The 72,089-nt window shown below is 37.0% G+C and overlaps 5 gene segments (V, D, J or C); all 5 read right to left on the bottom strand.

Moving 5' to 3' along the window:
* Positions 1-7,392: 7,392 nt before the first annotated feature.
* On the bottom strand, positions 7,393-8,259 carry LOC117975761 (T cell receptor alpha variable 25-like). The segment is given in 2 exon segments: positions 7,393-7,895; positions 8,178-8,259. Coding segments are annotated over 2 exon segments (570 nt in total).
* Positions 8,260-14,915: 6,656 nt separating this feature from the next.
* On the bottom strand, positions 14,916-15,733 carry LOC129392923 (T cell receptor alpha variable 24-like). The segment is given in 2 exon segments: positions 14,916-15,323; positions 15,485-15,733. Coding segments are annotated over 2 exon segments (414 nt in total).
* Positions 15,734-24,256: 8,523 nt separating this feature from the next.
* On the bottom strand, positions 24,257-24,869 carry LOC134728920 (T cell receptor delta variable 1-like). The segment is given in 2 exon segments: positions 24,257-24,597; positions 24,821-24,869. Coding segments are annotated over 2 exon segments (390 nt in total).
* Positions 24,870-47,108: 22,239 nt separating this feature from the next.
* Positions 47,109-50,241, bottom strand: LOC134728919 (T cell receptor alpha variable 22-like). The segment is given in 3 exon segments: positions 47,109-47,181; positions 49,668-49,974; positions 50,163-50,241. Coding segments are annotated over 3 exon segments (432 nt in total).
* A 17,567-nt stretch (positions 50,242-67,808) lies between these two features.
* LOC130540822 (T cell receptor alpha variable 21-like) lies at positions 67,809-68,389 on the bottom strand. The segment is given in 2 exon segments: positions 67,809-68,143; positions 68,344-68,389. Coding segments are annotated over 2 exon segments (381 nt in total).
* Between the last annotated feature and the right edge of the window lie 3,700 nt (positions 68,390-72,089).

The raw sequence follows: 72,089 nt of genomic DNA, 5'->3' as shown, positions 1-72,089 counted from the left end.
AAATTTAAAAGAATCTGTAAAGAAACTACTAGAACTAATGGATGAATTGCACAGTGATTGAATAAAAAAATTCCATTGTATTTCCAGATTCTAGCTAAAAGCAATTGGAAAATAAAATAAAAATGCCATTTACAATGAAATAAACAAATGAATTTAATTAAGGATATGAAAGTTCATTAAAATGAAAATTATAAAACATTAATAAAAGGAATTAGAGAGGACCTAAATAAATGGAGAGCTATATTTATAAATCTAAGGAATCCATATTTAAATTATCAGTTTTCTCAACCAGATCATAAACTCAGCAAATTTGAATCAAATTACCAGAAATTTGTTGTGGTAGAAGTTTGAGAATCTGTTTTGCAATTTCTATGGAAATTTAAATCCTATAGCAAGCTAGACAATCTTGAAGAAAAAGGTGGGGGATAGTTGGAGGAATTGCATTTCCAGATTTCAAGACTTATGTGAAACTTCAGTAATTAAGAGAAAATGGTCTATTGGTATGAGAATTGTTAAAAAGATGATTTAACAGAATCATGTCCAGAAATAGATGAACACGTATGTAATCACTTGATTTTCTCCAAAGGTGCCAATGCAATTCAGTGGGGAGGAAATGGTCTTTTCAATATAAATGCCAAAGTAATTGTTTAATCATATATATAAACACACACACACAGACACACACAGACACACGCACACACAGACACACACACACACACACACATTCCAGTTGGGTCAGGCATCTAAATGTGAAGGGTGAAGCTGTAAAGTTTTAAAAGAAGACACAGGAGAACAACTGTATTATATTAGAAGTGGACAGCAATATCTTTAAAAGTACACAAAAAACCCTAACCATAAAGAAAGAAAAATAAATTACAGTGGAGACCACAGCTGACCCTTGAACAAGTCTGACCTGTGTGGGTCCACCTATATGCGAACTTTTTTCAATAAATATATTGGAAAAATTTTTGGAGATTTGCAAAAAGTTGAAAAAAACTTGCAAACACACAATGTAGTCTAAAAATATCAATAAAATTAAGAAAAAGATATGTCATGAATGTGTAAAATGCATGTAAATACTAGTCTATTTTATCACTTACTACCATAAAACATACACAAATTTATTACAAAAATTTTAAATGTATCAAAACTTAAGCACATAAACACAGAGTGTATGTGGAGGCACTTGGAGTCCAGAGAAATGCAAACAAACTTAAAGATGCAGTATCAAATCACAACTGCATAAAATTAACTATAGTACATACCAAACTACTGTAATAATTTTGTAGCCACCTTCTGTTGCTGTTGCAGTGAGCTCAAGTTTGTGAATACCTACTTAAAATGCAATGCTAATTCTCTCCACATGAGCAGTTCATCTCTCTAGCCATTTGCCCCTTGCAGCAAAAAGTCACCTCTCACAGTTCTCCCATACTTTTCGCTGTGTTTGGTGCAATAGTGTAAACCTTGAATAACACCATGGGATCCATACAAAATTCCACTAGTGATGCTGGAAGTGCGCCCAAGAAGCAGAGAAAAGTCATGACCTTACAAGAAAAAACTTTATTGCTTGATATTAAGCTGCAGCTGCAGTTGGAGTTGCCTGCAATTTCAGACAGATGATTCATCTTGTGAACAGACTACATAAACTTACAGAACTGCTATATACAGTATGGCACTGTAAACATATTTTTTCTTTCTTATGATTCTCTTAATATCATTTACTTTTCTCTAGTTTACTTTATTGTAAGAATGTGGTATATAATACATATAACATATAAAATATGTGTTAATTGATTGTTTATGTTATCAGTAAGGCTTCTAGTCAACAGTAGGTTATCAGTAGTTAAGTTTTGGGGGAGCCAAAAGTTGTATACAAATTTTTGAATGCTTGGGGGTTGGTGCCCCAAACCCTAATGTTTTTCAAGACTCATCTGTACATAGGGACCCAGAAGTCCAACCCCCACCTGGCAGTTTGACGATCCTCCCTGCCCTCTGATGTCAATGAGGCTGAATGGGGACCCTGGATTCTATCTCTACCAGGTAGTAAGGCGGTGTTCCCCTTCTCCTGCTGGAATGGCATCAGAGAAAAGGAGAAAAAACAAAAATTTTAAATGAGATCCAGAGTTTCAAACACAATACTCAAATGTTCAGATTTCAATAAAAAAAATCACTCAATATACTCAGAACCAAGAAGATCTCAAACAGAATTTTAAAGAGACAATCAATAGATGGCAATCCTGAGATGAAAGTGATGGTAAAATTACCTGACAAAGATATTAAAGCAGCCATGATGAAAATGTTTAGAAGAGCAACTACAAACATGCTGGAAACAAATGAAAAACAGAAAGCTTCAGGTGGAAATAGAAATCTCAGCAAAGAAGTAAGATACATAAAAAAGAACCGAGATATAAAATGGAAATTTTAGAACTTAAAAATATAGCTGAAATAAAAAGTCCACCAGATGGGCTTAATAGCAAAATGGAGGGGACAGAGAAAATTATTAGTGAACTGGAAGGTAGAACAGAAGAAATTACTCAATCTGAATAACAAAGGGAAAATAGAATGATTAAAAAAATGAACTAAGCCTCAGGGAATTGCAGGACTATAACAAAATATCTAACATTCCTTTCATCAGAGTACTAAAAAAGAAAAGGGGTAGGGCTGAAAAAGTATCAAAGAAGTAAAAGCCAAAAACTTCTCAAGTTTGGCAAGACACAAAATATAGCAGTATGCTGAGTTTAAAAAGTCAGTCCCCAAAGGTCATTTATATAACATATATGGAATTACAAAATTATAGAAATGAAGGACAGATTAATAGTTCCTAGGGATGAAGGAGGGGATGGGAGCAGAGAGGAAATGAATATGGCTACAAAAGGACAACAGAAAGCATCCTCGTGTGATAGAAATGTTCTGTGCCTTGACTGAGTCAACGTCAATATCCTGGTTGTGATATTGTACTATAGTTTTATACCACTGGAGTAAACTGAGTAAAGGATACATATGATCTGTCTTAATTTTTAAAAATATATGTGAATTTATAATAATCTCAAAATTAAAAAGTTTAAAAATACATGTCAACAATATTAAGTACTAGCAAGGTTATGGAGAATTGAAACTCCTTTCCATAATGATATAACCTCAAAAATGGCTTGGAAGTTTCCAATAAGGTTAAAGATACGCCTGTCCTATGGCCCAGAGATTCTACTACAATAATAAAACTTATATAAGAATGTTCAACAATTTCACATGTCCACAAAAAGACTTACATAAGAACATTTATAGCACTTGTATTCATCATAGCCCCAAACTGGAAACAACACAAATTTCTATTACCAGAGAAGTAGATAAACAAGATGGCATATTCATACAATGGAACAGTATTCAACATAAGAAACATATAAAATGTAATGCATGATTTCATTAATATGAAATTCAAGAGAAAGCAAAACTAATCTAAGGCAATAGAAATCAAAATAGTGGTTATCTCTAGAGGTGGGTATTGATTGAAAAGAGGAATGAAATAATTTCTGGGTTGGTGGAAATATTCTGCATCTTGATTGGTGGAGGATTATTACACAGGTATGTGCGTAACTAAAACGTTCACAAACATTTGATGAATGTTCCTGCACTTTACTATATGCATATTATACCCCAATACAAAAACCAAAGAGATACGCTGACAGAACTAAATATGGTGACAACAAAAATTCTGTATCTTTCCTAATATTAAGACCACCTAGGTTTCCCAGAAATTTCTTATCTACTTTGCTGAAAGTCTTTCAGGCTTTTGAATCAATTCGAATAAAGTAACCACAGGCTTGTCCTTTGCTGTTGGGCATCAGAAAGCACTCAAGTCTCCTAATAGCTTTATTTATGTATCAACCTATATGTATGAATGTTTAAAAAAACATGAGTTCAACTCCACTGGGTCTGCATAGATTTCTCCCTTCATTATTTATTACTTTTCCCAACAGTGAGAAATCTGGCTCTCATGATCTATGATCTATTATATATTTTACTTATACACATTTGTTCAATCCAAATGCTCACATAAATTACTTTAAGAATTGCTAACCTATACCCCTTGAGAAACAAATTTATTAACTACAGAATGGTATTTGTGTGCCATTCTTTTGCCTTTAGTCTTACAATATCTATTCAAAATACTGTTTTCAAAAATTATTTAGGTTAGTTATTTTCTTCCACATTAAAGACAGTGTCACTGTGTTTACATTATTCACTATAATATTGTTGGAAGCATTTGTTACACTTTCTATTTCTTTTGGGGTTCCACTCATATTCTAATTATTAAAAAATTTATACACAGTAAGATTTACTTTTTGCGGTATACAGGTCTATGGTACAGTTCTCACCAACCCTTTGATCTGTTTCCTATCTTTATAGTTTTGCTTCTACCCATATGTATTAATAATATAAATAAACTCACACAATATGTAGTCTTTTGGACTTAGTTTCTTTTATTTACCAAGACACGTTGAAGATTCATCCATGTTGTCGCATGAGTCAATATTTCATTTCTTTTTGTTGCTGAGTAGTACTCAATCATATGGATGAACCACAATGTGTTTAACCATTCTCCAGTTGAAGGACATCTGATCGTTCCTAGGTTTTAGTAATTATGAATTAAGCTTCTGTAAACATTCACATGGAAATTTTTATGTGAACATAACTTTTATTTCTCTTGGCTAAATACGTAGGAGAGGGATTGATGAATCATATTGTAAGTGAAGTTTAACTTTATAAGAACTGCCAACCTGTTTTACAAAGTGTTGATCATTTCTCTTTCCCATCAGCAATGTATGAGAGTTCCAGCTGATGTGTAGCCTAACCAGTCCTGATATTCTCATATATTTGAACTTTATCCATTTCTTATAAGTGAGTAGATGTAAGTTACTTAATATCTTGAGGTTTCAATTTCTTTCTTTATAAGTTTGAAATTATAATACCTGCTTCATAAAACAATATTATCCTTACCTGTTTTTAATCTTATCTCCTGTGAGTGAGCAAGAAAAGCAGAGATGTGGACTAATGTGCCCCATTGCTGTAAAGGATAGAGAATCACTCTAATCACTCTAGACAGCATGGAGATACAGATTGGATGTGACAAAAAAAAAGAAAGAAAAAAAAGAAAGGAAGGAAGGAAAGAGAGATAAAAAGGAAGAAAGACATGATTAATGCCTTCTGAAGGAGGTCTTTTATTTTATTTTATTTTATTTTTATTTTTATTTTATTTTATTTTATATTTTGAGATGGAGTCTCGCTCTGTCTCCCAGGCTGGAGTGCAGTGGTGCGATCTATGCTCACTGCAACCTTGAAGGCGGTCTTTTAAGCAGACTCTACTGATGTGTTTTTGTACAGTAGTTAGGTGTGGTCTTTGAGAAAACCTTCAAAAAAAAATCCTATGAAGAAAGATTTTGGAGGAAGTAGCCAAACACTTCAATTTGACACTAGAGTCAAATTGAAACTGTGAGTCCACCCCTTGTTTCTGTACATGGGGTCTCCCAGACAGAAAATATTGGAGAGTCAAAGGATGACAGCCCCTCATGTGTGCTTAATAAAAGATACACTGGGAAGAAAAGAGAAACAATCAGTGAGGGAAACCAAGAAATATCAGACCATACTCTCCTTAAATTTGGTAAAGAATCAAAACGAGATCCTAATTATACTGGTAAGGTGGTGTTTGTGGTTTTTGTTTTTTGTTTTTTGTTTTTTTACTTCTGATGTGAATCGTCTCTGGCAGCTGTTTTGATGGATGAAATCACTCCCCTACTGGCTGTAAAGGTCACTTTTTGATCTTTCCAGAATTATTTATGAGGCCTTTTATAATTCATGTCTGTTTTCTAGTGCTTGTGATTTTGTTAATTAGTATTATTTTTTACTTTGGCATGATTGTAGCAGAAAAACACAGAAAACGTATGAAAGAAAAAAAGAGAAAGGAAGGAAAACTTCGTGGGAGAAAGACCCACCTTCCCCTCCCCTCCCCCGAAAAAAAGGTCAGTTTGAGAGGATCCGTGTGCAAAAGGGCCAAGGCTATGACAGAAGAGGAGAAAATAATTTTTACAATAATTTTAACATAACTGTTTTTGGCACAAACTCTGAAATAGCCTTGGAAATGTTATAATGGATGAAAACAACTACTAAATAATTACGGTGCTCTTAGAAATTAACCTAAACGTGCGTGTGCTCCCATCCATATTTTTCTATATACATATGTTATTTTGTTTTATAAGTGGCATAGTACTATTTTGTATTTGACTTTGTTCATTTGATAAATTAACTTAATTCCGTTACAAAATTTTCATCACAATAATTTTATGGCTACAAAACTTTTTATTAAAAAGGTGCAAAAACTTTATTTGACCATTTAGCTGACCAATCTCAGTTGATTTTAATGTTTAAACTCTCCAATACAGTTGTATTTTTATCCTCTCTTTCCCAAGATAAAAATCTTTGTAAGTACTGAGAAATAAAGTAATTGGTCAAATCAGTGAACACACTTTGAAATCTATGGCTAACTTTTCCCCGTAGTTAGACCAATGAACATGGCTACTGGAACTTGAATCATCAGCTTCATCTGGGCTTGGCGAATATAATTGCAGTTGGAAGAGTGAAAAAGAGACCATGCCTAAATCTCTTCATGGGTCACCTTCCAGTTTCGTCTAAACTCCTCATTTTAAAAAGAGCTCTCTTCACTCAGTTCTCTGGAAAGGTGGTTACCGCCTGCATAATCTTTATGCTATGTTGGACTGCATTGCATTGAAGCAGATGAGTTCTGCAGAGGTGACTCTTCAGGGAGTTGGTCGTAAACTTCTTTTAAGTTTTGTGTACATAATGAAAAATGTTTAATTTTCAAATCTTCCGCAATACAATTGAGCTAAAACCTTAAAGAAACTGCTTGGAAAACTCTGCTACCACCCAAACAGGGGTCCCAAACCCCTGGCGGCGGGGAATCTGTACCATTCCGTGGCCTGTTAGGAACCTGGCCACAGAGCAGGAAGTGAGCGGCAGGTGAGCATTACTGCCAGAGCTCCGCCTCCTGTGAGATCAGCAGTGGCATTAGATTCTCATAGGAGCCCGAACCCTATTGCGAACCGCGCATGCGAGGGATCTAGGCTGCTGGCTCCTTAAGATAATCTAACTAATGCCTGATAATCTGAGGTAAACAGTTTCATCCCGAAACCATCACCCCACGCTCTCCGTGGAAAAATTGTCTTCAACAAAACCGGTCCCTGGTGCCAAAAATGTTGGGGACCACTGCACTGAAAGATGACTTTTTATATAAATATCTGTATCACAATTTGTTAAAATCCACCGATTCTTCCTAAGACAATTAGAATTCTTTGAGACACCTGTATAGAAGAAAACCGGTAGTTAAGTTTTAGGAACTAAAACTGCTAAACTCTTCCAGGTCTTAACAGAGTGAATTTCTACACGCATTCCTACTGCCATGGGGAGGAGTTGCTCGAGATCCTCACAGACATTGTGACTTTGGCTTTCTCTGGCGCCTGCTCTTTGGGGAGAGTAGGATGATCTGCTCCTGAAGACCCAGGGCAAGATTTGGAGACAGGCAGCAGGTGCTTGGGGAGCACTGTGCCCTGCACAGAAGTAGGTTCCTACATCTGTAGTCTGGGTGGCTGTGATGTGCAGGGAGCTGTTCTTTTTTGCTTCTCCAAACTGAAATGTCAGTCTTTTCTGCTTCTTCACTTCTCCACTCTTCACTAACTGTATCAAAAAAACGGGATGTCCACCAGGCCTTTGCTTATACCACTGTATATTGCTTAAAGTAGTTGAGGAATTGCAGTACGTGGTGAAGTCCTCTCCTTCTTGTACATGCTGGTACTGAGGAATTTGCATTACCTGTTGTCCATTCACCTCTGTTTAGAAAGACAATGGGAAGCATCACATAAAATCAGATTAGATATTTAGCTCCTGAGCTACGCAGGTCTCTCTGACTCCTCTTTTCTTTTTTCCCCTTTCTGTCCACGTCTCCCTTCCCATCTCCCTCAACCTTTATCCATTCTGTCTCTTTCTCTCTGTTTCTTTCCCTTTGTCTTAACTCTTGTTTCTCAAACAGAAAGTCCATTCCCTGCCTGCAGATACTTCTCTATCCTGTTGGATTTATTCTCTGGAAGCAGTCAGGGACGTCTCAAACTCACGTGACAATTGCATCCATAAGACCAACATTGATATGATGAGTAGCATCTCCCTCTCCTTCCTCTTCATCCAACTGCTCCTAAATGGGTTGCCTGGTACAAGCTTCTTCCAGATCAATAGAAATAGTTGCGGTCTGTTTTGGAAAGTAGATGTGTGCATTTTGGAAAGAAAGGGAAAGAGGTGACTGCAAATTGAGAAAACCAATCACACTATTTTGCCCACCCTCTCAGAGGAGAGTCTATGTTTGCCGATGCTGCCCCCCTGTGGCTGGACTCAAACATTGTTGATTTGACAACAGATTATTTTATTAATAAAGCTGCTTTCTAATTTAGGTGGTATGTATGTGTGTCAAGGATTGGAAGAAAAGAGTTTACTGATGGTGACATTGTTCAAGGAGGAATAATTTGCCTCTTAAAAATGGAGTCTGTGATTTAAAACTAGGGCATCCGAAGAAAAGAGAAAGTTCCATTTTGTCGCTTCCATCGTCACTAAGAATCATGTTGTGCCATGTAGCACATGCTTATAAGTGCCTTAATGGGACATATGAGGTCACAGACTTTTTAATAAATGTGGGAGACACTGGTGATTTATTGTTAGACAACCCATTACCTCAAAACAGAAGATAAGAAATACAAATTTCTCTTTCGTCACCCGGATTTCCCTGGTAAACTATCCAATTTAGAGATCGTGTCTGCCATCCCACTATGTTACTTTTACACATGCCAGCGTGATGAGGGAAGACATTAATATAATTAGAAAAAAAGTCTTATCTAACAGATAATCAATTTCTATTGGAAAGGTTCCATAAACAAAAGACTTGGATAAAGTAGCTTTCTGTTCTGATCTGGCTGATAAACATCTACAGTATGTGGTGGGAAAGGTTGGAAGATAAAAACAGAAAGTAACTTAAAAAAACTGTGGACTCCCTCAGAACTTCAGTCACACTTATCACAGTGTTTATACCTGTATAGCTACTGATTATCTGAGTTAGCCTTTTTGTACCTTAAAGGTGTGTACTGTATCATCTTCAAGAAATGCACTGTCTTATGTGGTAGCTACTAGCCACACAAGGATACTTAAATTTAAATTAAATAAAATTTAAAATTTAGTTTCTCATGCACACTAGCCACATTTCAAGTGCTGAGTATCCGTATGTGGCTAGTGTTTATGCAGATGCAGAATATTTTTACTATCTTTGAAAATTCTATTGGACAGTACTGCTCTAGAATATAGGGTCTATGAAAACAATGAGTTTTGTCTCTTTGGTTTGCTAATGGATCACTAGTATACTCCTGATATGTGGTAAGCCCTCAATAAGTATTTGTCTATTATTCACCAACATGTCCTACTCTAATAGCGGGTAAATTGTGGATACTCAGGTGTTCATTAAATGATAAAAAAAAACCTGTGTGTTTGTATATATACTGTGTCACGATTTAAACTTAAAATATTCCAAAAAATATTAAAATATTAGAACCATATCAATACCATATTCAAATGGTATTGGTTGAAAATGTGCCCTTCTATAAAAACAATCAAGGTTTGGTTGTAGCTACTTAGAAATATTACCTTTAGGAGATGCTACTTTCCTAGGGTTGCCGTAGCAAACAAATTTGGTGGCTTGACAAAAATTTATTTTCTTTATAGCCCTAGAGGCCAGAAGTCTGAAATTAAGGTGTCAGCAGGGCCATGTTCCCTCTGAACGTTCTAGGGGAGGATCCTTCCTCATCTCTTCCAGCCTCCGGTGGCTCCAGGCATCCCTTGGATGTGGCTGCATAATTGCAACCTCTACCGCTGTCTTTAGATGGCCTTCTCATCTGTGTGCTTCTTTTTTCTTTTCTTTTTTTTTTTTCTGAGACAGAGTCTCACTCTGTTACCCAGGCTGGAGTGCAGTGGCTCACAGCAACCTCCACCTCCCAGGTTCAAGCGATTCTCCTGCCTCAGCCTCCTGAGTAGCTGTGATTACAGGTGTGCATCACCATGCCTGGCTAGTTTTTGTATTTTTAGTAAAGACAGGGTTTCACTATGTTGGCCAGGCTAGTCTTGAACTCCTGACCTCAGGTGATTTGCCCGCCTCAGCCTCCCAAAGTGCTGGGATTACAGGCATGAGCCAACATGCCCGGCCTCATCCGTGTGTTTCTTAAAAGAACTGTTGTCATTGGATTTAGGGCCTGCCTGAATAATCCAGGGTGATCTTAACTTGATATTCTTAACTCAATTACATTTGCAAAGACCCTTTTTCAAATAACACCACATTCACTATTTCTAGGGATTAGGACATGGACATATCTTCTGTCATCATTCAACCCACTACAAGAAATCTAATGTCTTTAAAGTGTTGCCATGTAAATGTATTAATGGCGGAAATCTCAACATTTTGTGTAGGGTAAAAAGTGAATCTAAATCTGAATTACTGCATGAAATGGAAACAGACCAAGAAGCAGTTTTAGGATGTGCTGAAAAATGGCAAATCTCGTGAATTAAGATACACTTTTGAAATGCATGCCACTGGGATGCTTTTTTTCCTCCTTAGGAATACTGGAGTTGGATCTCAAAATGAAGACAAAGCTAACAATTTTAAGGCAATAAGGACTCCTTTCCCATTCAAGAAGAGCAAGGAGTGTGCAAGGAGCACCTGTGGGGGCTTTAGAAATCCTCCTCTTCATCCACGGCAGCAGTACTGGTGCAGTTTACGTAGGAGGCATAAACCAAGACAGAGGAATCTCGCCCGGGTCAAGCTTGCCCTTTCCCAACTCGCAGCATGGTCTGTCTTGTAGCCTCTGTCTAGATCTTATGGTTGGTAGTGGAAATTTACTAAAGGAAGAGAAGGGAAGCTGGCCATGCATTGGTTCAAGGAGTAAAAGAAATCTCTGCACTCTAAGACAGAATCTCTGCATTTCTTAGTAGGAAACATTTCCATTGAATATAAACATATGATAGCTCTCAGTGGCAAATATTTTTGTCAAAACAATTGTAAGAGACGATCAGATTCAAAAATATTTATAATAAGATGTTACAAGTGTTATTCTATGAAATCTCAGATTCTATGAGATTCTATGAAATCTCAGATAAAAAACAAATAATGCCTGAATTGGGCCATAAAGGGTGAGTAGACCTGTGTGCATATTACAATGGGAAAAATATATTCTGGGAAAAGAGGTCAGATTTAGGAAGGCCCTTAATATTCACATAAAGGGTTAGAATTTAAATATACATATATAATATATAAATATATATAATATAAAAATATATATATTACATATATGAGAGAAGGATGGAAGATTAAAATAGAAGGTAAACAGGATTCCGTAGATGGCCTTGTATTTTTGTTTGCTTGTTTGTTTGTTTCTTTTTGAGATGGAGTCTTGCTTTGTCACCCAGGCTGAAGTGCAGTGGCAATCTCAGCTCACTGCAACCTCTGCCTCCTGGGTTCAAGCAATTCTCCTGTCTCAGCCTCTTGAGTAGCTGGGATTACAGGAGCATGCCACCATGCCCGGCAAATTTTTGTATTTTTAGTAGAGATGGGGTTTCGCCATGTTGGTCAGGCTGGTCTCGAACTCCTGACCTCAGGTGATCCGCCTGCCTCGGCCTCCCAAAGTGCTGGGATTACGGACATGAGCCACCACATCCGACCGGCCTTGTAGTTTCAATATAGAATTTCAACTTTACAACTTCTAGTGGTTCCTCATTACCCAAAGGGAGGAAGGAAGTGATCTTATTAGATACATTTTATAATAACTCTAGTTGCCATGTAGCAGTTAGATTCAAAGAGTTGAGAAAAGAGGCAGGAAGACAATTAGGAAGCCATTGCAATCATCCAGGTGAGAGGTGCTGAATGCCTAAATTAGGAAAGCAGTAAGCAATATAGAAATAGAGAAACAGATACAAGCAGTATTTGGAAGTTCAAATTGACATGACCTTGATAATTACTGGATTATCAAGGTCATGTGTTATGCTTCATTAGCACTCTGATATCTATCTGGCATAGGAATATGTTTACTTAGTTAGCTCTTGTGGGAGTTAGTATCCAAAGATGCCCCCAAAATCCTGCTTCTGATATTCATGCCCTTGTGTATTTCCCTTCTATGTTGACTCTGGGTTGGCTCCGTGACTCAATTTTAATTATATTTACAGAGGCCCCTTTTCCAAGTAATGTCACATTCATGGTTCTTATGTATGCATGAGAATGCAGTAGAAATAATATTGTGGCAGTTCTGACCTAAACATTAAAAAGGCCTGGCACCTTCCACTTTTGTAATATTGGAAGCCCTGAGCCACCAGATAAGTTGTACCCTAGAGAGATCTTGAGGAGAGACCACATGCAAAGGCCATGTGTAATGAAAGCCCTGAGAATAGTTGGGATGAGAGATGAGCCCAGCCTTCCACATTCCCACCAAGGCTCCAGGTATGGAAGTGAGCTCCAGGGGTTCTAGTCAGGCAAGCCCCCAGAGGACCCTAGCTGCAGTCAGCATCACAAGGAGCAGAAGTATCTTGAGATAGTAAAATGGCACTTGCTTAAGTGAGTTGTACAACAGTTTGTTATTCAGCAAGCCACAAAAGCTCTGGAGTCCAATGAAAAATAGTCTTTTTGAGAACTTGTGAGAAATCAACAATAAAAATGTATGCTTCCTCTGGCTGATTTCTGCTAGTCTCTAATAGCTTGACCTGAAACATCTGCCTGTTTCACCAAACTTCTTTTCAAAAGCCATCCTTGTGCTTCTGCACTGGCACAGAAGACCTGGTGGCAATGATCAGAGGTAACAAGAGCTCTGTGCAGCCACAGTACAGGAGCAGGTGGCTGATTGCTCAGGTTGGGGCCCTGCAATCAACAGAGATCTGTGTTTCTTATTTAACATGATTTTTATATTTCATTCACTCTTCTCTTTCCACATGTCTAAACTAACAAAATTTACAAGAACATGCCTGTCTGTGTCTCTATAAATAATCAGAATTTGACACATTATTTTCAATTTCAGATCAGTTTTAGAATCCAAAGACACTGAAAATTTTGGTCCATATTTACTTGGTTACATACAGCTTTCATAAAGATAGGGATATTTTTGTAAGGACCGTGCACCACAGATTTACATTTTTCTTGATCGTGTGTGTAGGAAGATCTCTGTCTCATTGTGGCTTAAGGCAGGCAGAGTTCTCAAGGAAGTTGGAGTCATGGGCTGGTTTCAAGCAGTGTCATTCCACACTGAAGTGTTGTATGAATGTAATTAATTTCTATGTGTGCCTTGACATGCGGGAGACTGTGAGGCATTGTGTTGCAGCCACTCACAAATGAGTCAGATGTTCATCTTTTATTTTACTCATGCCTTTTGATTCTACCAATTCAGAGTTAGTTCAAGCCTCAAGATCATTGCTGGAAAAATTAGAAATTCTTCCATTGATCTTTATGCCAATAATGGAGAGCTGGTTTGGGAATTTGACTAGCAGCTGGAACAGTGATCAGTCTTCTTTTGTGTAGTTCTTCTCCACCGACACTAGGGTACAATGAACCATAGCTTCTCCGCACTCAGTCCTGTGCTATACCCTTCTGATTCCATATATGTTCAAATAATATTACAAATTTAGCCACTTCTGATCTGGTAGTCAAATAGATTCATTACTACCTTGTGAATAAATTTTGAAAAAAGTATTTCTCTCTCTATATATATATCTCTCTAAATGGGTCCAGTCAGAGATTTGTATACACTCCATTATTATTTTTAAAATGTACCAGCTTTTTTCCCTAAATATGTGATAATAACAATAATATTTTTAAAAACATAAATCCACAAAAGAGAGAGAAAATGCAATAGCAGCATAATTTAGGTAACTGGACAGGAGCTGGATAAATAATTATTAATGTAGATGTTTAGAGAAAGTTGAAATTCTAGCTTTTAGATGAGGAGGCCCAGAAGCAACTTACTTCATCTTAACAGCCAAGAATGCTTAGAATTAGATGCCTCTAGAGTACAAGTGGGACCTTAAACTGGTGGGTTGTTTGGAAATCTGCAAAAGGAGGAGAGCACCAAACACTCAGCCTACTTAATATACCTGGAAATTACAAATGAAGAGACTTTGATAATAGAGTTCAGTTAGTCATCCAATATCACAATCACAGTACAAGCTGGGGTATAGACCACGTAAAATAGTGAAGGTCCTTCATCAGTGCTCCTTTATGATATTATCAGTGATATTTAAAAATGAAAATAGCCACATGTGAGAAGAAATAAAAATACAAATGTTCATGTGGGGGAAAAGTTGAACTAAAGAAAACCAAAATCCCCAATGGATTAAAGGAGGCAGCATCACCTGTTCTGGTATTAAACATGCATATTTCCAGGCCAGGTGTGTGAGGGAGGGGCATGCCGACATGCTCCTTTTGTGCTGTGATAAAGTATAATAGAAGAATTCGTTTTCAGGACATAGCAACAATGAGGGGGTAAATATCGCCTTTGTTTACCCAGATTGTTTTAGATAGATTTGAATAACTATTGGGTTCTTTCAGAATCATGCCAAAAGAGCAGGCAATGGGTCTGACTCCATGATGTGGTTAATGTGCTGTTGGGAGCTGGGGTTAGTATTGTTTAGTAACGGCCCAGTTACCAGGTCATGTGTTATGCTTCATTAGCACTCTGACATCTATCTGTCATAAGGAATATGTTTACTTAATTTGCTCTTGTGGTAGTTAGTTATGATCACTAGCATGCTTATTTTTCTATGTTTGCACAATCCTCTTAAAAAAAAAAAACTGTAATTCAACGAACTTGTCTTTTCCATCCTACTCATGGTTCTTTGTCAATGCTGGTAACAGTGCAACACCAGACACAGGTTTGCGTATGGGCTGCAGGTGCCTGAACAGCACTGTGTAAAGGCACAGAGGTATGTGGCTGAGTCTTCAGGCTGGGATCCTTTGATGTACAAATAGCTGTAACCCTCCTTGGTATTAAGAGTGGCACTTATTCGTCCTTTCTTCTTTTCATCCCCATTTAAAGTCATTACAAACAAGGCCTCGGGGCTTTTTGCAGTTTCCCATCTGTACCAGTGTAAGGCATAAAAATTGCTGGAAGGGAAGCTGCAGGTGAAATTGGTGCTGTCTCCCTCCTGAACATGCAGTGACTGAGGACTTTGTTCCACGTTCAGTATGCTGCTCACGCCTGTTTTTTTTAAAAAGAGTCAGACATAGAAATTGGTCTCTCTACAGAGTTGGCATTTTCTTCACACATCCCCAAGTAAAACCTAGAGTGTCTGACTGCATCCTCCTCCTTCCTCATCATCACCCCAGACTAAGAATGTCTCCTGTAACCCCTGGACTTACAGTCAAGATGAAGCCAGAGGATTAGTAATGGGGCTGCCAAAGGATTCTTCTCCATGTTTCCTGCTCACGTACCCACAGCAGAGAAACGTTTTGCAGCCAAAATCTGTGGAAATATTCTGCTTCAGAAAACAGGATTCTGCATCTGGTTGCCTAGCCAATCAGAGACCAGCTCCCATAAATGTCCTAGAAACGCTCTGCCCTATGTTCAGTTTCCTGTGGTTCACAAAGAGGGGTTGAAGTAACTGCTTTCTTCAGGCCAACTTCATAAACTTTGAGGAAATCCCCCGTGAGTGTGGAACACAACGAGAATTGACACCCTTTCAGAAGTGCACTGCCTAACTGTGGACTGCTATTATTCAAATTTAGAGGGAGTTACAGGTGGGATGGCATTTGTGGCAGGAAAAGCACTTTTCTTTGAATCTTCAAACGTTAAAAAACAACTTTTGAATCCCCCTCAAATTATAAATGTGCACACATCTAAATTACCTTTTTCTTTATGTACATTAATAAGAAAGTCATGCAATAGAGACATTACTGTTTCCAATTTACAAACAAAAAATAACCCAAAGCTCAAGGAGATGAAATAATTCACTCAAGGTCAATTACCTAAGTGGCATATTAAGAATTAGAACATATATCTGTCTAGCTCTAGACTTTATAATATTTGGAATCTGATATGCCACCTACATTTGTGATGCACCATGAATGTTTTACATGTTACATATGTTCTAAAAATAATGGAAGTCTAATTTGTGGATATTCTTTATTAAGGCTAAAAAAATGAGAACAACCCAAATGTCCATCAGCTGGTGAATGAATAAACAAAATGCAGTATGTTCATACAAGATGTGAATGATATTGGGCAACAAAAATAAATAAATAATAAATAAAATAAAATAAATAAGCAAAAATGAAATAAATAAAATAAAACATAATATATGCTACAACACAGATGAGCCTCAAAAATACTATTTTAAGAAAAAGAATCCAGCCACAAAAGATTACATATTGAGTGATTCCATTTATATGAAATGTTCAGAAAAGGAAGGTCTATAAAGATATAAGCCGGTTGCCTGGGGCCAGGGTTGGATTAGAGATTAACTATAAGTTTGGCATGAAGGATCTTTCTAGAGTGTTGAAAAGGATTTACAAATAGATTATGGTAATAGTTTCATAAATCAGTTATTAATTAAAAATCACTGAACCATACATTTAAAATGGATGAATTTATGGAACGTAAACATACTCCAATAAAGTTGTTTAAAAGTAAATAAGAATTATGCTGTCTTGCTTCTGTCACAGTCCAGATATAATGTTAGTTTGATTCAATATGCATATATTTTTTAAACAGTAATTTTTGTGCTTTGAATTTCCCTAGGAGCTCTGAGGAATTAAAAATTACAAAGCTACAGCCTCGTCTAGGGGAGAGGAAAAGAAAGAAAAAAAGATTACAAAGCAACATTCCCTAGTCCCTGTGAGCCCAAAATATAATTGGAGAAATAAGATATATCCAAGGGAAATTTAATAATATAAGATAGCATTAATTAATTTTTTTCAGAATATAAATTTAACCTCTAGGTATTTAGTGTATGAAGTGCCTTTAAAACCTTTCCAGTGAACAACTGAAGTAAGCAAAGGAAACAGCATGGGGTATGTACTAAAATCAGGGGACAGCACTTTCCACATACATTTAAATCACGTTCTAAAAAATTAGAACAGGATTAGAAAGTATCTCAATGGTTAACTTCTAGCTTTCCTTCCCAGGAAAGGAGATAAAGGTATGGGTAGTAAAGGAAATCCTGGAAGCCTCAATAATGACTCCTAGTTCAGAAGCATGAGGACTAGGGTTAGGGATGGCTGCTAGACAAACAAGCCATTCTTTTTTTTAAATCATACTTTAAGTCCCGGGGTACATGTTCAGAACGTGCAGCTTTGTTACATAGGTATACACATGCCCTGGTGGTTTGCTGCACCCATCGACCTGTCACCTACGTTAGGTATTTCTCCTAATGTTATCCCTCCCCTAGTCCCCCATCCCCTGACAGACCCTGGTGTGCGATATTCCCCTCCCTGTGTCCATGTGTTCTCATTGTTCAACTCCCACTTATGAGTGAGAACATGCAGTGTTTGGTTTTCTGGTCTTGTGATAGCTTGCTGAGAATGATGGTTTCCAGCTTCATTCATGTCCCTGCCAAGGACATGAGCTCATCCTTCTTATGGCTGCATAGTATTCCATGGTGTATATGTGCCATATTTTCTTAATCCAGTCTATCACTGATGGGCATTTGGCTTGGTACCAAGTCTTTGCTGTAGTAGTTTCTTTTCTGTAGTTTCTTCTCCAGATGAATGGAGAAGATCATAGCTTTCAGGTAACTTCATCATACGAGAGTGAAGTCATGGCCACAATCACTCAGAAAGCCTACATGCTGTGGAGCTCATTTCTGGTGAGAACACCGATCCACTGATAAATTCACCCACATGTTGGAGGAGCAGTGTCCAGATCAAGAAGATATACCTCTAACAGCAGGGAGAATTCCTCTATCTATAATAGTAGGACAGAATCCTACAAGGTATAGCCACACATTTGACCTGAAGTAAAGCCCAAGCCTGTTGGCAACTAAATACAGCCTTACAGGGAAAGTAAACAACGAGATTCTCTTTCTGGAAGAGTGCATGGTCCTAGTTTCCTTCCTCCCCACTTTGGCCACAGGACAACTCAACTAGTAATATCAATCTTTATCATTCTTAACAGCCTAATATATCAGGGAGGATTCTAAACGTACCCACCCTGATAGTGAAGGGAAACAAGGTCAATTTGCTTTCTCTGTTTTGAGCAAACAGTGGGCCTGTATATCAACTCTTATGCAAGGAGTGTGTGTGTCTGTGTGTGTGTGTGTGTATGTGTGCACACAGAATTTTTTAAAACATAAAAATATATACATATACATGAGTCCTCTGAAAAACTTTTGCAACATAAAAGATAAGATGCATGCACTACAGAGAAAAATGCCTCAGATTTTTTTCCACCTCATCTCCACAGTGAGTAAAGTGAGGGATTTATAGATAAAATTTTTAGTAAGATTATTTATTAATTCCCCCAAAGTGCAAAAATAAACCAATGTAGATAAACCAAAGCTAGTATTCAACTATTTAGCATTTACATATTTAAATATTACATTAAGAAACTTACAGGATAGAAATCTTGACAATTCTGGGTAAATAACACAAAGATTAATCCAGCTTAAACTTTTATATTAATATTTGAATTGCGAGGACTCTGGACATAATTTTACCTTTTGTGCATTCATTCAACAAACATATATTGATTGTGTCTCCTGTGTGCTAGGCATTGTTCCGGGCATGGAGAACATGGTAGTGAAGAGATAGAAAAGGGACTAGAGTGCAGTGAGAAGAAATTAAATAAATGAGTTTTTACAAAATAAGATAATTCTATACGGTGATAAGCTCTATAAAGACCATATAACACTGTAATGAGATAGAGAGTTATTCTTGGGGTGAGAAAATGTGTCTGCTCTACATAAGGCATGGAGGGAAGGCTCAACTCTGACACTTTGTGATGCTAGGCAAGACATTTAATCTCTCTCATATTCAATTTCCTTTTCTGTAAGTAACCAGTAGCTTTTTGTTGGTACTGGGCTAAGCATTGGCATTTGTCATTTTGTTTATTTCTCAAAATAACCCTTTGTAGTAAGTACTATCAATATCCACATTGTAGGGATAAGGAAACTGAAGCATAAAAGTTATTAAGTAATTTGCTCAAGATAATTCAACCAATGAGTGGTAGGTCCAGAAATGCAATCCAAGCCTATATAATGGTTATGCCATTACATTATAAGTAATGGAAAAAGCAGAAATTACTTTTACACCAACCGAATAAATCATCTAGTACAATAACTTCTGTATCTTAGGCACTTAACCAGATGCATTCAATATAGAAAATATTGGGGGGTTGGGAGACTCTATCTGAAATTGCAGTGCAGTCTATCTACAAGATAAAATTCAGTATTTTTCTGAGGGGCATTTTGCAATTTGCATAGCATATTTTATGTACTGTAATACATATCCATGTTCTGTCATGTTTCTTACTGTTAGTGGGAAATCAGTGGCATTATGATGCTATATTGGGAGGTTGGGAGTCATATGATAACATGGAGAGAGTATGCTACACTGTGTTCCCTACAATGGCTTACTTTTCTCCATCACTGACTCTTGTTCTCACTTCTTAGGATATTTCTATACTACAGTAAGGGACAGAGCAGTAGACGAACTCTCACTTAATAGAGAAAAACTTCCCACCTTGTGCAATAATGCCAACCTTTGTTTCCAAGGTATTCTATTAGCTTAAGCCATCCCATATATTATATTTGCCATTTTGAAATCAATCACCCTCACATATTCAGGGAAAAATATTTTAAAAATGAAATTTTAAAAAGTCCCAGCCAGCGCCTCTGCCCGGCCGCCCCGTCTAGGAAGTGAGTGCCTCTGCCCGGCCGCCCCGTCTGGGAGGTGTACCCAACAGCTCCGAAGAGACAGCGACCATCGAGAACAGGCAGTGATGACGATGGCGGTTTTGTAGAAAAGAAAAGGGGGAAATGTGGGGAAAAGAAAGAGAACAGATTGTTACTGTGTCTGTGTAGAAAGAAGTAGACATAGGAGACTCCATTTTGTTCTGTACTAAGAAAAATTCTTCTGCCTTGGAATAAATAAATAAATAAATACATAAATACATAAAGACATAAATACATAAATAAATTATGAGGTCTGGATCCAGGCAATGGAGACAAGACACAGTAGCAGGGACAAGCTGCGTAAGGGATAAAAATTGCTTCCTTCAAAGAAAAAAAAAAAGTCTCAGCCAGTCCTGCTGAATCCTGTCTCACATGATTACTACCATGGGAAGGTTACTGACATTGGTTCAGAAATGTTAGCTCCTGTTGCAACCAGGCTTCACCACAGCTTAGCCCGTGAACACTGGAGGGCAGCAGGGAGGCCAGCGTAAACCTCACCAAATAGTTCAGCGGGACACCAGGTGGCAGTGCTTCAGAACTTGGTGCTTTAGTGCTCAACACGTGGAATACGCTAGAGCCTGATTCTCAAAGAAGGAAAATACAATAGAAAGATTTCGATAAAGGCTTCACAAAGTGGTGACTTTTGCGTAAAGACGTAGAGGAGTTCAGAGGTACACCATGAAGTTTTGTGGGGGTATAGCATTGCAGGCAGAGTGGGCAAAGGCCTTGATATGGAAGCCCGCTTGGAGTGTTTAAGGAATAGTATCTCATCTTTCCCTCTAGCCTCTTGTGCTTCATAGCACACTACTGTAGAAGAGACTTACTGATACATTCAGCACTCTTAAATACTTAGTCGGTGATTTCCTCCATCTGTTGATCCTGAGGCAATTTGTGCCTAGGTTTGTCATCTTGTCATCCTCACTGAGAAAGCCAATGCTGCTGCTTTGGGGCTATTTGCTTCTCCATAGTCCAAACTTTGATTTTTTAGGAGCCCTCTAAGATGTTACACCCTGGCTGACTTTAGTTAGAGATGCTTTTCAAAGTTAGGGAAAGTTGTGTCTCATTTCCCAAATATAAAAAATTGGAAGACTAAAACCTATCTCGTAGGGTGTATGATGCTTAAATTAGGTAATGAATTTGAAATGTATAAATAGTGCTTGACATATACTACGGCCAATGAATACCAACTTTCTTTTTTCCTAGTAAAACCTGCTTTCCTTCAGTGTTCCAGTCTTTAGCCTGTTGCTGCTTTTTCTTCTTCCACTGAACATGGTTCAATGATGGTCATGTTAAAAGAAAAACTTTAGATGAATTAAATTTTACAGAGTTTAATTGAGCAAAGAACGATTAGAGATTCAGGCAGCCCCCCACCAGACCAGAACAGGTTCAGAGAGACTCTGGCACTGCCACATGGTCAAAGAATATTTATGGACAGAGAAAGTAAAGTGACTTATAGAAAAAGGAAGTAAGGTACAGAAACAGATGGATTGGTTAAAGCTTGGCATTTGCCTTATTTGAACATGTTTGAACAGTTGGCCACCTATGGCCGAAACTTAGGGATTGGTAGAGAGCAGACTGTAGCCTGTTTATGCATCCTGTTAGGTTACAGGGCCCTATGTATGGAGAAACCTTTGCCCTGAGTTTTAAATAAATAAGGAGGCAGCTTTAGGCTAAACTTAACAGAAGTTTCTAGAAAACCTACTTGGCCATCCCTTCCCCTGGAAGTAGTCACTATTTTTCATTATCCTCTTGTGGTCATTTCCTCCTGGCTACATTAATACAACTGGGGTGCTGAAAGGGCACAGGGGGATCACTCAATGGGGTTTCATTTTCATTTTCCTAATGAGTAATTATATTAAGTGCTTTTTGTGTATGCTTATTACTATTAGATATCATATTTCTGAAGTGTCTCTTCAAGTTTTGGCCATTTGTATTGTTTTCTCATTGCTTATTGACTTGTACAAGTTTTTTATATATTCTGCATTTGAATCTTTTTCAGAAATATGCCAATGCAAATATAATTTCTCAATCTGTGCACTGACTTTCCACCTTTTTAACAATGATTTTTGACAAAGGGTTTAAAATTAGACTTTCATGTTCATAGGAAGCTAGCTAGAGAGTTTTTTTGTTTGTTTGTTTGTTTTATAAGTACTCTAAAAATACTTTTTCCTCTTTGGCTTCTGTTGATTTTGATGAGAATTCAGCAATCATTCTTAAAGACATTTCCCAGAACATGATATGTCAACTTTCTCTGGCTGCTGGCAAGTTTTGCTTTGTTTTAGTCCACTTAGACATTCTGAATATGGACTTTCCTTCCACATCTGCAGTGCTTCTGGCAAAACCACAGTGGTGGACTTAGAGAATTCCTTACTCAACTTTATGGCATTCTGTATAACATTGCTCCTGACCAAGGAGCTTGTTTTATAGAAAGTCAAGTGTACCAGTGAGTTGAGGTGCTTGCTGAAAACAAACAGATTATGAAACGGGTAATGGAAGAGGTAGTTATAGAAACCAGCTACAATCATGTGACCATTTGTGGAAAAAAAGACTATACTGTTATAAACATTTCTTTTTCATTGTGATATGAAAATATTAAAATACATGTCAACCATTTTTTACTCTCCTCCTATTTGCTTATACATAATAGTGAAAGATATGTTAATAAGTTACTCTTATAGCTTGTTATATCTCAGAAGCTAAACTACAGGATATCAATGGGAGAGTGTGACTCAGCTAGAAGAGGAAAGAACATCACCCAAAGATGAATAAATACTTTGTATTCTCTTTGGGGGAGAGGGTTAGGGTATGTGTGGTTGAATGAAGAACAGTGGCATCATATTGGCAGGAAGTATGCTTTTTAAAATTGCCTTTATTTGAAAGCTAAGTGCTATTAAAAGAGGTGCATATGGATGTCAAGTTTACAAGGTGGGGGTATCGTGGTAACTTCGTACTGTCTCATCGTAACTACCTGGAAATATATTTCTAAGAAAATCCTTCCCTATATTGTTCTCGATTAAGTTGAAAAAAATTGTGCAAGGCAGGTGCCAGGCTCCAGGCACTGTGGCAACTCACATATGTTGCTCCTGATCTGCTAACCCATCTTATTGTTGATTCACAACTCCCCCACTCCCCCCAGATCTCCTCTTTCAGCTTCTCTTTTTCTTGGGCCAAGTACCCAGGGAGCATGATAGCAAATAACACCATTTCTTCTGAAGGTCACCAACACTATGAGATTGAAGGAGGTAAGAGACAGACAAGTTTTAGTTTGTCCTCGTGGGTTCCACCTGTCACCATGGGTTCCAAAATGTCTTTACAAATCACAGCTTTTGCATGCTCTTGTCCATGTTCAACTCTCCTTCCCAAATGTGAGTCTAGCTGACCTAGAGTAAATTCAGGCTCAATACTAGATGCAAAGACAACAGCTTTGCATAGGAGTAAGAGCAGATTATGGCATTGTATCACATAGAAATCTGGCATGCTTATCATGACTTTATTTTACACATGAAAAACATGCCCAGCCACAGAATTTAACAAGTGAGACTGAATAGTTTGGATTAATGGGATAGAAATGTGGTATCAGGAGAATTCTAGGACACATGATCTAAGAAGTACTATTCTACTTGTGAAGCCAATAGGACTGAATGTCCTGATCCTCTTCAGCCTAGTACATAAAACTCAGTGTCAGATTTTGAAAAGATTACATTTTATTCCCGTTACAATTTCATAAAAACATAAACAACTAAGTAACTTCCGAGAGCCACCAGTTCCAGCAATTGCATGAGGTCTAATCCTTATAATTAATCTTATTCTACATCTTTCACGATGATTCTGCTTCCCTGATTGTATCCTAAATGACATAAAGCCTAAGAGGAAAGGGCTAAGGAAATGATTTTTATGGTGATTCAAGATAACGAGACCCAGATTTCTGCTGTGAGCATCGTTAAGTGAAACTGCCACTTTAAGTTATTATGTGGAAGTCTTTCCAACTTTAGACAACTTTACACATTTTCTGTATGATCTATTTTAAGTAAAAATTGAAGTATTAGAAGAAAGTTGCTCTGAACACCTGTTTCCAAATGAGATAGAAGGAGGTTTTACTTGGAATTAAATCATCTGATCCAGACCACAGATTAAATCCACAGACCACAGTCACTACCCTCTCCTGCCTGAGATCTGCAGGTGTACATTTCAGATTGGCTCCTGTAGCAAAGGATGGGGAGTAGAGGGGTTCTCTTATTGAGCCCTAGGGTTTTTGTTTTGCTTTTACTATCACTTCAAACACTGTGAGTTCCCCCAAAGCACAAAAGTACTTTGCTGAATCTTCTAGCTGTAAGGCTGAAATGGTTAAGGCGACGGATTTCGCTGCTTTCTTGAAGTTGACAGAATAGCGACCACTTTTTGCATTCTGTTCATCAGAACCCTGGCGAATAAGGAAAATCATCTCTTTGCTGGGAAGTTGCTTGTACCAAAAAATATAATATGACCACCAACTTGCTTCATACAGGCAGTTCAGGGTGACTGTTTTCCTCACTGGCATGGATACTGATGACTGGGCTTGAGTAACCTTCTGGGCCACACTGGATCCTGTGGGAAAAATCAGAAAACAGAGCTGATCCTTTGATATAGTGAATAAAATATCGTAATAGCTAGACTAATTTAGGACCCAGAGACAAACCAAACTAAAATCATAATATGCTCGCTTTTTTCCAATTTCTCCTTTCCTCCTCAAGTCCATGAGAAATACCACATGCCTGTTTGGAATCCTTCCATCCTTAACATTTTTACTCACACTTGGAACCATCCATACCAGAGTAGCTGAAGGCCACAAATACACACAGCAGGCTGGAGAACAGCATGTGGCATGTAGCTCTTTGCACAAATGTGAGTTGTGCTGCCTGAAGCTCAAAGTTCAGTGCCTACGAGGGCCCTGCGGTGTGTATACGTAGTTCCTGGGTTCTGATGCTATCTCCCCAAACAGGAAATTGAGTCTCATGTTCATAGACTACATGGCTATGCACAGATGAGGAAAAATGTCTGGCTCACCCCTGAATCTTTACTTTGTCTAGTTGTCTTTCCCTAGTCATTAGGATAGACAGAACCTAGAAAAGGGATATAAGAAAAGCAATTTGTATTGAGGGGAACTGCAGTTGAACCAGTTGACATACATTGATATTATTCATTTAGCATATATTTACTTTTTGCCATCAGAAACTAATTAAATTTAAAAGAAAAATACTCAGATATTTGACTTTCTCTGTGAAAGGCAGTCCAATTCTAAACAATTACTGCATCTCTTTCTTCCTCCTTACTGAGGTCTAGGGCCCTAGTTAAGTTCTATAATAAGTAAAGCTACTTCAAAATCAAATGATAAAAATCAGTCCTTCTCGACTTTCAGGAGCTGTTCAGTTTTTTATCTTTTTATGAAATTATAACAGCAATAAAATGTAATCATTTCAAAATCTGACACTAAGTTTTATTTACTAGACTGAGGAGGATCAGGATATTCAGTCCTGTTGCCATCACAAGTAGAATTATACTTCTTAGATCATGTGTCCTAGAATTGTCCTGATATCACATTTTCTATCCCATTGATCCAAAGTATTCAGTCTCACTTGTTACATTCTGTGGCTGGGCATTTTTTAAATTTTTAATGATAAGCATAAGACATTGTTTGTCATGATAAGCATACAAGATCTCTCTGTGATGCAAATGATACAATGCTATAATATACTCCCACAGAACGTGTTATCTGAAGGTTGCAAGAGCTTTGTGCATGTCAATACCACAGAAGTTGGTGGCTGAATTTTTTGTATGCTGTTATGTGATTGTATGGAATTTAGATGTTAATCTTCCATGTGATTTCATTGTCTTTTTTAAAATTTTAAATAGAAAAATTTTTATTTTAGAGTTGGGGTCTCTCTTTGTCACCCAGACTGAAGTGCAGTGGCACAATCAGAACTCACTGCAGCCTGGAACTCCTAGGCTCAAGTAATTGTGTCACCGCAGCCTCCCAGATGGCTAGGACTCCAGTTGCGAGCTACCAGGCCTGGCTAAATTTTTATTTTACTTTGTAGAGATGGAGTCTCTCTACGTTGCCTAGACTGGTCTCAAACTCCTGGCCTCAAGTGACCTTATCTTGGCTTCCCAAAGTGCTGGGATTATATGTGTGAACCCAGCCCCTAGTTTCACTGACTTAATGGACGAATTAATATAAAGAGACCAAGAGATAGCTAAGAAAGAAAGTGCAGACAAGGTCTCTAAAACATTTCCAGTTCTTTTATAAAGGTCAAAATAGCATATCACTGGGTGGTGCAGGGAATAGTTTCTCATTGTTTGAGATATCTACTCCTTAGTCCCATTTCACCTCTGTGTGCTGAGAGGTAGCCATGCTCTGGTTTGCAATTATTTGTACCTAAGTAGATAGAGACCATGAATACCCACAGTAGACTGGGAAGCAGTGTGATGGCAGGATTTCCTTCCTGTTGAAATAGCCCTGCTCTGTACCCTGACAGTACAGGTGCAGGGTCCCTCAGTTCTGTATGGAAGCTGCCTCTGAAATGTGGTTTCTGGGTGGGTCAAGTGTGAATGTGCTATGATAATCCCTAGGCTGGGAAATTGGTTCTATCCTAAACATCGTTTTGCCCTTTCTTATAATTTAATTAACAAATGACAAAGGATTATATCTGGTAAAGGACATGCATGAAACAATATTGAAGGAATTCTTAAAAGGAGATTAATCATTTAAAATTTCCAAGTTTAGGAAATTGATCTGTGATAAATCTGAGGGGCTTATCTGAAACCAATTTATTATGAATCATGGCTTTGATTACAAATATACATTCATGTTTTGATTGTTCACTTGCTACCAACCTGAGTCAAAGGTGAAGCTGCTCACCAATCCTTGGCTTTGACACAGGAGACAAACCAGAAGTCATCACCTCCCGTCCTTCCTACTTACCCATCAAACCAAGGGAATTGGAACTTCACAATGGCAAAGCAACAGCTCAGACAAATGAGATTAAAAAAAAAAAGACTCCCAGGTTCTGTATTTTCTCCAGTTGTATGTTCTACTGTCAATAGTAACGGCAAAGGCCTATTATTTCTACTATAACTCTATGCTTAATTTTATTAGAAGTTCTAGGATGGGAGAATCCATGGGCCCTCTGAATTCAAATCTTTAGCTATGCTGTTGCCATGAGTGCATGTGTACTGTTTGGTGCAATTCTACAATTTTTAATAGTTATCAGGAAGACAAGGCTTCTCACGAAATGCTGCTTTATCAGTAAAAATATTCAAAACTATTAATAGTATACATGTCCAAAATAAAAATATTTCCCTCTTTGGACATTGAAAAAATGAAGATTCTTTTCCACTTTATGCTGAAACTTCATCTGATAGAGCAGTTTATGTCAAAGCACCAAATTCCAAAAGCTGTATTTTTGTTGGACTGCCCCATAAAGAAATCCAAATGGGAATAATTGAGTGATTCTGTGGCAAACTGTCCTCAGACTCTTCCTGGTTCTTTGTAGAAATCCCCAAACTCACATCTGTATGAAGCCACAGAATCACTGTTGAGACTCCCAGCTCTTCCCATTTCTTCCTCTCTCTCATATACTTGACAACAGCCCTCTTCTCATGCTGACCACGAATTCATCCTAGGCACTGTATTCTACTTTATTCTTGAATATTTCAGTCCAATGAAAGCCACTCTAATCAGACATAAATACTATTCCAATTTCTTCTTCGATTTTTCAAACTGCTAAAAAAGGAAGTAAAATAAACTTTGAGAGCCCAGGGGAGTTAATATTCACAAAATGCTGACATTTTGTGGCCACATCTCCCATTGCTAAGAGGTAACTAATTGGATTATTTTTCCACATCCTCTTTTTAATATATTGAAAATGTATGCATTGTGGTTCAGGGAAAAGAGTCTTGGGTTGTTTATTTCAGGTTGAACATCCTTTTATTCATAAATTAGAGATTTTTTCCAATTGATTTTTTATTGCCATTTATGTGGCCTACCAGAAATACATCTGGCAAAGTTGTAGGTAATGAAGGTGCTATTCTCTTCTGTGGACTGGTGAAGATAGTAAAAACTATGGTTGTTGCTATCCATTTAAAAATTATTTTTTAAATTTATGAAATAATTATCATGAGCAAAAGTACAGAAAATTATATAGCAGGCACCTTCGTATCCAGCAATGAGAATAAACACATAAACAGATGATGAATTTTGCTATGCTTTCTAAAAATATTCTTTCTCTCTCTACATTTCAGATTTTCTCAAACATTTCAGACAAAGCTAGAACAATAGTCCTTGTTCCTTTTATTCTTTCAAAGATAGTAACCACTCTTGGGAAGTTTCCACGCATGTCTTTCAGAATTTAACCCTTACAGGCCGGGCACGGTGGCTGACGCCTGTAATCCCAGCACTTTGGGAGGCCGATGTGGGCAGATCACGAGGTCAGGGGATCGAGACCATCCTGTCTAACATGGTGAAACCCCATCTCTACTAAAAACACACACACACAAAAATTAGCCGGGCATGGTGGCGCTCCCTTTAGTCCCAGCTACTCCAGAGGCTGAGACAGGAGAATGGCGTGAATCCAGGAGAGGGAGCTTGCAGTGAGCCGAGATCGTGCCACTGCACTCCAGCCTGGGCGACAGAGCAAGATGCCGTCTCAAAAAAAAAAAAAAAAAAAAAAGAATTTAACCATTACAGGTATGTATTACAAAACAATATACTGCATTATTTTGTATTTTAAGATTTCTTATTAATGGTGCCATGCAGTATGTATCATTCTGCTTTTACATCCAACATTTTATTTGTAAGATTCATCTAAGAAAATATGTATAGAACCACTTCTTTGCTTGTAATGGCTAATACTTCCATTGTATGACTAAACCACTATTTTTTATTCCACTATTGATTATACTTTTTTTTAATGAATGTATTGTATTTTTTTTATTATACTTTAAGTTCTAGGGTACATGTGCACAATGTGCAGGTTTGTTACATATGTACACATATACCATGTTGGTGTCTGCACCCATTAACTCGTCATTTACATTAGGTATATCTCCTAATGCTATCCCTCCCCACTCCCCTCACCCCACAACAGGCCCCGGTGTGTGATGTTCCCCTTCCTGTGTCCATGCGTTCTCATTGTTCAATTCCCACCTATGAGTGAGAACACGTGGTGTTTGGTTTTCTGTCCTTGCGATAGTTTGCTGAGAATGATGGTTTCCAGCTTCATCCACGTCCCTACAAAGGACATGAACTCTCATTTGTATGGCTGCATAGTATTCCATGGTGTATATGTGCCACATTTTCTTAATCCAGTCTATCACTGATGGACATTTGGGTTGGTTCCAAGTCTTTGCTATTGTGAATAGTGCCGCAATAAACATACGTGTGCATGTGTCTTTATAGCAGCATGATTTATAATCCTTTGGGTATATACCCAGTAACGGGATGGCTGGGTCAAATGGTATTTCTAGTTCTAGATCCTTGAGGAATCACCACACTGTCTTCCACAATGGTTGAACTAGTTTACACTCCCACCAACAGTGTAAAAGTGGTCCTGACTTTTTAATGATTGCCATTCTAACTGGTGTGAGATTGTATCTCATTGTGGTTTTGATTTGCATTTCTCTGATGACCAGTGATGATGAGCATTTTTTCATGTGTCTGTAGGCTGCATAAATGTCTTCTTTTGAGAAGTGTCTGTTCATGTCCTTCACCCACTTGTTGATGGGGTTGTTTTTTTCTTGTGATTATACTTATTTTTAAAGAGGGTTGCAGTGAGCATCCTTGTAAATGCCTCCTAGTTTACATTTTGACTACCTTTATGTAGATATCAGAAATTTGTATTGCTGGATTATTAGATATGTGCAAATTCATAACTAGTTTAGGCAAATTGTTATCCTAAGTTCTCTGTGTGGTGTTTTACTTCATCTGGAAAAGTGTAACAGCTTCATCTCCATGTGTTCCTACCAATACTTAATGTTACCAGATATTTTAGATTTTGTTGATCTAATAGAAATGAAACAATAATTTATTTTAATTTGATTTCCTTGAGTTCTGTGGAAGTTGATGTTTTACATATTTAGTGGCCATTCCTATTTCTTCTTTTTGAATTGACTCTTATATCCTTGTCTCTTCTTATTTTGAATGTTTTCTTATTTATTTGTAAGAGTTCCCCATCTAACCTTAATTTCTAAAATCTTATTGGTTACATTATTTACAGATGCATCCAGCATGTGTCTTGTTTTTAATTTTGTAGTGGGCTCACATGCAGGTTAAAAATTTCCCTTCTATTACTAAATCTTTAGGGATTTTCATTTCCAATTATCAGATAATTTTAATGGTTATAAATCTACTTAGTTTTTCTATTTCTTCTTGAGTTACTTTTGGTAGTATATGTTTTTCATTCAAATTGTTTCTACTTTTTAAAGTTTTAAAATTTATTGGCTTAAATTGTACTTAACTTTTGCTAATTTTTTTTTAATTTCTACTTTATCTCCAGACATGTCTCCTTTTTAATCTCTCCTATTATTGAATTTATTAGTCTCCTATTGTGGCTATAAGAAATTATCACAAACTCAGTGGCCTAAAACAGCACACATTTATTATTTTGCAATTCTGGAGATCTTAAATCCAAAATCAGTTTCACTGGACTAAAGTCAAGGTACCAGCAGGTCTGAGTTCCTTCTGGTGGCTATGGGGAATAATCTGTCTTTTTTTTTTTTTTTTTTTTTTTGCCTTTTCCAACCTCGAGGCTGTTCTCATTCTCTCATCACATTGCTTTCTTTCATTCCAAGTCTACTGCCTCCCTTTTATAGAGATCCTTGTGATTACACTGGGTCTGCCTGGATAATTGAGGATAAATCTTCTCATTTCAAGATTTTTGAATTAATCATGTATGTAAAGTTCCTTTCACTATATGTTATTCGGTTAAATTGTATCCCCAGAAAATTCATATGTTGAAGTTCTAATCTCTAGAAGCTTAGAATGTGAACTTTTTTGGAAATAGGGTCATTGCCAATGCCATTAGTTAAGTTGAAATGAGATCGTACTGGAGTAGTGTGGGCCCTTAGTCCAGTAAGACTGGTGCCCTTATGAAAAGAATGTCACATGAAGAGACAGAGACACAAACAGAGGAAAGATGATGGGAGGAGACACAGGGAGGACATGACCATCTCTAAGCTAAGGGATGCTTGTGACTATCAGATACTCGGAGCGAGGTCTGAAACAAATCTTCCCTAGCGCCCCAGAGGGAGCATGGCTCTGCAACACCTTGGTTCCAGACTTTTGGCCACTAGAACCAGGAGACAGTAAATTTCTGTTGTTCTAAGCCACCCAGTCCACGATACTTTGTTACTGCAGCCCTAGAAAACTAATATACCATGTAAAGCAGCATATTCATAGACTCTGGGGTTTATGACATGGACATCTTTCGGGGCCAGAATTCAGCGTACTGCATTGTTTAACTATTTTCTATTTTCCTCATTATCAACACTATCGAGTATTTAACTCTTTTATTTCTTCAAATTTATTCAGCATTGGATTTTCCCCTAATTGTTTTTTGTTTCCTATTTGATTAATTTCTGTAGTTTATTTTTAATTGAAGTATAATTGATAGAGTGAAATAAATGAGTCATAAGTATAGAGTTAGATGAGTTTTGAAAATTGCAAACAGCCTTGTAAACCACACCCCTATCATGAAATAGAACATTTCTTTTCCTTTATCTTATGAAAATTCATTGTGCTCCACCCAAATAATTCCCACTCACAGATGTAATCACTATTTGGGTTTATTTCAATGTGGATTAATTTGTCTACTTTAGAAATTCACATAACTTGAATCAAACAGTATATACCCTTTTGTATTTGGCAATTTTGCTAGGCATTATATAATCTAGGCTTGTTTGTACTGTTATGTATATCAGTGGTTCAGGCCATTTTATTGCTGATTAATTTTCCATTGAATGTGTGTGACACAAAAATTTATTGATTTAGTATCTTGTTTATGGACGTTTTCTCAACTTGATGGCTATTATGAATAAAACTGTTGTGAACATTCTTGTACAAGTCTTTGTGTTGACACGTTTTTATTTTTCTTGGGTAAATGCCTAGACGTGAGTCACTGGGTTGTGGTAGAAACGCATTTAGTTTTATGAAAATCCACCAAAGTGGTTGCCCAGTTTATGTTCCAACCATGTTCTAAAATTCCACATTCCAAAATTTTATATTCCAAAAGTTTGTAAATGTTTGTTAAAAATCTTTTTTCCACATCCTTACTTTTTATTTTGAAATAATTTTAGACTTACATAGAAGTTGCAAAAATAACGCAGAGTTCTCTTGCACATTTCACCCAGCATTCTCTAATGATAACATTTTACATAACCATAGCTATGTACCATTATCATTATGTACTAGTATCAAAACCAGAAAATTGATATTGATACAATAGTATTTATTAAACTACAGATCTTATTCTGATTCACCCTTTTTTTTTGCTTAAAGAACTTTTATTATTATTATTATTATACTTTAAGTTTTAGGGTACACCTGCACAATGTGCAGGTTTGTTACATATGTATACATGTGCCATGTTGGTGTGCTGCACCCATTAACTCGTCATTTAGCATTAGGTATATCTCCTAATGGTTTCCCTCCCCCATCCCCCACCCCACAACAGGCCCTGGTGTGTGATGTTCCCCTTCCTGTGTCCATGTGTTCTCATTGTTCTATACCCACCTATGAGTGAGAACATGCGGCGTTTGGTTTTTTGTCCTTGTGATAGTTTGCTGAGAATGATGGTTTCCAGTTTCATCCATGTTCCTACAAAGGACATGAACGCTTCATTTTTATGGCTGCATAGTATTCCATGGTGTATATGTGCCACATTTTCTTAATCCAGTCTATTGTTGGACATTTGGGTTGGTTCCAAGTCTTTGCTATTGGATTCACCCATTTTTATATGCACTCTTTTTTTGATATATACTTCTGTGACATATTATCATATGTATAGATTTCCCTAACCACAACTACAATCAGGATACAGAACTATTCCATCCATCACCCTAAATAAACTCCCTATACACACACTCCCCACCCATAACTTCTGGCAGCCACTGTCCTATAATTTTTACATATTGATAGTGTTATATAAGTGAAATCACACATTATATAGCCTTTGAGATTGACTTTTGTTCACTCAACATAATGCCCTTGAGATTCATCAAAGTTGTTGCATGCATCAATAATTCATGTTTTTTATTGATGAATCGTATTCCATTATGTGGATATGTACCACAGTATATTTAACCATTCACTCAATGAAGCATAAAGTTCTGAGATCCATCACTTGTTACCCGTATCACTAGCTTATTGCATTTTATTGCTCTGTAGTATTCCATTATAGGAATAGTCCACAGTTTATTTTTCTATTCCCCAGCTAATGGACATGTGGGTTGTTTCCAGCTTGGGGATATTATGGTTAAAACTGCTGTAAACAAAAGTCCTTGTGTGAAGATATATTTTCATTTATTGTAGATAAATACTTAGGAGTGGAATTTCTGGTCCTATGTTAAGAGCAATTTATAAGAAACTGGCAAATGATTTTCCAGTGTCGTAATACTGATTTGCATCCCATCAGCAAGGCATAAAATTCCCAGTTGCCCCACAACTGGTTGGATGCTTGTAACAATTTCAAATACTGTAACTATAATAAAACATTTGTTAGAGATGGTCATTTATTAAGCTAAGTTTCTTTTCTTTAATTACCATTCTCATACTGCCACACTAGTGTTTGTACATGTATTTATCACTTGCATATGCAGATGAAAACTAGGCTACATCTCTGCCTACGTAAGCTCCCACTGTGGGGTTTGGCTGGAACCTCAACTGCAGGTTTGGGTACAGGCTTCAGGTGCCTGGGGAGCACTGTGTGCTTGCTGCACAGAAGTAGGTGGCTGAGTCTCCAGGCTGGGAATCCATGATATGCAACGAGAACTGCTTGGCACTTTTATTGAAGGAGATTGTGAATCTTCCTTCTTTCTTTTCACTCACATCTGGACGTATGGCTATCAATAATGCAGGGCCTTTCCCAGGGAATTGTCGGTACCATGGAAAGTAGTCAAACGCACTGTTCTCATAAGCACAGTTTATAACTGAAATCCCTCCTTTCTGGACTATCAAAGATTGAGGACTTTGTTTCACCTGCTGCTGGTCACTTTTCTCCTTCTGTTGGCCACTCACCCCTGCTTAGAGAGATAACAAAATGTCATTAGGCCCCCAAAATAATATTTTGTTCTTAAAGTGTCTACCTGCATGAGTTTTTCTGTACCCCAATTTTCTCATTCACCCAAGTTAGTAACATATCCTGGAGTTTGTCTTCCATAACTCACAGCATAGTTGAAGCCACAGAATTAAAAATGATGCTCCTAAGATCTTGTCCATTCCTCCTGGCACCAGAGCTCAATGACAGCCCAGGTGGTCTTCCAGTCTTCCCAACCAGCTGAAACTCTGTAAATTCACCCTCAACTGAATTCTTTCAGCAGGCCCCGCCCTTTCACAAGTGCTTTCACTTAAAGCTATCTCTGTCAAAGGAAGCACTTCCCCACTTTGTCCAAATTTAGAATTGCTGAACATATATTCACTGGGAATCAGTAATCCTTTCTTTACACACAGATAAGCATCAGTTTAGAATTTCTGTCTGTCAAGCCCCCTCAACTTTTCCTCAGACCTTTAAGATGGCTGGATATGTCAATAGAAAGGGCCTTATTTTACAATGGTAGAAGAGAGGAACAACCGTGAAACCACAAGATTAACATGTACAGTGGCATTTCTTTTTTATTGTGAATATTAATAAAGTTTATTGAGGGCACACAGTGGGCATAATATCCCATTACAAGCTAAGGTCATGAATCAGAACATAGAGAATATATGGTCCCTTTGTCCTCAGGGAACTTAAATTTTATTACAATTTTTCAGATGTATCCATTCCATATTTTAGGTGATCCTCAGAAATGATATAATATAATTAAGTCAGTTTTATTTTTTCTCCATATTTTTTCTAAATTACAGATTAGGTAAATTAAATATTTTTTAAAATGTACCTAGAAAAAGAAATTAGGAAATACTGGAATTATCTGTTCTGGAGGAGCTGTGGTCTTTAAATTGATGAGAGGATAGAAAAATTCTGCAGAAGATATAGATCTATAACCATCCGTAATGCAGTCATTTTTGGTGGCTCTTATCCTGAGTTTGAATAAACATTCGATATTTTATTCACACTTCAAAATCGATCAACTATGAAAATATAAAGAATAAATTTAACTTTTGATATTAACACAGGCAAGATACAAGGGAGAAATTGAAGATAAATTCTAAAGCAGCCCTGAAATAGGGATGATCTGGATTATAAATCATGTAAGTTAAAATAACATGAGAAGCACATTTTTTTCAGAAGCACAAAAATAATTTTTTTGTATTTATATTTGGTGTCATCTCAAATCCACTCAAAGAAAACACCATCGCAGTCCAATAGGAGACAATGGTCCACATTCCTCAATCTACAATCCAAACCTTTTCTTCCCCAGTACCATAAGGTGCTTTTTAAAAGTTGTTTAAGTTTTGATGTGCTTTCTTTTCTTTTAATTTATATACGCATATCTTCAATACATATATACTGTCTACGAAGTGCCTACTAAAGTAGGCAGTACTTGGGTCTCATTTCATTCATGAAAGAGACACAGTCCAAGTCTTCAGTCAACCTAGTCCCAAGACTCAGGTATCAGCCAATGGAACCTGCCAAAGACATCAGTGTGTCTAGATGATGTGACAAAGGAAAGAGTGATGAAATCTGTTTCTGGACCCAGTCAAGGAAGAGTACGGATGGGGAGATGCTTGAACTGGGCCTCAAACCATGATAGATTTCCCCATAAAAAGACTGGATAAGGGAATTTTAGGCACAGATTAGTGTGACTGGATGTTGGGCTGTATGTGGGTGAAAACCTTATAAAGTTATGCTACAGAAGTTAATGTGGGCTTGAAGGATAACATGTATAATTCAAAAAAGTGTTGACTTCCAAAGTGATGTTTTCCACTCTGTTAGACTAGAATAAATACAGATACTAGTTAGGTAGATGAATAGATAAATACATAGATGCATTGAATGAAACAGATACGTGAATTGAAACAGAGTAGGAGATAATTTACTAGATTTTAAAAGGATAATCTCTGGCTACTTGCTGAATATGTGTATTTGGACAAATGTTAATCTTCTCTGAAGAAGCATTGCCCCCTTGTGGCCATATAGGGAGTTTACATCAAACAGTTTCCTGCAGCTTCTTAAAACTGTTCAGCAACCCCTACATCTATCAGAACACTGAAATAAGTGGCTCAGTCGTCCTCTTGAGCCAATGATTTCTTCAGATGAAAGGAGATTTTGTCCTTGCTGAGGTCAGGTATGTCTCAGGCGGATCTGGAGGAAATGATTGGGATGCTGGAGGTACCAGGAGAGAACAGGGCTACTGAAACAGTGACACCGCAACTGCTCTGGGGTTCCTTCAGAGGCAGAAACTGGCCGTCAGATGGACTCACTGCATGGGATCTCCTTCCTCACATAATGGCAACATCAGATCGGGGAGAAATCTTCGCACTAAAGAGAATATGTCCTTAAATAGATCTTAGTTAATTACGCTTCATCTTTGTCAACACTTGGTATAGTAGTCATCTTTTCACTTTTAGCCAACATAGCGGCTATATAGGAGCACATATATAGCATATATATAGCATATATAGAGAGCATATATATTATATAACATATATATAGCATATATATTACACAGCATATATGCTCCATATAGTGGCTATATATTTTATTACAGTATTAACTTGCACTTCCCTGATTATTAACTACATAAGAGTCAGTAAACTTTTTCTATAAAGGGTTGAATAGTAAGTATTTTAAGCTTTGCAGGTGATTCAGTCTCAATGGCAACTACTCAGTTCTACCGTTGCAGCATGAAAGAAGCCATTGGTAACACACTAAAAAAACCCAATCATCTCTGTGTTTAAATAAAGCTTTATGAAAATAGGTGGATGGCTGAATTTGGCTCATGGGCCATATTTTGTTGACTCCTGATGTAGAGCATCTTTTCATGTGTTTATTGGTCTTTTTATTTTTTTATTGTGAAGATTCTGCGAAAATATTTTGTTAATTCTTAAATTGGCTTATTTCTTCTCTTTTATTGAGTTGTAAGAGCTTTTTACATATGCTGTACACAAGACTTTGGAATAATTTACATGTTTCAAATAGTTTCTTCAAGTCAATGGTCTTTTTGTTTTCTTAAAGATGTCCATGACCTCTGCACTGAAAAGTCCAAAAACAATGCTGACAAAAATTAAAGAACCTTAATAAATTGACAGATATGTCATGTTCATGAATTAGAGGATTTAATAGCTTCCAGATGGCAGTTCTACCCCCAATTTTCTGTAAGTGCAATGCAATATCACTCAAAATTTTAGCAGGCCTTTTTATAGAAATAGACCAACTAATTCTAAAATTTATATGGAAATGCAACAAATAAACCTTAATGAATAACTAAAACAATTTTTTTTTTCTAGACGGAGTCTCGCTCTGTCATCCAGGCTGGAGTGCAGTGGCGCGATCTCGGCTCACTGCAAGCTCCGCCTCCCGGGTTCACGCCATTCTCCTGCCTCAGCCTCCTGAGTAGCTGGGACTACAGGCGCCCGCCACCACGCCCGGCTAATTTTTTGTACTTTTAGTAGAGACGGAGTTTCACCGCGTTAGCCAGGATGGTCTCGATCTCCTGACCTCGTGATCCGCCCGCCTCGGCCTTACAAAGTGCTGGGATTACAGGCGTGAGCCACCGCGCCCGGCCACTAAAACAATTTTTAAAGGGAACACAATTGAAGGACTCACCCTGCCTGATCTCAAGACATTATAAAGAACAGTAATCAAAACAGTTTGGTATTTGTGAAAATAAAATTTGTAGATCAAAGAAACAAAATAGAAATAGATTCACAAATTCATATTCAATTAATTTTCAAGCAAGATACCAAGACAATTCAATGGGTTAAAAAAAAGTGTTTTCAAGAAATAGATGCAATAAAATAAAACGTGCTTGTATTTTAATGGATCTGGGCAAAGTAAATTGAAAAGCTTCTGGAAAGGATTCATACTCTAGATGACATTAAGAATATTCATGATGCATAAGAGGAGGTCAAAATATCAATGTTGTCAGAATTTGGAAGAAGATGATTCCAATCCAAATGTATGACTTCAAGAAGTTCAAGACTTTAGTGGAGAAAGTAACTGCAGATGTGTTAAAAATAGTAGGAGAACTAGAATTAGAAGTGGAGCCTGAAGATGTGACTGAATTGCTACAATCTCATGATAAAACTTTAACAAATGATAAATTGCTTTTTATGGATAAGCACAGAAATTGCTTTCTTAAGATGGAATCTACTTCTGGTGAAGATGATGTAAACATTATTGAAATGACAACAAAGGATTTAGATTATTACATAAACTTAGTTGATAAAGCAGTGGCAGGATTTGAGATGATTAACTTCCATTTTTTTTTTAAAATTTTCTTAGTAGTTTTAAAAAGATTTTGAAATTAGGCTGGGCGCAGTGGCTCACGCCTGTAATCCAGCACTTTGGGAGGTTGAGGTGGGCGGATCACCTGAGGTCTGGAGTTCGAGATCAGCCTGACCAACATGGAGAAACCCCGTCTCTACTAAAAATACAAAATTAGCTGTGCGTGGTGGCGCATGCCTGTAAACTCAGCTACTCGGGAGCCTGAGGCAGGAGAATCGCTTGAACCCAGGCGGCTGAACCCAGGAGGCGGAGGCTGCGGTGAGCCGAAATTGTGCCATTGCCCTCCAGCCTGGGCAACAAGAACGAAACTCCGTCACAAAAAAAAAAAAAAAAAGATTTTGAAATCAATTTATTATAGTAGTATGTATTCTGGGGCATTTGTGATATTTTGATACATGTATACAATGTACAATGATCAAATCAGGGTTATTGGGATATCCACTATTTGAAACATTTTTCTTTTCTTTGTTTTGGGGAACATTACAATTCTCTTCTTCTAGTTATTTTGAAATATACAGTAAATTATTGTTAACCATAATTTCCCTACTGTAGTATCAAATAGTGGAATTTGTTTCTTCTAACTGTATTTTTGTAACCATTAACCTCCTTCTTTTTATCCTGACTCCAATTTTGAAAAATGTTCTACTTTGAGTAAAATGCTATCAAACAGTGTTGCATGCTACAGGGAAACCTTTCATGAAAGTAAGAGTCAACTGATGTGGCAAACTTCATTTTTATCTTATTGTAAGAAATAGCCACAGCCATTTCAACTTTTAGCAACCACCACCCTGATCAGCCACCAACATTGATGCAAGACCCTACATCTGCAAAAAAAGTAACAACTTTCTGAAACCTGAGATGATAATTAGCATTTGTTAGCAATAAAGCATTTTTAAGTCGAGGTATGTACACTTTTATACATAATGCTATTGCATATTTAACAGACTGCAGTATACTTTAAACCTTTATGTGTGCCAGGAAACTAAAAAAAATATATGCCTTACTTTATTGTGATATTCACTTTACTATGGTGATCTGGAACCCTACCCACATTATCTCCAAGGTGTATCTGTGTGTGTGTGTGTGTGTGTGTGTGTGTGTGTATGTATCTTAAAAACCAGAACAGAATAGAAAAACAGCCTGCCAAGGAAGGTGAAAAGAATGAGAGGGGAAACAAAAGGTAAACTTATAAAATGAAATTCTTAGATTGCTTTACTAATCTAGAGTGAAAAAAATTAGATCTGAATTATTTTTCTAAATAAAAGAGTAATACAATTACATTTTGAATGGAGATATAGGTCAATTGTTGGCATTGTCAGAACATTATGCCATTACTCTAAAATATACAGCATCTGCAGAAACTCTTTTGGCTACTAATATTTGGCTTGAAATCAGCAGATCTATTCAGGATAAGCATGTGCACATGGGCATAATTAATAATTATAAGATGAGGCTCTTCTATAATCTTCAGCCAAGCCGGGTGTTAGTTCTTGGTGAAAAGCATTTTTCTCAAGGAAAAATATATACACAGACATATATTATGCATACATATGTACATATATACATTCATTAAGAGGAAGTCTGACTGTGCTATAATGCTGAGACTAATAAGAAAGTAAAACCATTTGTAGAAAAATTTGAAAATCCCCTATATATACACATATCTCCTATATGTATATTTAAAGTTAAATCCACTGATGTTGGAAGATTGTTTGGGAGATGGTTCCTACAATTAGAGAGGAGAATAGCTTGCCAAAGTAGATAAAATCTGTTTTGATAAACGTGCTGCCCAAAGTAACTGGAGACTTATTTCAGTATTTGCAATATCTTTTTTTGTCCTCTAGTACCATAATATATATGCGGTTTTTAGATGAAGGCATAATTAATTACCTAAAAGTTTTATGCTGGAAGCACTTAGTATATTATGTAAAATAAGAAGAAATATTTCTAGTATAGATTTTTTAATGGAATATTTTGATAGCAGTGAAGAATCTTGTTGCTATGCTATGTGGGACACAATCACCCTAAATGTAATCCACAACTGCTTTGAAATAGCTGATTTTGGAATCAGTGACTTCAATGATGTACAAAGCAATAAACATCACTATTCTGGCTGGAATGATCTGCAGAGAGATTCATTTTCTTATAATACTAAATGTTGATTTTATAAGTTCTGATAGCATGTCAACTATTTCTGCTGATGCTGAATATCATTTCAAACAAGAATAAATATCCTTTATGTTAGGTTTGTTTTGAGCATTGAAGAAAAATAGTAAGAAAAGTTGTCCAAGTCCAAATGTCCCACAAGAAAATATACTTTGGCAGCTGTCGAAGGATTTGACACTACTCAGTGTGTGAAATACAAAGACCATGTGCATTTATTGGAAATAATAGCAAAGGAGACCTATGAAAATCAGACACAATCTTGCTGAGCACAACAGATAGCTGATTTATACTGGGTTTTGGGGGAGCATGAAATTCAGGGATTGGCAAACTTCAGAGGTGTAAATGAGTTAACATTATCTGCAGAAACAGAGTCACTAGGGTGAGGCTATTGCTGATTGCTTGGCACTCAGGGGCACTGACTGGCTGACTTTCAGAAGCCAGGAGCTGACATCAATTAGCTGGCTTGCAAAAGCATGTTCATTGAGACGAGTTGTTAATCAGTTGAACAGGTATAAAACTGGTTCTGGTGGCTACTTATTATGGCTGTGTAACAATCTATCTTTTCCTAAATCCATGGGAATAATTTATTTTCCTCCCCTCTCCCCACCCCCCATCCCCTTTTGGTCCTTATGCAGCCAAAGCTGCAGAAAAGATGTTCAAGAACTGTCCAGGTCTTCTCCACTATTGTCGATTTTCTTGACAAAGAATTTTGGCCTGTAGAGATTTGATTTTTAGTTTGTATATTTATAAGCATGACTTTTATTGAATTTTTGTCTTTGGATTACTTGTTCAACCATTTGTGGGGACAGTGATATTTAGAACCCCAACAGAGCCATGCAACAAATGAATAAATCTGAAGTATTAAATATTATAAAAAAGGTAAGATACTTTGCAACCATGATCCAAGATTTCCCAGACTTGATTTAAAAAAAGTCCAAATGATTTTCTGAGTCTATCTTACACAACTAGGTTGCTTTTTTATCTATGTCTCATCTATGTATCTATCTACCTATCTACCTGTCTATCTATCTATCTATCTATCTATGCTAAAAGTATTCTTACTCATCTTCAGTATTAATGTAGAGTCAACATGAAGTATTAGCAATGACAAAGATCGCTCCCTGATTGACCCCACAAAAATATGTGACTATTCTACTACACATAGGCCTTTGGATAAAGAAATTTTAACTGGCTTGCTGTGATTCCAAGATTTTGGATATACTACTATATTTATTATGTTAGCTAATGTGAGAAAAAACTTTTTGATAACCACTGCAAATTGTTTAATGTTATGGATGGTGTCACTACACTCAGGAGTTTTTCTTCAGAAAGATTTTCATTGCTTTATGATTTTTGTAAAATAATGTGCTCCACTGAGGATTGTTGGGGGTCATGCCCTTAAAATAGCCTAACGAATAGACTTACAGAAGGATTGGCCTTGGCTCTGTTTTGGCCATGAAGAGACTGACTCCCAAACAGAAAACAGTTCCCAGTAGCTGTAGGTATGAAATGAAAATTCCATTTTGAATGGAACTCAAATGGAATTCATTCTTGACAAATAATGACCATCATATGTTATACTTTTTGTAATGTAAGGACTTTTTTCACCTATGGATTGCCTACAAAGAGTATCACTATTGGTAGTGTTAGTGTACCATACCCTTTTATCACTTTTCAAATTGGCTGTAATAACATTAGCTTTGGAGAATTGAGTGAATTAAATTGATGATTGTTGTCTCTAGTAAAGACTAGACTTAGGCAAGTTATTATTAATCGTAAAAGGAACATAATAGGCAAAGTCAGAGTACCTAACTTTAAGTAAAGAAAAAATATGAATGAACAAGAGTATCCAAAGGAAAGTGAGGCATAGAGAAGTCTCATATTCCAACAGTGTTGGTGTATCAACCACGTCTTTTTACCCAAATGTGTTGACATCTAAGGGCCTTAACCATCTCTGGCTAATTCCTAGAGATAGTAAAGACTCACTTGGGAGCACATCTTTGAAATGCAAACCAACCAATATAGAGCACATACTCCAAGCACCTCCTTTATCAGGCTGTCACTAGGCTCCTACACTCCATCCACTATTCCCCCTGCCCTAAGCATCCCATGGCCAGGCACCAGGCAACTAGGGATAGTCCTGGCCTCAGAGCCCACCGAAATTATTCAAACTAGGCAATCCTAGACTTCTTTATTCTACCTCACTCCATCCTTCCTACAAAACTATGATTTAAGAAAATATAGTGTTCCTGTTTTTCATCTTTAATACTCTCAGAATACACGTGATACATGACGTGTTTGAATAATTATATCTGTGGCAGGTTTAGGATCAAAACAAGATGGCAGCTTCACCTTTATTTCTCAATGGAGAAAGTCAACGAAAAGTTGAACTTCTGATTATCTTCTGTTTAGGCCTGTTCTATGTGATAACATCATGAATGGGAGGCTGTGACTTTCACAATTGCAATATGAGGAGGTTCATGGTTACTCTCCCTAATTAGTAACAAAACACTATTAATTGGTAAAAATTATTTTAAAAACTTAAGTCTCTGGAAATTGTCCTGAGTATATAGCAAATGGAGAATTATCTATTCAGGAAAATTTACTAAATCACCATAAGAACAAAATCCTTGGAATATGAGCCATGACTGCTACTTCCCCCACCACACAGAGCTCAGCATAATAGAAACTCTACTTCAAGTGGGAGCAACCAAGAATACAGGGCTCCTTCTTCCCTCAGATTCCAGTGTTGAGCTACGATATCTGCCTGGGAGGGACAGTCTGCCAACAATTCTCATCTTCCTCAATTTTGTATTGCAGAAGTCCTATTCTGGGCCAGGGAAGCTGAAAGGCCTAGGGCTCCTTTTCACTTCCTAGCACCTACTGTTAGGGCAGAAGCTCTACCCAGGCATGGCAGACCAAGAATACTGGGTCCTTATTTCCCTCACCCCAGCTTGCTCATAAGGTGGAGGTTTCATACGGGGGGAGGCAAGCAAGAAGACCATGGGATACTGCCCCCATCAAGCACCTTGCTCCTAAAGTAGGGTTATCACTCTGAGGAAAGAAAAGCACTGTCTCTTCTCACATTGCTCTAGAGCAGGGGCACAGAAGTTGTGCCCAGGGAGAGGAGGAGTTATAAGAACAGAGAGCTCTCCACTAGGAAGACTCTATTTGGAACAGAGCTTCAGGAAGTCCAAGCCTTAAGGGTACTGTTGAAATGAATGAAGATTTTTGTGGTAAGCAATTAAGAGGAGACTGGTAGCTCCACGAAAGCAACAAGCGAAACCACAGATGACTAGCTAAAAATCTAATAGAGAGAACCGGGAATAAAGACAGCTGGGAAGAGTCCTCCTGAGGTTATAAGAAGCTTCAAAGATTGACCTCAAAGATTACCTCTGCAAAGGGGCCTGAATTTAATGGAACCAGACTGTGGATAAGTGTGGAGGCTCATGGCTAAGTGTGATACAAACAGGTGCAGATAGTTTAACAGAAAAATCAGGAAGAAAGACAGTTAAAGAAAACACTGCTGAAACCACTGTCATATCAAGATGTCTGTGCACATACCAAAGACTGTCCTCTGAGGAATAACATCATAGGCTGCACCCCGCAGGAAAATGGACTTAACTGAAATAGTCAAGTAAAGTTGTTACAATAAATAAGCAAGCAAATAACAACAAGCCCTGGATGGGGTAGAGATACAATATCCAGAGTCACTATATGTGATAGCCTGGATTATCATCCCCAAAGATAACCAAGCCCTAATGCCTGGTACCTGCAAATGGTACCTTATATGGCAAAAATGTCTTTGAATACATTATTAAGGATCTTGAGATGGGAAAAATATTTTGGATTATTTGAGTGGGCCCTAAATATAATCACAAGTGCTCTTATAAGAGGGAAACAGGGGAAGATGTGGCTCCAGAAGAGAAAGGAGATGTGATGATGGAAGCAAAAGTTTGGAGTGATTCGAAAAAGAGCATGAGCCATGAATTCAGGTGGACAGCAGAAGCTGGAAAAGGCCAGGAAGCAGATTCTCCCTGAGAGCCTCCAGAAGAAATCAGCCCTGCCAACACTTTGACTGTAGCCCTGTAAAACTGGTTTCAGATTCTTGCTTCCAGAACTGTAACAGAATAAATTTGTTTGGTTTTAAGCTACCAAATTTGGAGTAACTTGTTATAGCAGCTTTATTAGTTTGCTAGAGCTATAACAAAGTACCACAAGTTAGGTGACTTAAACAATAGGAACTTACTGTTTCACATTTCTGGAGAATGGAAGTCTGAGAGACTCCCTGTGAGGGCTACGAGAATCTACTCCATTCCTCTTGCCCAGCTTCTCATGGTTTTCTGGCAATGTTTAGCATTCTTTGGCTTGTTGGAGTACCACCCTGATCTCTGCCTTCATCTTTAAATGGTATTCTCCCTCTGTGTGTGTGTGTTTCCAAATTTTCACTGTTTATGAGGACACCAGTCATATTAGATTAGTGTATTGGTCAGGGTTCTCCAGAACTAATAGGATATATGTGTATGTGTGTGTGCGTGTATGTGTGTGTATACATGTACGTACATACACACACACACACATATATATATAAAACTTGGCCTTGTAATTGTGTGTGCCAATTCTCCCTAATAAACTTTATTTATTTATTTATTTATTATGGAGAATTGGCTCACACAGTTACAAGGCCAAGTCCCATGATAGGCCGTCTGCAAGCTGGGGAAAAGAGAAGCTGGTAGTGGTTCAGTCCAAGCTCGAAAGCCTCAAACCAAAGAAGCCAGCAGTGAAGCATTCTGTCTACGGCCAAAGGCATGAGAGCCACCTGCAAGCCACTGGTGCAAGTCCCAGAGTCCACAGGCCAAAGAACCTGGAGTCTGATGTCCAAGTGTGGCAGGTCTCTCCATAACAACTGTTTTGGTACTGACTGAGTGGTTAAGATAAATATTAAAAGCCAGTGCCCTTATACAAAGGCTGGAATGTAGCAAAAGCCCACCAAGAGTTTTGCCTAGGACTTTCCTGGGCTTTTAAGCATGACAAAATAACGGAGTAATTCTTAACAGGGCCTCTTTAGGATTAAACAAGTTTTATTGGGGGTCTGAAGAAACTCTCCAGGCCTCCACAAACACATTTATTGGAGGTCTGAAGGAACTCCCCAAACCTCTGTGATTTGGCAGAAGACCAGATAAGGCTAATCACCCCAGCACCTAAACCCATTTAGGTTAAGTAAACTTACTGAGACTCTAGAAGAAGGTCTTCAGGACTCAGACCTTAGTCATAAATTAAAAGAAGTTAATCATTTATGTCTTTAAATGAATGCACACTTACACGTAGACATATAACTTAGAAGGTATATAAAACTCTGAAAAAACTTTGTAATTTTGAGTTAGTCTGGCAATAATTTCCGGGCCGTGTCCCTGTAACTGACTACAGAAATAAAAACTCTCTTCCTCCCCAGTTCATCTGCATCTCGTTATTTGTCTGTAAAAAAATAGCAGCCCAAACCTCAGTTTGGTCCAGGAACGCAAGGACAAGAGAAGCAGAAGGAAGCCTCCAGTATGGGAGAAAGTAGGCAGCCAGAAGCCTCCCACCTTCTTTCACCTGCTTTGTTCTAGCTGCGCAGCCTATTGGATGGTGCCCACCCACAGAGAGTGTGGGTCTTCCTCTCCCAGTTCACTGACTGAAATGTCAATCTCCTCTGGCAACACCCTCACAGACACACCCAGAAACAATGCTCTACCAGTTATCTAGGCATCCTTCAGTCCAATCAACATAACACCTAACATTAACCATCACAATTAGAGTCCATTCTTATGACTTTATCTTAACTAATTACATCTGCAATGACCCTATTTTCAAATAAGGTCACATTCTGAGGTACTGGGAGTTAGGATTTCATCTTGAATTTTGAGAAACACAATTCAACCCATAAGAGCAGCCATAGAAAACTAATATAATATGTTATCTAAAATGTCTAGTGTAAAACAAAAAATTATAAGATATACCCCAAACAGGAAAGTGTGATTCTTACACAAGAGAAATAAATTGGGTAATGGCAACTTCCTTTTCTATGACTTAGATGTTGGATTTCACAGACAGAAATTTCAAAATAGCTGTTTTAAGTATGCTCAAAGAAATAAAACCATGCTTAGGGAAGTAAAAAAGATATGATGATGACTTCTTATCAGCCAGAGAATATCTATAAAGTGGTAAAAATTATTTTTTAATGAAAGGAACAAAATAGAAATTCTAGAGTTGGGAAAGTGCAATAACCAAATAAAAAAATTGACTGGAGGGTCAAACAGTAGGTTTGGGCTCCCTGAACAAGGAATCAGTGAACTTAAAGATACATCTATAGAGATTATGCAATCTGAAAAACAGACAGAAAAAAGAATAAAGAAAAATAAACAGGGACTCAGAGAAACGTGGTACATCATTAAGCACACCAATATACGCATAGTGAGAGTACCAGAAAAAGGAAAGGAAGAAAAAGGAACAAAAAAATTTGAAGAAACAATGGCTGAGAATTCCCAGATTCATAAAAGCATTAATCTACTCATCTAAGAAGCTCAGTGAACTCTAAGTAAAATGAATGCAAAGAGATCCACACTCAGACACATCATAGCAAAAATGTTGAAAGACAAATAGAATCTTCAAAGTAGAAAGAGAAAATCAAATATTTATGAGAGAAACTCAGTAAAATTAACAGCTGACTTCTCAACAAAAACAACAGAGCTAGAAGGCAGTGGGAAGATATATTCAAAGTGCTGAAAGAAATATACCATCAATGAAGATCCTATATTCAGCAAAAGTATCTTTCAGACATGAAGGTAAAATAAAGACATTCCTAGATAAATACAAACTGAGAGAATTTATTGCAAGCTGACTCACCTTCAAGCAATAATAAAGGAAGATCTTCAGGCTGGGAGCAAGGGACTTCAAACAGTAATTTGCATCCACACACTTACTAAAAAGATAGTGTGACTGCATATTTATCCCCTTTCTACTATTAACTGATTTAAATAACTACTGTATAAAACAATACATATATAATTATATTATTGGACTTACAGGAATGTAACATATTTGACAATAAAAGAAAAAAGGAGGAAGGCAGATTGCAAAACTATATTGGAGTAAGACAGTGACACCAGATGGCAACTTGAATCCACAGGAACAAATGATCACTTCTCGACCTTTTGGCTATGATTAAGTGCACAGGAACAAATGAAGAGAACCAGAAATGATAAGTAAGAAGGTTAACAACAAACACTTCAATATATATTTGCTTTCCTTTTTTCCTTCTCAGCTTATAAAACATAAGATTATATAAAGAAATAATTATAAAATTATATAAAAATAATTATAATAACCTATTGTTTGTAACATATATACATATAATGTGAATAACAATAATAAAGGGAATAAGAAATATACCTATATAGAAGTGACATCTGAAAATCCCATTGGAATTAAGTTAGCATAAAATCTGAAGTGAATTCTGACAAGTTTAGATGTATATATATTGTAAGTACTAAAACATCCGCCGAGAAAATAATTGAAAAAGCATAGTGAAAAAAATTAAGGAATGAAAATATTATACTATAAAATATTCACCTAATGCAAAGGAAAGCAGTTAAGGAGGTACAGAAGAACAAAAAAGACATAAGACAGGAAGAAAATAAAATTAAAATGCCAGATATAATCTATATCAATGATAACATTAAATGTTAATGGATTAAACAATCCAATCAAAAAGCAGAGATTATCAGAATGGCTACACACACACACACACACACACACACACAATATACACTGTCAGAGACACACTTTAGATACAAAGATACAAATAAGTTGAAAGTAAAAGGATAGGAAAAGATATAACTGGAGTCACTACGTTATTATTAGACAAAGTATACTTTAAACCAAAAAATGTTACTAGAGATAAAAAGGGAAATTTTATAATGATAAAAGGGCATGCATTAAGAATATATCGGTTATAAACATATATGCACCTAATGACATATCCCAAAATACATGATGCACAAAAACTGACAGAATTGAAGGGAAAAGCAGAAAATTCAAGAATAACAGGTGAAGACTCAATACCTCACTTTCAATAATAGATAGGACAAATAGAATACCAACAAGGAAATAGAAGACTTGAACAACACAAAAGCCAGGTAGACCTAACAGACATCTATCTACCCAAGATCAGATTACACATTCTTCTCAATCATGCATAGTTATATTTTCCAGGATAGATCATATTCTAGGTTCTACAACAAGCCTGAAAAACACATATGGGACACAGTTGAGTGGAACATAACATTTTAAAGTTTTTTCTCCACAGCTATTTATCAATATGTTAATATTAAAAGAAATTTTACTTTGCTGCACTAGTGGGATAGTATGCAAATATTTGCCCTTGTCTGTTGGTACATAATGTGGTGAGGTAGACCTGAATGTGCTTGAGACACACAACTAAGCTGGATCACGGTCTAATTAATGTCTAACAACATGCTTATTGGAATGGTGTTTCTTTTCTTTTTATTCTTTTTACTTTTTACCCTTTTGGAGTCCTGCATACTGTCACTTAAATATTTATTTTGATTCTGTCCTCTTATCAGCTACTGTACTCCTTCCAAGTTACATATTTATAGGGTAGGAGGAGGTGTGTATTGAAAAGGGAAAATAAAGACCAAAGTCTCAAACCTGTAGAGCCAAAAAGAATCTGCGGTTAAAACTCTACCTATGTACAAAAGGAATATTAAGCTGTGCAAAATGCTGCTGCGGTGGCCTCGTGATGTGGTTGTTACTGGTAGAGGAACTGAGCCCAGATGAGGGTTTGTGTACAGGCCGCAGGTGCCTGGGGAGCACTGTGGCTCCACAGCACAGAAATAAACGCCTGAGTCTGTGGTCTGGGAAGAGGAAATGTACAATAAGCTGTAGCGTTCCGTAGCGACAGTCGTGGCGCTTAATCTTCCATTCTGTTTTGTCCCTGAGGGAATGTAAAACAGGTTGATGAGCTGTCCCCAAGGGTTTTGATGAAACCACTGCAAATTGTTCACAGAGGCAGAAAAATTGCACCGCAGCGTGGAATTGGCTCCCTCCTGGAGAATCAGGTCTGGAGGACTCTGCTCCACTTGTATTCCTCTCACACCTGGTCAGAAATGGAGAAAAAGTCATAGGTGATGGGCAGTTTAACATCTGAAGAATCCTGAAAATGCCCCCACAGGTTGTGTGAATAGAAAGACTGCATGACTTTTTAACTCCTTGCCCTTCCTCCCCTCAACAAGGCTGCAGCTGCTAAATCCTTTCAGATTCCCACCTTGGACAGCCCCAACTCACAGCAAACCTGGGCACTCAAGAGCCCCAGCAGAGCTCCCAATATCCTCTTCATGATGCTTTGCCTTCTTGCTCAGGGCATTTTCACCATAAGATATATTTAACTAAACCTTGGGGAGGTCGGTGTCATGACTTGGCTCTGGAACTGTTGCTGCTCCTGCAACCAATCAGCTCCACCCGACAAAGCCTGCTCACGCCCAGATGCTACTGAGTTTTTAAACCGCGTTCTGTGACAGGAAGCCCCACCCGCCGACTTAAACCTGGCTGAGAGCCGGGGTGGAAAGGGGTGGAGTGGAAGGGAAAAAGAAAGGTCATTATTCCATAACCTGAGGGATGTTTTCTAATAATTCTGGATATAGCAAAGAATGTGAAAGATCCTGTGAGAAGGAAAGGGAGGGGCCTCCTCGGGAGGACAACGTGCCTCAACTGTAATACTAATTCGAGCCTGGAGAGGATCACAGAATGAGTGTCCACATTTTAAACCCCCAAAACAAGAATGTGTTCTGACAAGAGGGTCTTTATTAGCCAATTTAGGTGAAAGTCATTCCAGTCATGTAAAGTAATAAGAACATACATGTTCTTATTATATACGTAATAATTTTTATTATTAGAATATATGAAAAGTGTGGATTAGGACTCTTCTGAAATAATCAAGAATTGTGGTAAATATTGTTATAAGAAATGACCCTAGTAAGACTGTAAATTGTGAGAGAAAAAATAAGATCAATTCAAATTTTTTTCTATGTATTACCCTGGATGGGCAATATGTTTTATTTTTCTAATTCTTATTTTATACAAACTTCCTTTATAGCTCATCTTACAGTCCAGTAAATCTTTTTTTCTGTCTTCCTTTTTTCCTTCCACTTTCTCCTATCATTACCTTCTGTTTCCATGTTCTTCCTTTTCTCTCTCTCTCCTTTATTTATTTACTTATTTATTTATCTATTTATTTATTTATTTTTGGTTGAGGGTAGGGGGTTCTAGTTACATGAAAGGGACAGAAGAATACTAAAGAAAAGATGGCTTTCAACAGTTTAGAAATAATTTTGGACCTGTGAAATAAAAGTTCATATTTTTTTCTTAGGAAATCTTAGGAAATAAAAATTTTTTAAAATCCGAATTCCCTTCTTTGGAATTCTCCACTTTCCCTTTTGCTGTATATGATTCTGTTTGATCCAGGATTTTCTGATAGATACAGATAAAGATAATAATATAGATAAAGACAAAAATTTAAATATAAGCATATATATATATGCATTTCAAATATAACCTAGAACTTGAATATTCATATGTCATTTGTCTTGTTTTAGAGGACAGAGCTACAATTGAAAAGAATACTCAGCAAAAATATGTTTCTTATGTGCTGATAATGATTTAGTTTGTCCTTACACATAATTATTCTTCCCTCTTTACTCTTACTGGCCCTCATCCTTATACTCAATATATTTCTCAAATCTTTCAACAACTATTCACTACTAGATCCTTCAGAGCCGTCCCTCAATTTAAGAGAAGCCTATAGTGCCTCCTGACGTGCTAAACCTTGAGAAAGACCACATCTTCCTCAGCATATGTGGACAGCTCAGCCCAGCTGTCTTTTCCTAGGGCTGTACCTGTGGGTTGACATGAACCAACAGAAGTGTCCACAGAATGGAGAGTACCATAAATAGGACCATGAGACCCCACGGTGGCTTTTATGAAGATAAATACTTTAAATGTAATTTTATGTAATTAGCACATCCATTTAATTCATACCTATGAACTGAAAAAATATGAGCTCACCAATTTGATTCAGTTATAGTTAAGCCAATATATTTAAGAGTGTTTGAGACCTTGGAAATTAAAAAAAAATGAAATGGATACGGTTTTTCCTTCAGAGAGCTTGTGATATAGTGAGGAGACAAACATCTCTCTGAATGTAATAAAGGTTTACAGGATATCATTTTTAAAAAGCATCCTTAAACACCACATGAGCACCAAGACAGTAATAATTATGTCAAACTTCTATTACAGGATGTGACTTGTTGGGGGATGTGATGCTACATGCCTTCTGTGGAGGTGACAAGACTGGAGAGTAACAAAAGCAAAGATGGCAAACTTTGAAAAGTGACCCTTTCTTTTAAATACAAGAAGGACAGAAGATGAGCAAGGTTGTGGACCGTATGACCCTTAGACTCAGGCAAGAGCCCTGCCCAGAGCCTCATATTTTACAGGGCCACTCAATCACACAGACACACACACACACACAAATGTACTGAAGAACACGGACTGTCTCTGTCACTCAGGACCGGGCACAATCTGTAACCTAAAAAACCACTAACACAATTTTTCAGATTTGAGAAAAATACTTCTTCACATACCTTGACCTTTGTCCTTTTCGAATATTAGAAATATTTGTGGGTTGTGCCGCTGCTGCCATAGGAGGCAGACTCTGTTTATACGAAAATAATTTGTTTGTGCTTTTCCCCCAGACTCCATAAATAATAATAATTATCTGTAGATGGATTTGGAGGTAAAGGGGATGAAAAATGAGAACACCTATATTTTCACTGAAGTAGAAATTAAAGTTCTGCAGGCACAACATTGGATTAACTGCTCAAGAACGTTCCAAATAGTTACTATTGGCACTGTGAGGAATGGTGTAGAAAAATAAGTAAATATGATCTTATAGTAGCTCAGGTTTAGGTTTTGGAAGAACGTCCATACTGTTCTTCATAGTGGCTATACTAATTTACACTCCTACCAACAGTGTATAAGGGTTCCCTTTTGTCCATGTCCTTGCCAGCATTAACACTTTTTGTTTTTATATTTTTTGGTTCCATACTTCTTAATTGACTTCATATGACTCTGATTTGGAACTGGGGCCGAGGGTGGAGGGGTTTCAAGGAAGAGAAGGAAAAAATTAATTAGCTAGCCCCATCTTTCCTCTCAGCATGGAGGCAATAGAGTCTTACAAAAAGAAATACTGTTTCCTGAGGGTGCTGAGGATCTATTTTCTTGCATCTCTTATGTACTCATTTGTGGTTCTTCAGGGTACTCATGAATCAGCATAGTATTCACTATAGTTGCTCATGATGGCTGGAACACTTTGTGGTATTCAACAACATTAGTTTTAAATTGCATATATTTTATCCTAGATTGAATCTGCATAAAGAGTGACACTGATTAGCTTCTTTATATACTAGATGAATGTTGAAACTAGCGTTTATTTTAAATACTGTAGTCGAATTAAACTTAAAAACAAATAAATTCTAATTTTATTTAAATACATTTTATTAAAACTATTCATTGTTAATTATTATTTATATTTTGCTTTTTAGGTTTACTAGATTATTCTAATGGTTTAAAAGAAAATTAGCTGTTTTTACAAGTTATGTAATTTGTTTTTGCTTTTGCCCCAGACTCCATAAATAATAATAATTATCTGGAAATGGATTTGGAGGCAAAGGGGGTGAAAAATAAGAACACCTATATTTTTACTGAAGTAGAAATAAAAGTTCTGCAGGCACAACATTGGATTAACTGCTCAAGAACGTTGCAAATAGTTACTCTTGGCACTATGAGGAATGGTGTAGAGAAATAATTAAATATGGTTAAGGAATCAATAATAGTTATTGGACACTCAGCAAGTATTAGGGAAATTGAATTGAAAGGGAGAAAAACAGGAGAGAGGTAATCTGGGTAGAACTGATAAAGGGTAGGTCATCCCTAGAACAACCAACCCCAAGATTCCACATGGAACTTTGCCATGATGTTGTGTTTAATTTAGACTGCCTTTCGCTGGGGACCACCAGATTAAAAAAATAAAGTATTTTTTTTCCCTTTTATATTGTCTTTGGAAAGATTGCCTTGCACACATCCTTAAATGTCAGCTTTAATTAAGTCTCCCAGTCTCAAATACTTTCATCAGTGAGCTGAAGTCCTCTGAAGAGGCTTCTTTCCTCAAAGGACTGTAGCTCACTGAAGTCAGGATACTGGGTAAAATAATCTGTAGATAATGCAGCTTGAAATAAACACTCATTCTGGGTTTCTGATTGTTTGAGAGATGAGATTAATAACTAAAAGCAAATTGATTTGCCTTATACCAATCCACATGGCCAACCTTAAGTCATCCCAGTCCATCACTATCTGAAATACCATGGTGCAAATCACCTCCTCCTGCTTGTTACAAATCCTATAGTCTAATTTCTTCTAGAATCAGGTACAAGCTCTTTCCTTTGCAAAATGGCAAATAAGAAAATAAATTAAAGAAATCTAAGATGTCCATAGGAACTAAATGCTAGACAGGATTCTACTTTCTTTGTACTGTTTGCTTTCACAGAACACGTCAACTTCCTGAAAATAACTGAGGCTGAGATCCTTAGTTGTTTAAGCTATGTGTCTCAGGTAGTTTTTATGTAGCCCCCACTACAGTCCTGGGCAATGCGGGACTCAGCACAGAAGTACTCAGCGTGTCGTTCCAATAGGCTGAGGGTTTCCTCAGGAGGAAGCAGTTTTCATTCTTCTTAAATTCAGCCTCAAAACCGTTAATTCCTGAAACAACCCTATATCCTGATAGGTACTTCAGGAGAAGCTGGAGTCCTTGGCTGAGGTATTGCACATATCAGAAAATATATGTTGGAACAGAAGATCAATAATAGTTACACCTCAGCTCCAGAGGGGCTCCTTCAGAGACAGCGACATGAACGTCAGGCTGAGTCACAGAATGGGCAGTGGTTTTTCCTACAATGCCAATGCTATGTCAGTGAACTCAGCTAACACAAAAAGTCCGTATTCAGAGTCAAATAGACAATGCTCCACTTGTGGACAAGAGAGTAAAATGGAATGATACCCACTCGGGAACAGGAGTACCCCAAACGTCAAGACACACAATGAGATCTAGCCAAGCACTGAGGGAGCAGCATGCACCTTTCCAGGAGATTCCCCACAGACACAATCTGACCACGGGGTAACTTGAATCCAGGCTGAAACTAAGGAGAAATGGCAGGGATTTAGATTTCTTCTTCTTAGGGTTCTTGTAGAAACTGCTAGTAAGAGATGCTCTCTTGACAAACTTGCCTGCCTCTGGTGTCTGAGATTCTTTATACATCGCTGTCTAAAAGAATGCTCAGTCAGAAAGGACACCTCTTTAACCTGTAGAGAAGGAAGAAGCTTATTCTAATCTTTTAAAGAAAAGCCATTTCCAATTTAGGCAACAACGCCCTCCAGGGGCCAAATAGAGGGCTAAGGAGAAATTCACAATTTTTGTGAACTTCCTCCACATCCTTCCTGCCCTTCTAGTGTTGAATTTCAAAGATTTATGATAATGTACAAAGGAGGATTTACGTTTGTAAGCCTGAAACTTACAAGATGGAGGATTTTAAAAAGAATAACATAAAAATAAGAATAAAACTGGGTACAAAAATAATTTTAGGTGAGAAAATCACAACAAACTATAAATTTTAAAACACAAATACCATAAATACAGAACTCAGAAATTTACATATTTTCTTATTTATCTGACACACTTCTATAATACTTTATTTTAAAATTTTCAATTTTTGTGGGTACATAGTAGGTGTATATATTTTAGGGGTACACGAGTCGTTTTGATACAGGCATGCAATGTGAAATAATCACATCATGGAGAATGGGGTATTCATCTCCTTAAGCACTTGTCCTTTGTGTTACAAACAATCCAATTACACTTTTAGTTTAACTGTACATTATTTCAAAATTCACAATTAAATTACTTTTGACTATAGTCACCCTGTTGTGCTATCAAATAGTAGGTCTTACTCATTCTTTCTATATTTTTGTACTCATTAACCATCCCCACCTCCCCCCTCATTCCCCCACTACTCTTCCCAGCCTCTGGTAACCATCCTTCTACTCGCTATGTCCATGAGTTCAATTGTTTTGATTTTCAGATCCCACAAATAAATGAGAACATGCAATGTTTGTCTTTCTGTGCCTGGCTTATGTCACTTAACATAATGAGCTCCAATTCTGTCTATGTTCTTGCAAATGACAGGATCTCATTGTTTTTTATGGCTGAATAATACTCCATTGTGTATATGTACCACATTTTATTTATTCATTCATGTATTGATGGACACTTAGATTGCTTCCAAATCTTAGCTGTTGTAAACAGTGCTGCAACAAACAGGAGTGCGGATACCTCTTCAATATACTGATTTCCTTTCTTCTGGATATATACCTAGCAGTGGAATTGCTGGATCTTATGGTAGCTCAGGTTTTAGTTTTTTGAGGAAACTCCATACTGTTCTCCATAGTGGTTATACTAATTTACACTCCTACTAACAGTGTACAAGAGTTCCCTTTTCTCCACGTCCTTGCCAGAATTAATATTTTTTGTTTTTATATTTTTTGGTTCCATACTTCTTAATTGACTTCATATGACAATAAATTTGTAATATATCCTATATAGAAAAAATAAGATAATGAAGTCTTTACTCCAAACATGTTTGATCAATTTTTTTAATTCACAGTTATGGTTGATGGATCAAGCAAAAATAATAACACTGTCTGATGAGGTTCTAAATATATATTGGGGAAAACATAAAGAAAACTGTATTATGAATTGGTGAGGACAACTGAATGTAAAGGGAGACAATGTTTTTATACTTCATTTAAATTGGTGGAATGACATCACCAATAGACAACTGTGTTACCTATTTATAATAGCCATTAGAGCAAACACTGAAGAAAGCTACACAAAAATACACATCCAAGGCATTATAGGTAAATTGAATGGAATTTTAGAAAATGTCAAATAATTCACAAGAAGTTAGGAGATAAAACACAGGGAAACAAAAAACAGAACAAACAAACAAACAAAATTAAATGGAAGATTAATCACTAAAATATACATTACATTAAATGCAAATGATGTACATATACCAATTAAGATACAGAGATTGGTCTACAAACAGCAATGAAAAGAGAGTTAAAATACAGAGAAAGTGAAAAGAGTGGAAATATGATCCAACTACAGCTGTCTACGAAGACCTCATTTCTAACTTAATGACATAGGCATGTTGAAAGTAAAATATAGGCCGGGTGCGGTGGCTCACGCCTGTAATCCCATCACTTTGGGAGGCCGAGGCCGGCGGATCATGAAGTTAGGAGATTGAGACCATCCTGGCTAACACGGTGAAACCCCGTCTCTACGAAAAATACAAAAAATTAGCCGGGCGTGGTCGCGGGCGCCTGTAGTCCCAGCTACTTGGGAGGCTGAGGCAGGAAAACGTCGTGAACCCAGGAGGCGGAGCCTGCAGTGAGCCAAGATTGCGCCCTGCACTCCAGCCTGGGCGACTGAGCAAGACTCCGTCTAAAAAAAAAAAAAAAAAAAAAAAAAGAAAAGAAAAGAAAGAAAGAAAGTAAAATACATATCGTGCAAACATTAATCAAAGGAAAGTCAAAATAATTATATCTATATCAGGTAAAGTAGACTTCTGAGCAAAGCAAAGTACCAGAGACAGAAGAGACAGAAAGGAATATTATATATTGTTGAAAGGGTCAGTCTTTCAAGAAGGTATAGCAATGCTGAATGTGTATACACCAACCAAAAGAGCTGAAAAATACATGGAAGAAAAACTCATAGTAATGAAAGAAGAAACCGATGATTCTAGAATTATAGTTGGAAACTTCAACACCCCACTCTCAATAACTAATAGAACAGCTTGCCAGAAAATTAGCAAGGACATAGACGAACTCAACAACTCTGCTAGCCAACAGGATCTAATAGCCATTTCTAGAACATGGCACCTACCAATGGCAGAATAAACAGTCTTTTCAAATGCCTGTAGAACGTATACCAAGTATGCCATATCTTAGGCCACAAGACAAACCTCAAAAAATTAAATGTAAAAGAATTGAAACAATAAAGACTATGTTTTATAACCACAATAGAATACAACTATAAGTGAATATCAGAAAGAGAGCAGAAAAATCTCCAAATATTTGAAAATTAAACAACATACTTCCTAATAATCCAAGGATCAAAGAAGCTCAAGGGAAATCAATCATACACTGAACCGAGTGGAAATGAAAATACAACATGCCAAAATTTGTAGGACATAGTCAAAGCAGCATTGAGAGAAAATGTATATCCCTAAATGCAAATATTAAAAATGAAAAAAAGTATCCAAACAAAAATCTAAGTTCCCACCTCAAGAACCAAGAAAAAGAAGGAAAAAATTAACCCAAAGCAAATTTAAAGAAGGAATTAATCAAGATAAAAGCAGAAATCAATAGAACTGAAAACAGAAACAAAAATTAAACAGCCGTTTTTAAAAAGATGGGTAAAACTGACAAACTTGTAGTAAAACAAAGAAAAATAAGGCAAATTACTAATATTAGGAATGAAACAGGGAGTGTTATTACAGACCCTGCAGACATAAAAAGGACATTTGGCAAAAACAAAGGAAATAGGAATAAAGTGTGGGCTTTAGTTAATTTAAAAAAGAAAGAAAAACCGAAAATGTTTAACATCACTGGCTATTAGAAATATGCAAAGTAAAACTACAATGATTTCTCCATACCTCTTAGAGTTGCTGAAGTATTAACCAATGACAACACAAAATGCTAGCAGAAATGTGGAGAAATTAGATTACTCAAACATTGCTGGTGGGAATGCAAGACAGTACAGCAATCTAGAAAATACTTTGGCGATTTCTTATAAAAGTAAACATACACTTACTCCATGTCTCAGTAATTGTACTACTTGGTATATATTCCAGAGTATGAAGATTCACCTTCATACAAAAACCTGAACATGAACACTTATAGAAGCTTTAATCATAATAGCTCAAAACTGGAAACAACCCAAATGTCCTTCATTAAGTGAATGTTTAAACAAACTGGCATATCCATACCATGAAACTCTACTCAGCAATGAAAAGGAATGAAACAGTAATATATACAACGACCTGTATGAATCTCCAGATAATTATGCAGAGTGAAAAATATTCATGTTCATAAATATCCTGAATGATTCCATTTATATAGCATTCTTGAAATGACAAAATTATGGAAATGGAGAACAAATTAGTGGTTGCCATCTACACAAACAGTAGATGGTGGCATAATGGAAGTTGCTATTGCTATAAAAGGGAAACATGAGGATGCTTGTAGAGATGGAAATGTTCTGTATCTTGACTATATCGACATCCATATTCTGGCTGTAATTATATCATTGTTTTGATATATATACAACATATCAAAGATAATATATTATTAGAGGAAACTGGATAAAAGGTACATGGAAAATCGCTATATTACAATCCATGTGTGTTGAAGACAGCTGCAAAACTGAGAATTCTCCAAAATAACTTCCATGTAGAAAACTGTTTATTACATGATAAGAAATAAAAATGTGATAATTTGAAGCATACATTTATTATTAAAACTAAATAGTAACCTCTGCATTTGTTTAGAACTTAGACCAAAAAATATTTTTTATCATTGACATTGTTTAGAATTCCTGGCATATGGTAATAAAAATCAGATTGGCTATTAATCATTTTTATATTGTTTTTAAAAAGCTCCCTATAAAGCACCCTGTTATTACCTGCAACTGGGACAAACCACTCCCATTGCCTGACCTTTGGTATGCTTCTGCTAATAACAATTTCTGGAGTGTAAGTCATTGAGTTGATGGCAAAGTCAAATACAGTCATACCTCTGAAATATTGCTGATTATAGACCACCATAATAAGGTGAGTCATGCAAACTTTTTGGTTTCTCAGTGCTTATAAAAACTATGTTTACACTACACTGTAGTCTATTAAGTGGACAATAGCACTATGAAAGACAACGTACATACATTAATTAAAATGTACTTTATTACTAAAAAATGCTAACGATCATCTGATTCTTCAGCAAGTCATAATCTTTTTGTTGGTGGAGGGTCTTGCCTTGACGTTGATGGATGCTGACTGATCAGGATGTGATTGCTGAAGGTTGGGGTGGCTATAGCAATTTCTTAAAATAAGACAACAATGAAGTTTGCTGCATCAATTAATACTTCCTTTCATGAAAGATTTCTCTGTAACCTGCAATACTGTTGGCATTTTACCCATAGTAGAACTTCTTTCAAAATCTGTGTCAAGCCTCTAAAACCCTGGGTTTATCAACTAAGTTTATATAATATTCTAAATCCTTTGTTGTTATCTTGACGAGGTTCACAGCATCCTCACCAGGAATAGATTCCATCTCAAGAAACTACTTTGTTTGCTCACCCATAAAAAGAAACTCCTTATTTGTTAGTTTTATCATGAGATTGAAGCAATTCAATCACATCTTCAGGTTCCACTTCTAATTCTAGTTCTCCTGCTATCTACCACTATATTTTGATTATCATTTGGATCTTTTAAAACTGGCATTTAAAAATTCTGAGCTCCAGAGGGCACCTCAAGAGCCTTTCAACTCGTTTACTGCCTCCAGGAAAGAAAACAACTTAACCATGCCAAACCCATGATTTCCCTCCCATTCTTAAAAGCTTTCTACAGCAGTGTCCTAGATTGTTAAAATAAACAAGAACCATCAATATCATTTCAAAATTATCTCAGTTACTTATTCCACTGAAGTATTTACTCCTGCAGTTACTTACTCCACTGAAGTCTTGAACCTTTCAAAGTCATCTATGAGTGTTGGAATCACTTTCTTCCAAACTCTTGTTAATCTTGATATTTTGACCTTCTTCCATGAGTTCCAAATGTTCTTAATGGTATCATGTAGAAGATTTTCAATTTACTTTGCTGAGACCATCAGAGGAATTACTATCTATGGCAGTTATGGCCTCGTAAAATGTATTTCTTAAATAGTAAGACTTGAAAGCCAAAATTATTCCTTGATCCATGGGCTGCAGAATGGATGTTACATTCACAGGCAAGAAAACATTAATTTCCTTGTGCATCTCCATCAGAACTCTTGGGTGACCAAGTGCATTTTTAATCAGCAGTACTATTTTGAAAGGAACCTTTTTTTTCCTGAGCAGTAGATCTCAACATTGGGCTTAAAATATTCAGTAAAACATGCTATAAACAGATGTGCTGTCATCCAGGTTTTGTTGTTCCATTTATAGAGCACAGGCAGAGTACACTTAGCATAATTCTTAAGGGCCCTAGAATTTTCAGAATGGTAAATGAGCATTGGCTTTAACTTAAAGTCATCAGCTGCATTAGCACCTAACAAGAGAATCAGCCTGTCCTTTGAAGTTTTGAAGTCAGGCATTGACTTCCTCTCTCTAGCTATGAAAGTCCTACGTGGCATCTTCTTCCAATAGAAAGCTGTTTTGTCTACAATGAAAATCTGTTGTTTAGTGTAGCCACCTTCATCAATGGTCTTAGTTAGATCTTCTGGATAACTCGCTGCAGCTTCTACATCAGCACTTCCTGCTTCGCCTTGCACTTTTATGTCATGATGATGACTTCATTTCTTAAACCTCAGGAAACAACCTCTCGTAGCTTCAAACTTTCCTTTGGCAGCTTCCTCACCTCTATCAGGCTTCACAGAATTGAAGAGAGTTAGGGCCTTGCTGTGCGTTAGGCTTTGGCTTAAGGGAATATTGTAACTGGTTTGATATTTTATCCAGAACACTAAAACTTTCTCCATATCAGCAGTAAGGCTGTTTTACTTTCTTATCATTTATGTGTTTACCTGGAGTAGCACTTTTACTTTTCTTCAATACATTTTCCTTTGCATTCACAACTTGGCAGTTTAGTTCAAGAGGTCTATCTGTCAGCTTATTGATTGGGCTTTTGACATGCTTTTCTCACTAAGCTTAATCATTTCTAGCTTTTGACTTAAAATGAGAGTCCCATCATGGTGGTTCATGCCTATAATCCCAGCTGTTTGGGAGGCAAAGGCAGGAGAATTGCTTGAGCCCAGGAGTTTGAGACCAGCCTGGGCAACATAGTGAGACCCCATCTCCACAAAAAGAACAATAAATAATGTGAGAGATATGCGACTCTTCCTTTCCCTTGAACAGTTAGAAGTCACTGTTAGCCAATTTTCAATATTGTTATGTCTTAGGGAATAGAAAGGCCTGCGGAGAGAGAAAGAGAGGGGCAAACAGTCACTTGGTGGAGAAGACAGAACACACACAAAAGATTTATTGATTAAGTTCACTGTATCACACAAGTGGTTCTCTCTGCCTGCACCTCTTTTTAGCAGGAACCTTAGCTTTGCTATTGCGATCTTTCCTACATATCTCAATGTAACTATTTTCTCAGAGAGGCCTTGTCTGACCACCAGCAGCATAATCCCCACCCTGCCAAAGTAAACACAATTTTATCATCTTTCATATCCATTTTTAAAATTTATTGTCCTTATCATGCATTGAAATTATATATTTGTTTGAATTGCTTTGTTGTGTGTATACATCTTCCCTGTTAAATTGTAACTGTTCACTGCCGTATTGCCAACAGCAAAGTGTTTGCCTACCTAAGATGCTGTTACCCCATGTGCAGGAGAAAGTAACTTCTTTCAACTTCTTTCAAATGTGAACTCTCACATTTATTCTTGCAATGTAGTTCATTAATTTTCATTAACAATAGAAGTTCATTTATATTATGGAATATAATAGCTATTAAAGTAGCACTAATCAAGCCCCCTTTTTCATAACTATATCCAATTTTATTTTTAATTTTTTTACAATTTCAACTTTTATTTTAGGTTTGAGGGTATATGTGCAGGTCTGTTACATGGGTATATTGTGTGACACTGAGGTATGGGGTATGAATGATCCTGTCACTCAGGTAGTGAGCATAGTATCCAATAGGTAGTTTTTCAGTCCTACCCTTGTCAGGAAACCCCAGTATCTATTGTTCCAAGTTTTATGTCCTTGTGTACCCAATGCTTAGCTCCCACTTACAAGTGAGAAAACGTGGTATTTGGTTTTCCTGTTTCTGCACTAATTCACTTAGAAATTTGGCCTCTAGGTGCATCCATGTTGCTGCAAATGCCACGAGCTCATTCTTTTATGTCACTGCATCGTATTCCATGGTGTATATGTGCCACATTTTCTTTATTCAATCCACATTTGACAGGTACCTAGGTTGATTCCATGTCCTTGCAATTGTGAATAGCACTGCAATGAACATGCGAGTATATGTGTCTTTTTGGTATAATGATTTATTTTTCTTTGGATATATACCTAGTAATGGGATTGCTGGGTTGAGTGGTAGATCTATTTTAAGTTTTTTGAGAAATTTCCAAACTGCTCTGCAAACTGTTCACAGTGGCTGAACTAATTTACATCCCCATTAACAGAGTATGTGTTCCTTTTTTCCCATAGCCTAGCCAGCATCTGTTATTTTTTGACTTTTTAATAATAGCCATTCTGACTGGTGTGAGATGGTATCTCATCGTGGTTTTGATTTGCATTCGTCTGATGATTAGCGATGATGAGAATTGTTTTCATACATTTGTTGGCCACTTGGCTATATCTTCTTTTGAGAAGTGTCTGTTCTTGTCCTTTGTCCATCTTTTAATGCAGTTATTTGTGTTGTTCTTATTGACTTGTTTAAGTTCCTTATGGATTCTGGATATAAGACCTTTGTTGGATGTGTAGTGTGCAAATATTATCTCACATTCTGTAGGTTGTCTGTTTACTCTGTTGATAGTTTCTTCTGCTAGGCAAAAGCTCCTTATTTAGATCCCTCTTGTAAATTTTTATTTTTGTTGCAATTGCTTTTGGGAACTTAAGCCAAAAATCAAGACTGATATCAAGAATGGTATTTCCTAGGTTTTATTCTGAAATTTTGATAGTTTGAGGTCTTACTGTAAATCTTTTGTTTTTAATTCTGTTTATTTATTGAATAGGGAATCCTTTCCCCATTGCTTGTTTTCCTTGGCTTTGTGGAGGATTAGATGATTGTAGGTGTATGGCTTTCTTTCTCAGTTCTCTAGTCTGTTCCATTGGTCTATCTGTCTGTTTTTGTACTGTTACCATTATCATTTTGGTTACTGTAGCATTATAGTGTAATCTGAAGTTGAGTAATGTGATGCCTCTGTCTTTGTTCTTTTTGCTTTGGTAATTTGGGCTTTTTTTTGGTTCCATATGAATTTTAGAATAGTTTTGTCTAATCATGTGAAAAATAATGATGGGAGGTTGATAGGGATAGTTTTGAATCTCTAGACTGCTTTTGGCAGTATTGTCATTTTAACAATATTGATTCTTTCAATTCATGAGCATGGAATGGCTTTTCATTTATTTGTGTTGACTCTGATTTCTTTCAGCAGTGTTTTGTAGTTATCCTTGTAGAGATCTTTCACTCTCATACCATTTACCATAGCCACAAAAAAAATTAAATACCCAGGAATCCATCTAACCAAGGAAGTGAAAGATTGATCAGTTCCAGGGGTCTTCTGGCAGAGTTTTTGGCAGAGTCTTTAGGATTTTCTAGGCATAGAATCATATTGTCAGTAAAGAGACATACTTTTACTTCCTTTTTTCTTACTTCAAAGTCTTTTATTTTTTCTCTTGCCTGAATGTTGTGGCTAGGACTTCCAATACTATGTTGACTAGGAGTGGTAAGAGGGTCACTGTTTTCCTGTTCCAGTTCTCAAGAGGAATGCTTTCAGTTTTTACCTGTTCAATATGATGTTGCCTGTGGGTTTGTCATAGATGGCTGTTATTAATTTGAGGTATGTTTCTTCAGTGCCTAGTTTGTTAAAGGTTTTTATTATGAAGGGACGTTGGATTTTATCAAAAGTTTTTTCCGTGTCTATTGAGATGATCTTATGGCTTTTGTTTTTAATTATGTTTATGTGGTGAATCATATTATTGATTTGCATATATTGAACAAATCTTGCATCCCAAGAATGAAACCTATTTGATTCTGGTGAATTAACTTTTTGAAGTAGTACTGGTTTCGGTTTGCTAGTATTTTGTTGAGAATTTTCACATCTAGATTCATGAGGAATATTGGCCTGTAGTTTTCTTTTTTCTTTGTGTCTTTACCATGTTTTTGTTTCAGGGTGAGGCTGGCTTTATAGCATGAGTTAGGAAGGTGTCCGTCCTCCTCAATATTTTGGAATAATTTCAGCAGGATTGGTACAAGCTCTTCTTTGTCCATGTGGTACAATTTGGCTGTGAATCCTTCTGGCCCAGGAGGTTTTTTTGGTTGCTAGATTCTTAATGACTGATTTAATTTTTTTCTTGATTGAATCTTGGAAGATTGTGTGCTTCCAGGAATTCAACCACTTTCTCTAGATTTTCTAGTTTATGTGCATAGAAGTGTTTATAATAGTTTCTGAGGATCTTTTTATTTCTGTGGTATCATTTGTAATGCTGCCTTTGTCATTTTTCATTGTGCTTATCTGGAACTTCTCTTTTTTTCTTTGTTAATTTAGCTAGCAGTCTATACATCTTGTTTATTATTTTTTTCAAAGTTAATTTAGCTAGCAGTCTATACATCTTGTTTATTATTTTTTTTCAAAGAACCAACTTTTGGTTTTATTTATGCTTTGTATGGATTTTTGTGTCTTGATTTAGTTCTTCTCTGATTTTAGTTATTTCTTTTCTTTTACTAGCTTTGGAGTTAGTTTGTCCTTTTTCTTGTTTCTCTACATATGATTTTAGATTATTAATTTAAGATCGTTCTTGTTTTCTGACGTTGGCATTTAGCACTATAAACTTTCCTCTTATCACTGATTTTGCTGCATCCCAGAGATTTTTGTATGTTGTGTCTCTGTTTTCATTTATTTTAAATAATTTTTTGATGTCTGCCTTAATTTCATGGTTTATCTAAAATCATCCATGAGCAAGTTGTTTAATTTCCATGTAATTATGTGATTTTGAAAGATCTCCTTAGTATTGATTTCCATTTTTATTTCACTGTTGTCTAAGAGTATGGTTGGTATAATTTCAATTTTTAAAAAAATTTATTGAGGCTTGCTTTATGGCCAATGAGAAGAATATATATTCTGTGGTTGATGACTGAAGTATTCTATAAAATTCTGTCAGATCCAGTTGGTCAAGTTTAAGTGCAGAATTTCTTTTTTTCTTTTTTTTTTTTTTTTTGAGATGGAGTCTAACTCTGTCACCAAGATGGAGTGCAGTGGCGCAATCTCGGCTCACCGCAATCTCCGCTCACTGCAATCTCTGTCTCCCAGGTTCAAGTGATTCCCCTGCCTCAGCCTCCCAAGTAGCTGGGACTACGGGCACACACCACCACGCCTGGCTAATTTTTTTGTATTTTAGTAGAGACAGGGTTTCACCATGTTTGCAAGGATGGTCTCAATCTCCTGATCTCATGATCCGCCCGCCTCGGCCTCCCAAAGTGCTGAGATTACAGGCTTGAGCCACCACGCTCGGCCCTAAGTCCAGAATTTCTTTGTTAGTTTTCTGCCTTGATGATCTTCCTAACATAGTCAGTGGGGTGGTGAAGTCCCCCACTATTTAAGCTCCTTTGTAGCTCATATATCTGAATGTATTACTTACCCACGAGTTGGTTTGTAATGTCAAGAAAGAAAGCAGCTTGTAGCCCAGATATGGCAGAGGTTGTGAATGCAAACTCCTCATCACACAATATGGAGCCTGAATATTTAGTAAAAGCAATAGATGAGAACAAGAACTTGTTGATAATAAAATCTTCCAGGAAGGCCAAGATATCTGTTTGGAGTTTCAAGCTTTTATTGAGGACAGAGTTTGACATGTAAATATTGAGAACTGGGCTTTACATCAATGCATCTCTCTGACTTATCTAAGAAGTACTATCTGATTGATGTAGGCTTCAATGACCTATCTGAATGGAGGACAAGCTGCCCTCCAGCTTTAACATTTCTTATGGTGATTCATTAATTTTTCATGTGCAAAGTGACTCTTACGGTGAAGTGAGAACTTGGCAGGGAAGAAAAACTCAGTGTCTTTACAAGAGTTCTGTGGATATAAGTGAAGACCACCTAAATGAAAAAAGCAAAGGCAATTTATTCAGAGCTTGCTATACCAAAGGAATCAGCTACCGTCCCTTGTGTTTGGCAGAGACTTAAAGATAGGCAGAGGAGTAGGGAAGCTTTAGAGTGGAAGAAAACTAACAAAGCTTCAGGTGTGCCCTGGTTGGAGGCTCTTGCATGGGGGAGATATAAGCATGTGATTGGTTAGATGTTCATGTTTAGCTTCCTCTGGTCCTTCCTACGTTGAATAAACCTCAGAAAATTATGCCATGTGAGAGAAGCCATACACAGAGGCCACTACCTACTACATTATTCCATTTATATGAAATGTACAGAATAGGAAAATCCGTAGAGACTGAAAACAGGTTGGTGGCTACCAGGGGCTGGGAGGAGGGTGGGCAAGGTAACTGCTTAATGGACATGTGGTTTCCTTTTGAGATGTTAAAAAGTTTTTGAAACTACACAGAGATAAAAGCTGCACAACATTGTGAATACACTAAATAACACTTAATTGTTCACTTTAAAAGACTGAACTTCATGGCATGTAAATTAATTGAAATAAAACTATTATTTATATTAAAATTGATAAAAATCTAAAGATCAGAGAATTCATAGTTTAATTTCAGGTTATTACATCGAGTTTTGTGTATTTAATTGTTTCTATGTGGAGACAGTGTCAATTTAGAAGTCCTCTTAATGCAAAAACATTGCTCAGTCTCAAGATAAAACATGCAGTTAGAGCCCCAGCTATAGAGTTTGGGTATTGGTTGCAGGTGCCTGTTGTGCACTGTGCCTCACAGCACAGAGGTAGGTGGCTGAGTCACCAGGCTGAGAAGCTGCAATGTATAAAGTACTACGTCCTGATGATTTATCCAGCGAGGCATTAAGTCTTCCACTTGTTTGCTCTCTCTGACTTGACTGAATAAGCAACAGAGATGTGAGACCTTTCCCAGGGTCCTGCCTAAACCACTGGAGGCTGTAAATAGCGCTATCAGTGAAACTGCAGTTGAGAACCAAGTTATCTCCTTCTGGGACACTCAGAGCTGCAGGAATCTGCGTCACCTCCTGTTTGCTGCTCACCCCTGTTCAGAAAAAGAGCAATAGACTGGTTAGTGGCTAATGATTCCTTAGAAATTACCTTTAAATGTATTTTTTCAATTTCCACAGAAATTCCCAGTAAACCATACAGGCATAACAACTCCCTTTCTTTCTCCCTCTTTCCTGGGAGAAACGTCCTGGAGTCAGCCTGCTCTTTGCTCATTTCCATTTCCCTCTAACTCACATTGCAGCTGCAGCCAAAGGATAAGCAGGCCCAAGAAGGTCTCCATTCCTTCTGTCACTTAGACTCACTGAGAACTGAAATCTTACATCGGAAATATGGAGAATGGCTCACAAGATAAACACTCTGCTTTGCTATCTCATACGTTCAAACATTTCTACAGGAAACACAGAGTTGGCCCAGCCAATCTGAGACAAGTCTCTCTCTCTCTCTCTCTCTCTCCTCTCTCTCTCCTCTCTCTCTCCTCTCTCTCTCCTCTCTCTCTCCTCTCTCTCTCCTCTCTCTCTCCTCTCTCTCTCTCTCACACACACACAGATCTGCAAAATATGGGAGGTGGAAATGGAATGAAAGAAATGAAAACACTGCCACTTCAGAACCAAGCACAGTACTGCTAGACAAATGCTTCTTTCTCCTCCACTTTCACCTACTCCTCCTTCTCCTAAAGAAACAAAAATGTTTGAATATGAGATTTGTAGAATGCAGCCAAATCAGTGAATAGAGAGAAATATATATTCTTAAATGCTTATGTTAGAAAAGAAAAAATATATAAATGTTTTCCATACTGTTACAGCAACTTTCTCCAGATTCCTCTGACTGCTGTCTCTTCTTGCCACTTCAGTGCTTAAGGACTGGTTTCCCGTAACTTGCATTTTTGTGAAAAGGCCCTTTCTATCATCTCTTACTTGTCATATTGCAAAAGGAGTTCAGAATCATACTATTAATACTCAGTTTTGTTGATAATGTCAGGAAATGGATACTCTGATATTCTGATAGCTGAAATATAATTAATAAATGTCTACATATGTTATTTACATATTACTGAATGCAAAATTTCCATTTGGCTAGGAATTTTTCTTAAGAAATACTCTGATAAATACACTTACAGCACTGTACATTGCATGCAATGGTTAAAAAAAGTGGAAAAAAATTTAAATATTCTTTCAATATAGATAGTCAATACATTATGGTAGCTCTGTATTGTGAGTTACTTACTACACTTGCAAAAAAGTATAAGGTGGGTTAAATTTTCTGAGTTGCAAAAGCTTCTGTCTCTTATTCAATTGAACCACAGCATTTTATATATAGTGTGATCCTATTTACGATTTTTAAAAGTATGTTTACTGTGAGTTTGTATTTAAATGTATAGAAACAGTGGAAGTGTGATGAAACCTAACAGTGATTAGGAACTTGTCAGAAGAAAATCAATGAAGTATCATTTTTTATTCTATATTGCCTAGATACTTAAACAATTACATATTAATTTACAAAGTGATTAGTCATAAAAATGGAATACAGGTGCATAGAAAACTAGGGAAATGTTGAAATAAAAATATTAATATAATGATTTCATGTTAGCAAATTTTCAAAATTCATTTACTTTTCAATGCATGTGCTATAGTTGAAAAAATCGAGTGAGCCCAGATATTTCTCAGAAAAATAATCCTCAATTTATGAACTTGACACCGGACGTTTACCAAGAATGAAAATGTTAGATTGGAGAAAGAGCAATATCCAGGATCTTCTCTCTCCTTGTTTTTTCTTTACTGGTGCAGTTCTTGATTTCATGTACCTTTCCTTATTTTTCCCCTTTCCTTCTTCTCATTTCATTTTCTACCTTCTTCCATTAATCTCACATTTTCTTGGGCAATGCCCTCTTTAAATGGATCTTATCTCCCCTCTTCACCTGGGAGACAGATGTGGTCCAATCTGCCCACAGTGTAGTAACACATGGTGGTGCCTTTGAGGGTTATCTGGTGCGGGACCAGGGTACTAGCCTTATTGTCCACAGGAATGGGCAGTGATATGGTTCGGATCTGCGTCCCCACCCAAATCTCATTTCAAATTGTAATCCCCAATGTTGGAGGTCAGACCTGGTGGGAGGTGTTTGGATCATGGGGGTAAATTTTCCCTTTGGTGCTGTTCTTGTGTTGGTGAGTGCGTTCTTTTGAGATCTGGTCATTTAAAAGTGTGTGGCACTTTCCCTGTCCTCTCTCTCTTCCTCCTACTCCAACCATGTGAAGTGCTGGCTCTGCCTTCACCTTCTGCCATGATTGAGAGTTTCCTGAGGCCTCCCCAGAAGCCAAACAGATGCCAACAACACGCTTCCTGTACAGCCTTCGGAACCTGAACAGCCAATGAAACCTCTTTCCTTTGCAAATTACCCAGTCTCAAGTATTTCTTTATAGCAATGAAAGAACAGACTAATACAGGCAGTGAAGCCATTTGACTGATCACCTCGTTCTTTAAACCTCCAATCAGATGCTGTGAGCCATGGTTATCAAACTGTTGATACCAGATTGTGTCCTCATTTCCTCCAGTGGTAGAGTGGGAACAGGGTATATTCACTTCTTGTTTCAGCACTGCCCTACTCTTGTGGCTTTAACATTACACATAATCCCTGAGGAGAAAAACGAGTTTATCCCCAGACCCTCAAGTCAAGGCAGATTTTTCAGATCAAGGTATAAGGGGGCTTCAAAAAGTTTATAGAAATATGGAATTAAAAGGTAACAATTAAAAAATATAAACTTTATTTCTCAACATAAGCTCTAACAAATTCAAGACACTTTTTAAAGTGATGATATCAGCCATTTAGTCCATCCCTAAGAACTGAGAGTCTGGGAATTTAACCATGTCAATGCAGGTTTTTTTATATATTAGTTGAAGAAAAAATAAGTGCCCATTAAAGATTTTTTTTAAGATTAGGAAACAAAAATAAGTCAGAAGAAAGAAAGTCAGTATTGTGAGATGGAGGCCTAATGATTTCCCATTGAAACTCTCACAAAATTGCCCTTGTTTGATAAGAGGAATGAGCAGGAACATTGTTGTGGTGAAGAACTCTCTGGTGAGGTTTTTCTGGGCATTTTTCTGCTAAAGCCTTGGCTAACTTTCTCAAAACACTCTAATAATAAGTAGATGTTGTCATTCTTCAGCTCTCCAGAAAGTCAACAAGCAACAAGCCTTGAGCAAAACAAAAAACAAACAAACAAAAAAACCTGTTGCTACAGCCTTTGCTCTTGACCAGCCCACTTTTGCTTTGACTGGACCACTTCCACCTCTTGGCAGTCATTGCTTTGATAGTACTTTGTATTCAGTATTGCACTGGTGAATCTGTGTTCATTTTCTGTTAATATCTTTTGAAAAAATGCTTTAGGATCTTGATCCCACTTGTTTAAAATTCCATTGAAATGTCTGCTTTTCTCTGCAGCTGATATGGGTGCAATAATTTTGGCACCCACTGAGTGGGAGGTTTGCTCAACTTTAATTTTCAAGTCAGAATTATGTAAGCTGAACCAGTTGAGGTGTCTATGGTGTTGGCTATTTTTTCTGCTGCTAATCATTAGTCCTCTTCAATCAGGGCATGAACAAGATGAATTTTTTCCTCTCAATCAATGTGTATGGTCTGCTGCTGCATGCTTCATTTTCAACATCATCTTGCCTCTTCTTAAAATGAGTTATTCATTTGTAAACTGCTAATTTCTTTGGGGAATTGCCCCCATAAACTTGTCAATGATTTCACCATTCTTCCACCCAAGCTTTACCTTAAATTTGGTGCTTGTTTTTGCTTCAATACTGGCAGAATTCACGTTGCTCTGATAGGAGCTCTTTTCAAACTGTTTTGTCCTTCATCCTTCTTAGTGCCTCAAATTAGATATTGTGTACAATGTCATAACAAGTTAGTATGAGTTTATTTTGATGCAAAAATTTTAAAATTATGCATAATTTTTTTGTAATATGCATTTTTCATGAAC

This window comes from Pan paniscus, chromosome 15 (assembly GCF_029289425.2).
Source record: "Pan paniscus chromosome 15, NHGRI_mPanPan1-v2.0_pri, whole genome shotgun sequence".
In the NCBI taxonomy this organism is placed as follows: Eukaryota; Metazoa; Chordata; class Mammalia; order Primates; family Hominidae; genus Pan; species Pan paniscus.
This window is presented reverse-complemented; position numbering and strand designations above follow the sequence as displayed.